Source organism: Ixodes scapularis, unplaced genomic scaffold (genome assembly GCF_016920785.2).
Source record: "Ixodes scapularis isolate PalLabHiFi unplaced genomic scaffold, ASM1692078v2 PGA_scaffold8__174_contigs__length_109621045, whole genome shotgun sequence".
Classification (NCBI taxonomy): domain Eukaryota; kingdom Metazoa; phylum Arthropoda; class Arachnida; order Ixodida; family Ixodidae; genus Ixodes; species Ixodes scapularis.
The window spans coordinates 12966165-13038253 of NW_024609883.1; the positions used below are offsets into that span (position 1 = coordinate 12966165).

General features: G+C 45.5%; 1 protein-coding gene across 1 annotated transcript; it reads right to left on the bottom strand.

Moving 5' to 3' along the window:
- Positions 1-8247: 8247 nt before the first annotated feature.
- Positions 8248-48240, bottom strand: LOC115310729. Its single transcript, XM_040217199.1, has 5 exons — positions 48177-48240; positions 30355-30414; positions 28920-29008; positions 25321-25419; positions 8248-8367 (listed from the first exon to the last, which is right to left on the bottom strand). The coding sequence occupies exons 1-5, from the start codon at positions 48238-48240 to the stop codon at positions 8248-8250; spliced, it is 432 nt and encodes a 143-aa protein (XP_040073133.1).
- Between the last annotated feature and the right edge of the window lie 23849 nt (positions 48241-72089).

Consider the following 72089-nt stretch of genomic DNA (forward strand, 5'->3'; position numbering starts at 1 on the left):
GAACACATTATATCACGCTACACTTGTGTAAATATTGGTCTTAGATTTATTAGCCTGACCCAGTACTTAAACCATTCAGTTATCGATAGTAAATCTTCCAATATATTTTTTAAATGTGAGGGTAAAAAGACACGGAGATTGATGATGATACAGACGCCAACGCCGCCCTCGGAAATTTTTTGAACATTAGAAATCAGCAGTTTGTCTGCCATCCGCCAGGTAGCGCAACAAAACACCCAAACAGTTTTTAATTGTTTTTTAAAATTAGCTAAGCTCTACACCTACTAAGAAACCAAAGCAATATCATTGTGAAAATTTAATACATCGCAATGTATATCTATTCCAAACTATAAATGTTATTAAATGCCAATAAATCTGTTTGATGTCCAAAACAGATATGCGTCAAAAACAGGTAAGTTTGAAGGGCTCCTGGAGCGTTATGACTTTGAAAATGAAAAAAAGCCATCGTCCACCTCTTGGGCAACCATTGTAGCTCTAAATGTTATAAAATATTTTATCATAGTTTAATTATTTCTTCAGCGGCATTTGAACTACCATGACACGAAGCACAAAAAAGTGCTACGTTTGATATAAAATATCTAAACAAAAAAAATTTACACAACATTAAATTTTTTTCTGCATATTACCAATTATAAGCACTACATCTGTAGCTAATTTCATTGCCCTAGCTCTTGTCATTAAAAACATATTTGTGCGGAAAAATGTCAATTTTAGGGCAGTATTTGGAGGGATGAAAAAAACAAAGTAGTGCAAATATCAGAAAAGTGGATCGTTAGATTCTGCTCCGACATCATCTTAACAAAACTGCTATATTGGAACCGTGCTATCTTTAATGGATCGTTCATAAAACATGAACTAGCGGAGCAAGTGAGGGTCCGCGCCATCATATTCGCAACGCTACAAATGCGCATGAACAGTAAAAACCAACACATACATAATATCAAATGAAAGAGGATTGCATTACCTTTCAAATGACACCAATCCCAAAAAACAGTATTTAAAAGGAGATGAGTAATGGCCTGCCGAAAAGTACCTAAACTGCCACATTCAGTGGGACCGTAGCCTTAATGGTGTCGCAAGCACTTTGCCAATGAACTGTGGAAGCTCGCCATCAGCTCGCGCTCAGCACTCGCCCACACAGCTGTGCTCGCCAGTGAATGCGACGCAGTTCTGACGTGGCCCATACTCTCGTCAAGCTTCAGCCTGTTTGCCGCCTGGGGCGGGTCGGGGATCCATTAACCCAGTGAACCTTAGATGGGGGTCCGCGAAGGCCTCCCTCATCACTCAAGCCAGGCAAGAGGAGTTGTCTTTTTTTCAGATTGAGAAGAAACGTTCCAGCGGTGAGGTTCATCGTGTGTGTGTCAATAAGAGAAGTCTCCTCCCCACCTGCCCTTATTTATATCTACTTATTAAATCATAATCCTAATTAAGCTGCACCTCTCCCTTCCCCTTACCACGAACGGGGTCCTTCAACATCTCCGCGGATCCACAAGGGGTCCACGAAAGGTTAATGGTTGAGAACCACTGTACTATCGAAACGTCACGCGCAGGCCTTGTCTCCAAAGTGGTATTGGTTGAACACTTCCCGGGTTCGGTCTTTGTACCTATACGCACATGCTTCGCAGAAAAGGGTGATTACAAGAGCGCATTCGGCTAAAAGGAGCGTGTAACACTGTTTCTTTTTTCAAATGCTTGATCGAAAAACATGTTTCCAGTGGGGCTAGGCGTAGATAAAAAGTTTAACCCTATTAATTGCCATCCTTGTATTGATTAATTGACCGATCATTCAGACTCGCTTCTTTTTGTTGTTAATAGTTAAAAAGTCAATATTAATGAAACAAATTATTTTGATGAATATATGATAAACGGCGCAGAATACAGCTTATATTGTGAATCAATACCAGCATGTAGTTATAAAACATTTCAAAGACATTCCCACTCAAAAATTGTAACTTTAGCTGCATGAGTCAAAGAGGTTAATTTATATTTTTCGGCAAGAGCAACCTTCTTTGATTGTTCACAATACGCAACTTTCAGCGATGTTAGTACTGTGGAGTAAGAATAAAGCTTCCTATACTCGGCGTCAAGTATTTTAAACGTTGTCAAAGCTAGCTTGCCTTTCACAGTGCTTCAGCTCTGGCAAAGAGGCAAAGCTGGTTGCGCACGCGCATGCAGATAAGGACCAAAAGACAAACCCACGCGCTCCCGCAGCAGTGCGGGACTGCTGCACACTGGAAGCTACACTATCCTTGACAATGTAGCACAAAATAGTTGACGCAGCCACTTTTCTATCGCGATCTTCCACTCGCAGCTTTCGTTGTGCTCTAAGGTAGAGCCGCCACCTCCTGATTTTTGGAAAATCTGGCACCAAAGAGGGAAAAATGAAGAACCTCAGCGGTGCAGCGGCGTTCTTTTTTCATTCCACTTATGGGAAAATTTCCGAATCGGGCAATCAGAGGTCACGCAACACAATAGGGGTGGCACCAATAAAAATCTCAACTGTAGAGCTTGGACTCGCTGTGAGTTGTGGAGAGCACCCGCTCTAGAAAGCGCAGATCTAGAATAGCCTGGCGAGCACCCTTCGAAAGGCCAGCACGTCCATGTTTGTGGCCCAGGAAAAACGAAGCTGAATAACAGGCTGGAGTTCAGCTAGTTGGTACATAGTTTAGGTAGATGGTCAGCTGGAACGATAGGGACAAAACACAAATACCGAGAAACAGAGACATACACACCCCTGACTATCAACTAAGACTTTATATTTCTTCTTCATCACTTCAACCCAAAGATTCACACCTAAAGTAATGCCAATGAATCATCTTAAATCCTTACATTACATTACTAAATTAAAATACTAAATAAAATATTTAATTACAATAAATTACTAAATTTGGTCACTAACACCTCCCTGATCCAACCGACATACCACTGCCGACACATATCCCTCTTATTCCCTTTCATGGGGCCGTGCCACACTGCAAAACCTGTTTTTCCTTCTTGCTGACCGTGATGGAGGGCATGCTTACGCACTCATCGGCGGTTTTCTCAATGGCCAGGGCCTGGAGAATCTCGCGCGCTAAGGCATTTCGGTCTCTGTTAATAATGGAGACGCTGCTAAAACTGGGCCTGCGCCCACACGTGCGGCAATGGGTGGCAAGGTGCCCAGTTCCCGTGCCCTGCACCGACGCCGCGTGCTCCCTGACTCTGTCATTCACGCAGCGTCCCGTCTGCCCAATGTAGCAGCTCCCACATGACATTCGAATCTTGTACACTACACCAGTCTGGCAGATGGCGTAGTTAGTCCTGTGCGCGATGTTGGAGGTTCGCTGGCGGTTCTTGGCGCGATTAACTCTGCGGCATATAGAGTTCCCTCTGTTCGGATGCCGAGCACACCACCCTGACATTTTGTCGTGCAGCGATCTTTTTGAGCCGGTGGGCGACACCGTGGATGTAGGGGACACTGCAAAGTTCTCTCGTGAAGTCTGTCTATCTCGCTCGGTACTTGGTGATCCTTTTGAGAATTTTCTCATATTGTCTCACATACGGCTCCAAGGAGCACACCTGGGTACCCAGATTCACGAAGCCGGGCCATCTGCTTCTGAAAGCTGGCGTCAGCTTGATGGTTGCATGACTTGCGCAGCGCTGATACGAGTGTCGTGTTGGCAAGACTTCGTTTTACGGTTTTCGAATGGCCCGGGGACTCTGGGCCTTTTGATCGCCACCACAACCTGCCGGGCGAGGATGCTTTCACGCAGCGTCAATAAGAAGATAATTCTCGACGATGTTCGGCAGTTTTTCGGAGCTGTTGCACAGTCGCAAGGAAACGCCATGCGGGTGACAAAGATACTCCGGTCAGAAATGTGGCGCCAACAACGCCTTCTCACTGACTTCCTGCGTGCTAAGTGCCCTACTCACAGCGTCTTCAGAAACCAACTGGCGATGGCGAGGTATTCCACAGAAAGCCTGTAAAAATCCTGGTTTCTTCCTGCCCTGAAGCAACATCTCGCACTGCGGAAAGAAGAACACGCCAAAGGTGGCCACTCCGGACACTTGGTGATGACCATCTCTCAGAAAGGACAACATCCACTCTCGAACAAGGACCGAAGTATGCTGCACCACCACAGCTAGAGGCGGTAGACAAGGTTTCGCTTGTTTTCACCATTGCGTCCCGAGCTCACGAAGAGCAGAAATCACAAATTATCACGAAAGCATTGAGTGCTTCGCAAGCCAAATGTGCCCGTCACGTCCAGGGGGGCTATGTTGCGCTTTTTGCACTCCCAGGAGACTAGGGAGAGGGAAGTGACGTCAACGACACAGCAAACGCAGATTGGGTGTTGATTTCGTTTTCTTCTGTCAACATCCAATCTGCCTTTGCTGTGTCGTTGACGTCACTTCCCTCTTCCAAGTCTCCTGGGAGTGCAAAAAGCGCAACATAGCGCCCCAGGCTTGGGCTTTGGCAGCACGGAGCAAAAACTACGAAGTAAAGATCTCCGGCTTTGCGTCTCAGATAAGGAAGGAGGTTTTGCACTCCTTGATGCTGGGACCTACGGAGAGAAGGCCCATGCTGCCGTAGAAAAAAACTTCATCGAGGTTGATGGGAAACAAAGCCAAAAAGCGAGGCTTGCCACTAAGCGGCTGCTTAAAGATCACAATCTAACCAGCCTGGGCACCAAAGTGAAAGCTACGAAAAGCGGACACCTTGGCGTTTTCTTCTCGGCCAAAACACATAAGGTAGAGGTACCGTTTCGTGCCATTGTCTCCGAGAGGAAACCCTGGCAAGCTCATGTGTCAACCTATCTTGCAAAGCACCTGTCCCAGGTGCATTGCGATGACCCGTACAGAATTTCTAACTCAGAAGAGCTTATTGCCTATCTTCAGGAACATGGATCCCAGGTAGTATCTGGACTTTCCATCGACATCCAGGACATGCACTATTCCCCACACCAGCCTCATGCCAATTCTACGAGAGACCATCGAGGAATACGGCGTAATGCCTTTTCAAACCGCAGCAGGGATTAGCATAGACGCCTTCTTGGAACTGCTCGGGGTATATTTAACGGCGACCGTGATCTAGTATGAAGGTCTAGACTACGTCCAAAAAAGTGGGATCTGCATTGGTTCTAGGGTGGCGCCACATCTATGCGATCTGTTCTTGGCGGCGTGTGGTGGGCAAATTCAATTAACACTGAACGATGCTAGAGTCAAAGCCATTTTCAGGTACGTGGACGACTTCCTGATCCTGTGTAGCACAGACGTCGCAAGTGAAGAAAACGGATGCAGGGCAGGGTCATGAAAACCTTCCACGAATGTTGCCCCGACCGGCTCTTCACTTATGAACTACCCGCGGGCAAGTGTAATAAGTTCCTGGACCTCGCACATTAGTTTAGGGATGGACATGTGTGCTGGAGGTACGAACCTCGCTCAAGTAAAGGTTTTCTTCCATTTGCATCCTGCCATTCGAAAACCGTAAAACGAAGTGTTGCCAACACGGCACTCGTATCACCGCTGCGCAAGTCATGCAACCATCAAGCTGACGCCAGGTTTCAGTAGCAGATGGCCCGGCTTCGTGACTCTGGGTACCCAGGTGTGCTCCTTGGAGCCGTATGTGAGACAATATGCAGAAAATTCTCAAGAGGATCACTAAGTACCGAGCGAGATAGACAGATTTCACGAGAGAACTTCGCAGTAGTCCCCTACATTCACGGTGTCACCCACCGGCTCAAAAAGATCGCTGCACGACAAAATGTCATGGTGGTGTGCTCGGCACCGAACAGAGGGAACTCTATATGCCGCAGAGTTAATCGGGCCAAGAACCGCCAGTGAACCTGGAACATCGCGCACAGGACTAAGTACGCCATCTGCCAGACTGGTGTAGTGTACAAGATTTCAATGTCATGTGGGAGGTGCTACACTGGGCAGACAGGACGCTGCGTAAATGACAGAGTCAGGGAGCACGAGGCGTCGGTGCATGGCACGGGAGCTGGGCACCTTGCAGCCCATTGCCGCACCAGTGGGTGCAGGCCCAGTTTTAGCAGAGTCTCCATTCTTAACTGACACAGAAATGTCTTAGCGCGCGAGATTCTCGAGGCCCTGGCCATTGAGCAAACCGCCGATCACTGCGTAAGCATGCCCTTCATCACGGTCAGCAAGAAAAAAAAAAAACAGTTTTTGCAGTGTGGCACGGCCCCGTGAAAAGGAATAAGAGGGATATGTGTCGGCGGTGGTATGTCGGTTTGATCAGGGAGGTGTTAGTGACCAAATTTTGTAATTTAATGTAATTAAGTATTTTATTTAGTATTTTAATTTAGCGATGTAATTTAATGTAATTAATTATTTTATTTAGTATTTTAATTTAGCGATGTAATTTAATGATTTAAGATGATTCATTGGCATTACTTTAGGTGTGAATCTTTGGGTCGAAGTGATGAAGAAGAAATATAAAGTCTTAGTTGATAGTCAGCGGTGTGTGTCTCTGTTTCTCCCTGTCTGTGTTCTGTCCCTATCGTTCTAGCTGGCCATTTACCTAAAAAACAAAGCATTTATATGTGCTTGGTGTCTCGCCAAACAAATTTACAGCGTTTTTCTTTTTATTCTCTGTTCATATTCTTAATTGTCCGAACCAAACGGCAAACCTTTCACAACTAACCGCTGTCTCATTCAAAATTTATAAGTGATCATACAAAATTTTCAATGGGAAAATGGCGGCCGGCTGACGGCTCTTCCGAATGTATAAAGATAAATTGAAAAAAAAAATTTAAAAAAACGCACGAATGTGGCAACCGTTTGTTCCCTTTCAAAATGTCAAGCACTTATAACATTTGTATTGGATAAAGGTAAGATCTGAATATTTGGCACCTGGTTTGGATCGCTAGCGTAAGATTTGGGAGGGAGAATAATGAGGGTTCGGTAGTGCGTAGCATATTCGTGTGGTGAAACAACTGTAAATCGTTTTTGCGGACACGGTGTGCATCGGTCATACGCTCGATATACACATATACAAACATGAACGTCTAAAGGCTGGTTCACGGAGCACCGTTTCCTTACGTCAACAGTCACCGGAGCGTTGCAGTCCTCCCCTGCGATGGGGCTTCATGATTTTCAAGTGGATGAGTGTATTTGGGAATGGACCGGGCGGGTCCTATGTCATCCCGTTCGCGAGCGCTCCACCGGCTCCAGATCGACAAGCGGGACACAGAGAATGTCCCTCAAGGATCCACTACGCGAGCACGCGCCGAGCGCTCTTTATTCGCCAGGGGAAGGGGCTATAAGAGCGACCATGTATGTAATCCGCTATGAATTACTTGACTAGATGACTCTGCCCTGTTGATATTGTCCAGCATAATTCGCGTTTAGTCACAGGGTTCCTTGCAGCGACTTTCCGGCAGTTTCCCCTTTTAGTCGTGTCTGCGCAGGAACCTTTTTTGAGACAATAATGAATCAATTTCATGTAATACACACTTTTTTTAATATTTAAACAATGTTTCGGTACTTCTTGCGTCTAAATAAAAATTCATGGGTGATTTTCGTATAAAGATACTTGTGAAATTACCTACCAGATAACAGTTTATTTATGTACCCCCTGAGTAAAATGAATCGATGGCGTTTTGAATCGTCACTATACCTCTGTTACTTAACTTATCGTGCTTGGATTGACAACAGAGGCGCGGCAAGCTGGTGTATTCAATAATTGAATATCAATTCATAAAACCTCCGCAGTCAAATAAAAGAAAATGAAAACTGGCTTCCTGTATAAAAAAATTGATAGTAAGCCTTTCATCTCAAAATTATAAGAAAATCGTTGAGGACTATTCTGGCATTTACTACAATTAAAATATTTGTACAATGAAAAGAAAATAGAATTGCTTAACTATTTTCACTTCTATTGTACGAAATATGCGCCACACTACCACATATAGTATTAGTTTGAGTGTACATGCAAAGTATATTAAAAACAGTTTTTGACTTTGTTTTCATTTCCTCAGATTTTCGAATCCTTAGCAATATTAGCGAAAACTTCCACCAACTTTCGGCAGCTTCGTAGTAAATCCATGCACGACACGTTGAGAACCCGCTTGATCCCGTCCCTTCAAACGGATATCGATCCCTTTGACCCGCGCGGTAAAATAAATTAGGAGCATTGTAGCAAAACTAACAAAACGCCCTCCACAAATGGCAGGCTATGATAAACAAAATAGGCTTTATTTTGTTTTTGTCATTCTGAAAAATACATTAAGAGTCACTGGTGTCACTGTCGGTACGATTGCACAAAGCTTTCGTAGCTTCCTTCTTATTACGCAGCCAATCCTTCTTCCACGTATCGAATTCTTTCTTCAAATCTTCTAGACATATCTGAAAAGATGAGAAGCGCAGAAAAACTATTATTTAAGAAACACAATATCATAAATGCACTCGTAATTGTTTTCGTTCAGATTTTTTCTGTAAAACTTCGCAACAACTTACTTCATCATCCAAAAACAAAATAGCTAAAATCAAGTTTGAAAAAAAAATATTAGGTGAAATTATCTACCTATATTGTTCTTTCTTCTATCTAACAACTTCATATTTACCTTAAATAAAGTGCATTTTGCCTTCCTATTACAACTGTAAGCGCAAGTTTCACCATGACCTGATTTTTGGCGACTTTCGGCAATCGCCTATACTTGACTAAAAATCGGTTTCGCGAGCGATTCGAGCAAAGTGTTGACACTGTAGCTAAACTGAGATGCTGTTTCTTCTTGGTCAACAACCTAAAAACGGATAAACGCGTATGCCAAGGTCCTCATACGATCACTGCATATGTGATTTTAATAATATAAGTATATAAAGTATTTAAAATAAAATACTGCATTGCGCCTCATTTCATGGGCAGCATAATTCACGCACACTGCGTGTTCTAACCTTCGATTCGCAAAATTTTGAACATGCGAATAATTCAAACTATTTAGCTTTCGACCGATTCGCGAAAGTTAAGACATTTATAATATGTTGGAAGTTATGCATCCACACGTACAGGTGCGTTCCACTAATTAGAGATGGCAGTGCATAAATTATTCGTGTATTTTATATGGATATATACAAAAGCGAACCCAGAATCCTGGATATTTTTGTTTTGTTAGAAAATCGTGTGTTTGCTGTTACACGTTTAAACTTTAGTCACCTTCAAAGTACTCTCTGCCTGTTGCAATACGTTTTATTCTAATGCTCAAAACAACCTTTAAACTTCACGATGTTGATGCCTTCTAGTGCTTCTGCGGAGTTTTGCTGAATTTATTCAACATTGATAAACCTTTTTCATCAAAGAACCTTTCGCATTCGGTAAAACGAAATACGCTTGCTCATGCCGAGAAAAACTCCTGATCATAGAATGTGTAATAAGCCTTCAAGAAAGAAGAGGAGGCGCCTGAATTGCACCGCCTACCAAAGATGCCCTCTCATTTGTGACGCACCCCGTGAGGTTGCGCAGCATGACAGGAAATACCGCACCTTCACCCGCCGCGCGAAGGAGTTCGCTTTTCGGTGCTACCACCACCGACCCCGGATAACTCAAAGGGCAAAGTACTTGGTTCGCGGTCTAAAGATAGTGAGTTCAAATCCTGCAGGGGGACTGCTTAACATGGTTCTCTCAGGAGGTAACGCTTTTCGGTTTTCAGACACAGCCGGCCACTATACTCCGTTCACCCCTAGGCTCACAGTGCGGTGAAAGCTAGTTGCTGGTTGGAGTAGTCATGTCTTCATCTCTTGCCACGTGATCGCACTCCTGCCTATATTCACGCACAGAGAGCGAGAGGAGACGGCGAAAGAGAGGCGTTTGATTGGTCCAGCGAACGCGTAGTTTCCGCGGCATTGTTAGTTCAGGGATGAACGAAGTATACAGCTGGCTTTTACAGACAAGCGTTATACGACTTTATGTAAAGCAGGCTGAACAAAAAAGTGTTTAAAAGTCAGACGAGTCGAAGTTGGGTAAACTCGGTGCCACTACTTGCGTGTAGTACAGGCAAAGGCAATAATAGGCGAGCGGAGAAAGGAAAAGTACTCGACAGGCCGAAGAAGAGGAGAGAGATATTCCCTCCTCTCTCTCAGTCCTAATGCTCTCCCTTTCTTACCTCGCCCTCCACTGCCCTACTCTCCTGTCCCGTCTTCCTAGTGGTCGCCCTTTCTCTCTTCGCCTGGTCTTTGCCTTCGCCTCTACTGCACACAAGCAGTGACACGGAGTATAATAGGAAGGGTGGTGTACGGGGTCACGCCGTTTCTGGTCCAACACTCCGGAACATTCAGCGAGATGTGTGCAGGCGCGTTGTCACGAAGGTGGAACAATCTTCCTGTTTGCCGAAACTCGGGTTGTTTCTTCCGCAAATCTCGTTGTGCCATTTTACTACTCCCAAAAAAGAACCTTTGTTGACCGTTTGGCGCGCAGGAAAAATATAAAAGTGCACAATCCCTCTTACTTCAAATAAACAGATGACTATTTTCGTATTCTCCCTCACGTAGAGAAGTAGCAGCTCTTCTTTGAATTGGTTGCTGATTTTTTTGGTCGTACACATTGCCCAGGGGTCTTCTCCAAATATTGTTACTAATGAATGACACAAGATGATGAATAATGAACTGAAAATAAGTTTAATCGGCGATCTTGTGCAAGGAACAAAAGGAAGAACAAACGTCGAGAAAGTAGCATGGAGCGGCGGTGCGTCGACAAGACAGCTGGCTTGTGCGAGAGTGAATAATTTGGCAATACCGCCCTTGGTTCCTTATTTACTTCACTCGGCTTCTCGAAGATCCCGCCTAGAATGTTCGGGAGTGAGCTACGGAGAGACTGACTGGGCAAGCTCATTCTGGCCTTCTTATATATTACACTCGGGGAAAGAATGAACGGTATCTATTAGATGTACGCAGAAGCGTTCCTTTTCGGTCATGAACGCGGCATTACACGCCGCGTGAAAAGTTCATCGCTCCGATGCAACCTTACTCAAATTAACCAATAGCAGCAAACAGTAAACCGTGGGGGTCGTCTGAACGTCCTAGTGAGCACAGTACGGCTTAAGATGAACGACGGGCACTACTTCGGTACCGGCTGGCGGCATCTTGATGGAGGGGTTCGGTCGGGGAGAACCTCGTACTTCCATTCCATAAGACGGCAAGTAACCTTGCAGGGCCATCGGACGGCGTTATCGATTTTGGAAGTCGGCGAGAGAGCTTCATCTTCAAAACGGAATAGTCTGCTCCGGTGTGGATGAGTGCCGTCGAGTCGTGGCCGTCGATGGTAATGTCCAGTTTATTTGACGCGATCGCAGAAGCGTCGCTCCCATGCGTCTCGTCACTAGTGTGGTAGTCCTCCGACGTCTCTGAAGGATATTTGCGTGGTTCGTCCTCGGCAATGCCACTTCCCGGTATTACCGCACTTTGTTTTCCCGGCCAGTCAAGGGAAACGGGCATTCCCGGCGGGACCTACGAAGAGGCGATGCAGGGTGTCGCATTGAAGGCGGGCGACCTCCTTGGGGCAAACCGGGCGCAGGAGACGCTGGATGTCGAAGATACTCGTGGATGTCTCGAAGGCGTTCACAGTACCACGGGCGCATGTCATACGGTTGGAAACCCGCGCAATCTAAGTTGCTGGTAGGGGCATCGGACGTAAATGTGGTCGGCTTCGCGGCAGCGGTGGTACAGCAAGCGTCCGTCCTCCGTTCTCCAGATGTCCGTCTCCCTTGACGCCAACTGTTATTGGCGAATGTACAGGGGTCACTCCTCCTGGCGTCCGGCGTACTGGAGTACAGGCGTGTTGCCTCGAGAAGGCTCCGGATACTGGTGGGCAACTGGTCGCGGTCGTCGGGTCATGGCGGCATAGGTGAACGTCGTCTGCTCGGGGGCGGCCACGTTGGCGAGTGCTTCCAAGTGTATGACTCGCTGGACCTCGTCGCGTATGATCTCGCCGACTGAAAGCGAGGCCGGGCGCACAGCTGCGGGCAGCAGCTTTCGTAGCTCCTCTTGGACGACGTCCCGGATGATTTCGAGCAGGTCCGATCAACTGAAACCCACGTAGCAGCTTGATGACGCGTATACAGCGACGCCGGGTAGTCACTGGCAGTACGAGGCTCGTGCCTGGAGGGTACGTTCGATGTTCGTAGCCATCGTCACGAATTGTTCGACGGTCGCAGATACACTGCGCACAAGACCCCAAACGATGTTTCCCTTGAACCCCGCATGAGGATCCATAGTTTCTTCACTTCAGGAGCTTAGAAAGCCGCTCGACTACTAAGCCAAAAAGTCTGCTCGACGAAGCTGACGACGCTCTCGTTTGGGCCTTGGATCCTTGCATGAAGCAGCTCCTCAGCACGTTCTCATTGCTGCAAGGCCGCAAACACTGGCGGAGCTCGTCCTTGCGTGCTTCATGGGAGCAGGTCTTCGCCTCGTGGTTTTCAAACCAGGTACGTGCTGTCCCTCGACCGAGACGTACACGTTCTAAAGACATTTCATCGTCGTCCACCCATGATGACGGGCAACTCGCTCGTACTCTCCGTCCAGTCATCAATGTCCTCGTAATCGTTGCCGTGGAAGGCGTCGGAGTAGAAGGTGCGACGGGCAGGGACACAACGGGGATGCGGAAGCAGGAGTCTCGGCCGGTCGGCTTCGGGGAAACATCTCCGCGTTCGGCGACATCTCCTTTGTTTCTTTCTACAATGGTTCGATTCCGACGGCTGGCATTGAGTGTGGCGGCTAGCTGGGGCATTGCCTGACTTCAGAAAAAAAAAATTTTTCCGGGGCTTAAAATTTATCTAGTTCGGCAAATCCTCGTGGCCGTGCGAGCAAGGGATATAAAATATTACCTCGCCCCTCCACCAGAAATGCCACGGATGAAGGCGACGAGAGGGTGAATTTTAAACTAAAAATAAAGTTTTAATCGGCTAACATCTGCGAGAAAAAAAAAGAAGAAGAAACGTCTGGAAAGCCGGAGCGAGCGTCGACGGCGGCTGCAGCAGCGAGCGACGGTGCGACGGCGTGACAGCTAGTTGGAGCCAGAGTGAATGAGTTGGCAATACAGCACTTCGCTCCTTATCTACTACACTCGGCTTCTCGAAAATTCGACCTAGCATGTTCGGGAGTGAGCTAAGCCGAGATTGAGTAGGCAAGGTCATTCTGGCGGGAAAAGAACAAACACGAATATTTTAGATGTACGCAGAAGCGTTCCTTCACGGTCATGCATGCGGCAATATAACATTAAAAATATTAAGGCCATCCTTGAACTGCTTTTTGAAAGCACGACACCTAGCCAAGCGACTACCGTCTTGCTCAGGGGTAAGCGAGAAATGCACACATTTTTCTGAAACTCGTCTCCTGTATAAGTCATCCGAAAATCGCTAACAGAAACTCCACGGCCCCCTCGTCAACTCTACACTTTCGTCAATGATCCGGCAGCGGTAATCGAAAATGGTCTGATACATTCTTTGCGTAGTCTCTTCAGTTCGAATGGTCGAAAGACGCCCAGAACGAGGTTGATTGTCCAACGATATTTCGTCTCGTTTCAATCGAGAAAACAATTCGCAAACTTGAGTGTACTTGGAACAGCTTCCTTCAAAGTAGCTTGTAGAATGACAACTGTTTCTGCAACACCTGTCTTTAAAAGAAAACAACATTTTACCCCCACAGATTGTTTGCATATTTCATTCATAAGAAATAAACTCATTGAAGGAGTCTCTGAAAATAGGCCAACAAAGCTAAACGCAGCGTCTTACAAGAACACTGACTGCTACGCTGATGCAGATGGGACCCAAGGAAACGCTCCTGGATGGGGGGGGGGGGGGGGGAGGGAATTGTATTACAAGGATACAGCCTTGTAGTAAGTAATTCTGCTTAATTTTAGCTAAACCTTCATAAGTACAAATGCATTTATAATTTTGTTAAATACTGAAAATTGTACTGGACGTAATAAGCAAAGGATCTGTACAATGAAGGCCGGGGATGGATGGCGCATATTCTAAAATAGACTTCAAAATAACTTAAATGAGTAGAGAGTAATACATTATGGTCCTTAATTTCTTACCGGGGGCCGCCTTCAAAGTAGAATGTTAGAAAAAAGAAATATTCGAAAAATGAGGGCAGCTGCTGGGAAATAGCTGTCGAAATCGCTCCAGTGAAGATTACGCATCGCACGCACAAAATAATCCTGTTATATTTGTCTCTATCAAAAGGCCTTTTTTTTAGGAAAAGAATACACATCATTCTAACTGGGGCCCTTCGCTCTCGGGCAAAACCAAATATTTTTCAGTATTCACACCACAAAAAGTTTTCTTGCAAATCGGGTTGAACACATTAAGGTTGATAGCTGGGCTTGTTCCATTCTGTACAACAGGTAAACCCTTTATGTACAAAGGGCTAAACTTTACCATGATATACAGCGGGTTAAACACAATTTACCCTCCAATTCAGAAATTGAATCTCACCATTTCCCAAATTATCCTGCTCAGTATTTTTTTCGTCTAAGAAACAGAGTTCGTAGGAATACGCCTGCATTAACCCAGTGATTTGCAGTGTCATATATTGAATTTCGCCTTAATGTTCAGTGTGCAGTATCTTGTTGGCTTCTACTCTTCTTGTTTCAGCCAGTACAAGAAAAAGAAGGTCGAGAAACCACGCTCGAAACATTGTTTTAACAGGAACAGCATGTATTTTGTTTATGCCGAGCTGAAGTGATATTGCTATGCATCGGAAATGTACGTGGAGTGTGTGATGTTGACAGGACGTTCTATCAATACAGATACGTCAGGAGACCAGGCAGGCCTAGAATCGGGAGAGAGATAGTGGGCGTGCAGAAGGTTATGCAAGCAATCAGGAGTTATGAAAAATCTTAAAACTTGTGAGTTCTCATACCTAGCCCTAATTTTATCTTGTGTACGTGTTGAATAAATATATTTTACAACCCTATCAGTGCTTATTGTTGTTAATTATAATTGTATATTTCTAAGTATCACCTGAAAAACCCGAATTAATTTTGAGAAAACCCCGATTTCTCTCCCATTGTTTGTTTGAATGAAATCGCCCGATTTTAACTCCCCAATTTAAAAACAAAAATTAAAAATAGAAAGCCAAGGATCTTAACTAGTTTTTTTACTTTAATTTGGGGAAAAAACGTTTTATTTTGGAAATTTAAATGTACGGTTTTGATTAAAAACTTTCTGATTGAAAGCTGTGCGAAAACTATAGGTTACGGTCAGCAGTTTGCGGCGTTTCGAAAACACGCTCAATTAGACGCGTTTTGTGGTTTCGGTTTTTAGTAAGAGCGCATTTATGCGCCCGTAGACCTGCTACTGGTAGCCCAATTGCGCAACTAACGTGCGGGTGCGCTACATTTATTCCCTGCATGGCACAACTTAACGAAAAACCAAGGCTTATTTTGTGCAGAGTCATTTGAACAGTACCGCAATTCATTTCGCCAGATGGCGCCACATTATCTTCTTTCCTAAGAGAAAGGCGAGGCTGTCGTAGCATCATTCGGCCATGGGGCACGGGAGAGCTGACGCGCCGTTGCGTTTGATAGAAACCGAAACTTAAGAATAGTCCATATTTCATTGTTTTTCGGTACAACGTAAAATACTTCGCGTGCAATATATTTTTCCAAAGTGCGCTTATTTAGGGGTTTTCGGCAAATACTTAAATGGTTTTAACTGAAATTATACTTTAAAATTTACTAATAAAAGTTAATTACTCAAACGCATTAAAAGACCTAATTTTAAAGATAACGTTTTCTAAATTGCGAATTGAAAGATACCATAATGACATCCACCTTTCTTTCCTTTCCAATGCGTACTTCTCGCCGAAAAGATTTGGGCAGTCTTTTGTAATACACACTCCTTGCAGGGTGTATTACAAGTAGCCTGTAAAGAATCTCTCTTTTTTACTTTAGTGCATTCATTTTTTCTTGCCAACAACAAATATGTTTCTAATCTTGCTGCGCTGTTTGCCATTCAAATGCGGCAGCGTTTGGCACCGTATTTTCTTATTATAGGACGAACGGGGAATGTTAGCAACGTTGAAACTCACTCACGGGGAGAGGTCTCTCTCCCCGAAGTGCACGCCGAACAACCTCGTGGCCTCCCTCTTCGGAGGAAAGGAAGTGTTGCATTCGAATGTAACTAACTGGTGAGCTGTTCGAATGAGAATGAAATAATAATATTTGATTTGTGTGGTTACCACTACTATACAAAAAATGCTTGAATGCGCAACTTGTTCGCGTACTTTGCCAAAAGGAGAGCGAGTTCGCTGGTACAAAAATGAATTCTGATAGAAACACGAATAATGAAAAAGCGTTCCAAGCACCTGTAGCTTTTAGAGCCCTTAAAATCGGCACGTGCCCAACACCTTTCAAAAATTATCTGGTTTCACACTTTTTGATGACACCCCGTAATATTTTACTGAATCCATACTGCAGATGTTGATCCTTTTCCTAATTAGGCCTTCTTAAAGTGGTCAATACGACATCAATTCTCTCTTTATCTGAATTCTAGCTTTCGCTGAACGATTTGGCCGATACTTATTGAAACACCCTATATACTGTAAATATAATTTCTTTACGAGTATTGCATCTTCCTGTCACATTTCTCTGCTAAGGTTGAGTTTGCCTTTTTATGTGTTTCATTGTCGTAACCACGATATCCTTTTGGGCACATCCATTGTCTTTATAAAGGTTAAACTGTTAGAGACATAGAACTGTGAAAACCAAATTGTGTGTAAAGAATTACTTGATGATATTAAGGTACCTGTCATTGTATTTGCATCATGCATAAAATAATTTCACGATTGTTACTTGTATACAAAAAAATATTACATTTTCCCGGTAATTTGTAGATCTATTTACCCATTTTTGTAACTGTTTAGCCATCCTTGGTAATTCTCTTATTACGGCTACTTCTATCTACTACGGTTGCACTACTACTACTGCTTTCATCACTACTACTATTAATGCTACCACTACCGCCAACACTGCTACTACTACTACCGCTTCCATGACTTCTCCTGTAACAAACAACCCCAGTAGCACAGAGCTCCCTGAGAATCTGGGGTTTGCACGGCGCATTCTGGGACTGGGTCGGTCAATATCGGCGCCCAAGTTCCGGCTTCCAGCCGCAGTACGCCGGCTTGAGAGCGTGGCGACGTGAATAAAAAAAACAACAAAAAAAAACCGGTCTTTCGTTGCCGTAAACTCCCGCTTTCTGCCGGAGGAGACACGTGACGTTTTCCTCCTCTGTCTCGCTCTCCCTTGCCCTTTCCGGTCATGAACTCGAAGATTCTGGCAAGCCGCTGCAACGGACATGCGCAAATGGTTCATTTCTACACTTCGCGCCAAATCCGTGTGCCCGGCGACGCCATCACGAACTTCTGCAAAAGTAAAAAGGTGCGGAACGAGGAGGGACGGGCGCCTAAGGATAACGGCAGCAGGTAAGTACAGCGCTTCCTTCAATTAAACTGCATTTATTTTCGAAGTTTGTTCCGGGCACTTGCCTTACGTCGATATGTGTCGGTTAGAAGGGGAAGACTGCATGTTTTCAGCGCTTTGCCGCTTCGTTGCCCGGCCGCCAGGTTCGCTCAAACCGAATACATTCGAGCGCTCTGGAGCCCGCGCCGGCGCAAAGTTGGTGTTGTTTGCTTCTTGCTTGTTTGGAAGTTGATGTCAGTGCCCGCCCAGTGCTATAAAATAGCTGATTGAGCCGGCACCTGGAGCCTGAAAGCAAAGCTATGGTTGGTGTAGCATAACAAATGGAAGCACATTCGATCCTGCCAGCACATCGGGGTCCAAAAAGCGAGATCTGTCCTCTCCACGGTGTTAGCTAATGATTTGAAGGTGTGGACTGTCTGCTTTTCGCGGCTACGAGATGAAAGTTGGCTCGCCGCTTCGGTTTTAAGCGACGCCGGCAGATGACTCGTCGAGCTGGAGTCATCCCCGGACATTTCTCCCATGCTCTTGGGATTTTTTTTGTTCTCACGCAGTTGCGTTGTTCGACGGCTGACATTGTCAGCCGTGGGCACGGTGGCTGCAGGATGATGAGCCTTTCAGATACTCATCAACCGAACGTTATTCGTTTGATTGGGCCGTACATTTAGCCACGCAGTTTCCTCACCTAAAGCGTATACCTTGCACCGTTGTCCTTGCGTGTACCCGAAGCAGTGGCAATATCGAAAGGCATAAGAGCGAAGTCTCTTTCAGAGAAAGCGTCGGTTTAATTTTGATAGCCTTGGCAGCTAGAGGCTTCGAATCCCCAATCGGTCACGTGGACAAAAATAATTTTTGAGCAACTGGATGTTTTTCCTGCAGCGACCGCGAGGGGCATTTCGAGCAGAAGTAGGTGTGGCTGACATGGTCTAGCCCTGCCATTCCCCGCACGCACGCCGGAGTGTTTCTCGGGCAATCGTAAAGCCATATATCTATGTTCTGACTTACTCCCCAAAGAGTAAGTCATGCTTTCCTAATGAGCATGGCGCGCTGGGGCTGTGTTTTTGTATTACAGATTTTTTTATTTGTTCTTTTTTCTAATGCTTTGCCATGCACGTGCAGTAAAATAATAATGTTCGTTGGGCTCTAAATTAACTGCAGTGACTTACTTTGCTCCTGCATTGTTGTATGTCATACATTCGCTCACAAATGTTTCTTATAGTGCAAATGAATGTAATTTATTTGTTCAATTTTGAGTTTTTTTAATGTTTCATACTTAAAATCGGTTGTAGGAAAGCATGATCAGAAGACGTGCACCGAACAACTCGCTCCTCAAGGTCATAAAGCTTCCGTACAGTCTTTATGAAGTGGATTTTAGCAGAAGGCAATTCGGTGTTGATAAAGTATGTCATTACTCCTTTCCGGTTACATGAGTGCCTCACCATTTTTATAGGTGTAGTTACATGTGATGAAATGTTAATTTTAAGTATGGTGTTTCTTCGCTTCATTGCATTAATTCCCCTTTTGTATGCTTATTTCCGCTATTTCGTTCTTTCCTATTCTGAACGAAGATGGGCCGAAAGGGGGTGAGCTCACTTAGAAGTAGAGTGAGGAAAGCATTTTTCACGGCCTATCTGCAGACGACAAGCAATTGCATTTGTAATTAACAAAAACGTTCTTGGCCTCATTGCAAGAATAAACCAGGTGAATATTCACACGGATTTCTCCTTGGACGTCAAGGTGGAAACAGTTCAGAGACATCCCCAAGGAGGTGGCGGAGCTGTTATCAGACTCAAGGACTTCGGCAGGTCCCTCCAGCTCGCACTCATGCAATGAAGGACATCCATCTTGTTCTCGGGACGTTGCACAGTTGACAACAGATAATGCTGTAGTGTATGAAGCCAACATATTCAAGGTTGGTTCCGAGACATTCGATACGGTTCAGGGCCGAGGAAGTGATGAAGAGCCCAATTACACCGATGACTCTTTTTCGGAATCCGGCGTTGAATATTGTGGTGCAAGTGACAGCGAACATGAAGATGTGGCCGGATCTTTAAGCTGTGCTTAAATCTGCAAATTATCTTAGTGCCACAGAAAGACTCAGAAGAATAGCTCTGAAACGCGGGCCGCCACATGAAGCTGTCAATGGCCTAGCACAAATGCTACGTGGTCTCGGTCACAAGGAAGTTCCCAAAGATGCGCGCACCATCCTTAAAACTTGCCGGAAGTCTAATGTAAAAGGCGATTTTGCTCATTTTGGTTTGATTGAAGGCTTGACTCCTAAGCTGTCTGCTGAAGTGGGCATGAGTGATGTTGTAGAATTCCATATAAACCAGGGTGTCGAACCGGAACCGAACCGAACCGAAAACCGGAACCGAACCGGTATTTTTTTCCGGAACTGATCCCGAACTCGAACCGTTATATTGTTATCGCGATGAACCCGAACCGGAACTGTACCGGAAAAAAAATAGCGGTTACGGGCTCATGTCAAAACGGTTCGGCCACGCGCTGTTGACAATGAATGTGCTATCAATGCCATTTGTTTTTTTAAGTGCCGTCAACAGACACACACCTCGGTTACATATTTTTCTTCTCCACTCAGTCTTAGGAATATAAGCGCTGCATCCATGAATCTTGACAAACGCTGCATCCATGAATCGTGACATAGGAACCAGTATTGCGCTGGTCGCGGCTTGCACGGAAGAAAGAGAATTAAAAGGCCGTGCAAAAAAAAAATCGCGTCACGGGATTTCATTTTCCTACAATCTCGTTAATCCTAAATGCTGCTGTGTGTTCATTTCATAACACGTTTCTAGAACGCGCGAGTTCTTGAAGCTTGCTTCCATCGGAATGAGAAAAGAAAAGGCTGTGGGAGTTTGATAATAATGCATCCGGTTTCGTAAAGGCACTTAGAAGCTAACATATTTGTGAGACAGCGAACTCTTCTATTTTAATATTTGTCCTATTACATTCCTTCTGGCGTTGCGTTCGGTGAAGTGTTTTTCTTATTCCGTATCTTGTTTAATGAAAACTTCTTTAAGGGTCTAATTTGAGTTACCGAAGGCTGGTTCAAATAAAGAAAGCTGTATTTTCTCCCCACTGTTCCTTCAATTGCTTACACGCCGAGGTGTCGGGATAGTTAGTGAGTTCTACTTGTAAGTGAGTTTTTAAGGAGGTCGCGGATTATACAGCTACTGCGTCGGACCCAATTAGATGAAGTCCGAATGCGTAAACGTCGGTGAGGTAACCTTTGAGTGCACATAAAGAAACCATTCCTGGTAGAAATCCCTGAGTCTTACACTACGATGTATCCTGTTTCGTATGTGCTGATTTCAGATGTTTTATTTGTAATTTATTTTGATGTTGCAATTTGTCATTTATAATTTCCGAACCGGTTCGCGAACCGGTTCAGCGCCCCGAACCGGTTCGCGAACCGGTTCGCGGATCGAATTAATCGAACCGGAACTGAACCGGAACAAAATTAATTTACCTGAACCTGAAGCGTAACCGAACCCGTATTTTTTTCGGTTCGACACACTGATATAAACATTGATGGAATTCCGCTTCACAGAAGTTGAAGCAAAGCACTCTGGCCAATCACATGCTCCTGTGCAAATATACTAGACAGGGCCCCGTTTCCTGTCAACACTTATTGTGGCAGTGGGGAGCCAGTTGGTGTGGAAGAGTTTCTGTCTCAGTTTTTGGAAGATACTCAACTGCCTGTTTTCCCACTGACATCAGAAGATGTGGCTGCACTGGAGCCTAAACTTGGGCGCCCTGAATTTCTGAAGGAAATGGTAAGGCATTTTCTCTGCCAGCTTTCGATAAAATTTCCAAGAAAATATTTGCAATACATACTTCCTCCGTTGTGTCAAGGATAGATAATCATTCCCAATGGGTGGACTCTCGCATACTATACATATCCATTCTTATCCTGCTGAAACACATTTACGCAAACAATACCTCAATTTCTTTATTTAGCGTGGTTCTTTTGCCTATCGCTTGTTTCTCTTCACATTAATGTGCTTTCATTAAAATAAGGACATCAATTCAACCTAACAGAAATAACAACCTCAATGAATGTTTCGCTTCCCATACCGGAAGGCATCATCAGTGCATACAGAAAAATAAGAAAGTTTCGGTCAACGCAGCCCTACCTATCGGGAATGTCCATGTATACTTCCAGGAGGAGGCCACGGTTCTTGATGCACCCTGACGCATCCCCGCGGAAGAATGACTCAAATAGCTTGCGTGCGCTCTGAATTTCGCCTTCGTTGTTGCGGCCGGAACTTTGAAATTGTTTCCTGTAGTCCATGCATGGACCACGAACTGTCTTATGAGATGGATCGCGTTCGTAGAATACTTTGTCCCGGGATTTTTTTTGTTATCAGTTCTGGTTCAACTTGCAGGTCTCCTACCTTGAACGTCTTGGAGGCGAGATGTTCAAAGATTCTGTAGTCATAATGACAAAACGACTCCTCTCAAATGAGGTGATGTTACTGTACACTTTCAAAGGCACGAGCACCAAAAAGTGCTTTGAATCCCTGGCACTCTATGGATGCATGCGGGGTAAAACCTGTTTTCTCTCATATATCAAAATAATTACAAACTTGATTGACATGAGGACGGCTCAAATCATGATGGTGTTTCGGTAAAGTTCAGATAGTTTTTCTTAGTGGAAGGCTGCATTTCCATTCAGTGCATTAAAGAAGCGCATCAAACGTGCGTGTTCTCATCGTCATCCATCATTATGGTAACCAAACCAGTCCTACTCCGAAGTTCATTCATTGTGCTTGACGTGAAGTTATTCTGATTATATTAATAATTATTTGCACGAAAACATAAGAACAACAAGCAGAAAAAACAACATTTTCTTTCACTGAGACAGCAGAGTAGTTTGTGGATAATGGTAAGGTTGTGTCCAGGTCCTCCGCTTTTTTTATTTATTTCGCGCAGACTCATTAATCAAGCAGTGTTCACTATAGTAGCAACATATAGGAATAATCCTGTTGTTATATATATGTACAGCTGTAAGGCACAGCCTAACACGATATGAAAAAAAGAACTTCCGACTAGGCAGTTTCTTCAGCGGCGCTGGGCCCACAATGGCCATATGCTCTTGAATTTGAGGGAGATTGCAACAAAGGTTCATTCTCCAACACCGCCACGTGAAACTACCTTATCGAATGGGACTGTTATGTGGCTAGAGACTGTATGCTCATAATGACTTGGTATATCACAACTGCAATGTACACGCTGTATCATTGTGTTTCAGATGCACTGCTTAAACGCTTTCCTTCCTCTGGCGGCACACGGATCGCACAAGGTATTGGAATTTTTTTGTCAGGAGCAACCGACAGAGAATGCGGCCGGGAGAAACGACGAAAGGTGATGAGAGCAACAGTGGAAAACAGAGCACTTCGTGGAACTGACACACAGACCGAAGGAATTTAAAAAGAAAGAACTATGCTGTAGCCTGGAAATTACGTAACTGGATATGTTAAGACATGTTGAGCCTCAAGAAGGGACACTAAATTAGTTATTTTTGGTACGACTCTTCATGTGATAAGCTAGTCACTAATAAACAAAATGTTTATTCAAAGTTGCTGCGCGTAATATCCTTTTTTAGATCCTACCACAGAGGGATGCAGGTCAGCGAAAATACCGCACGCCGGCATGTTTCGGTACAATAACCCGCTACGGAAACCAGAGAGAGAGCCCGATATCGGTCTCCCTTCTTTGGTTTTCGTAACGGGCCCTTGTAGCGAAACGTGCGGACAGCGCAGCGCGGCCCGTAACCCTTCGGTGTTGCAAAACGGCTCCGGCCCGGTGCCAACTGCCCCTGAAAATGCCGAAAAAGGGCGAGGCCGTCCCAAAGCCGGCCTGCACGGTTGTGCTATTGGGAAGGCTCCGGCCAAGCTACTGCGTTTTGCGGCACAGCCGCAAAACTCCGCACACGGCCCGTAGCCCATTGATGTTCTGATGGGCACGGAGCCATTGGCTCCTTGTCCATCAACAAGGAGCCACGATGATCTAAACATTTCACCATTTTATGCACGAACTGACATGTTCAATTACAGTTTTTTTCCATAGATCAATTGAACATTGGAATCTGCTACCCGGTAACATCCGTTCATTACCTCCAGATAACTTTCTGTGTGCGGTTGACAACGGGTAATCCTGTGTTACGATGTTTTGATTTTTCTGTCTTATTTAATATTGAATTCTGTGCACTGTGATTTTTCTCCCCGCTCCTGCAATAGCCCCAACGGGGCTGCAGTATGTAAAAATAAATAAAATAAATGAATAAAATGTTGCAAAACGGCTCCGGCCCAGTTTCGGCTGCGCCTGAAAATGTCGGAAAACGCCGAGGCCACCGCAGAGCCGGCCCGTACGTTTGTGCTGCTGGGGAATACTACCTATATTTACAATATTCATATGTATTGGGGTATTTTAGTTTCGAATAATACGAAGGTACAGCCAATCCTAATACAACTAAATGTTTAAGAGATGTGTAAAAGCACACAAGCAGTGGCCGAACAGGGCTGGAATCGGCCTTCAAGCACTGAAAGACACAATGTAGAGGAAAAATTCCCACGACTTCAAGAATACAAAATAAAATATTGAGCTTCAAGAATAGAAGGCATATAAACTCCACTTGAAATGTTCTAAAATTTACAAAAAAAAAATGAACTAAGAAACTTAAAAAAGTATCGATAAATTACTACACTCTAAGACAGTGGTTCTCAACCATTGGTGTTTCGCGGACCCCTTGTGGATAGGCAGAGATGATGAAGGATCCCCTTCGGGGTGAGGGGAAGAGAGAGGTATAGGCTAATTTTGATAATGATTAAATGAGTGGATATAAGTAAGAGGTGTGCTGAAGTAGGCTTCGTATTGACATGCACACGTAAATCTCACCCGAAAAATTGAAGATTTCTTCTCAATCCAAAAAAGACAACTTTTATTGCAGCGCTTTGCTGAATAGGCAGGGTTTCGGGGACCCCTAGAATGCCTTCGCGGAACCCCATTTGAGAACCACTGCTCTAAGAAATGCAGGCGCAGTACATACCCGCAAAGTCGACCGCAGAGCCAATCTCTGCGGTCTACAAAATCAACTCGGCGAATGATGTGGCAGAACATCCGTTTAGACTTAAAATTAAGCCTGTGCTGTTGCATTAAGCAAAGCAAGCATGACGCTTTGCATTGTGTAATGCCACAGAGCAGACTTCATTTTAAGTTCTAAACGCATGTTCTGCCTCATTATTCACTGAGCTAATTTCGAAGATCCCAGAGATGGCTCTGCGAGTGTTTGGCGGGTAAGTAGACGCGCAGGCATTTCTTACAGTGTATGGAAAATCGCAAAAATGCAACTCGACTTCCCGCTTTCGTATACCGCAAAAATTGTTAATTTTTCCAATTTCTATGGAGGCCATCTGATGCAAGACCAAAACATATTGTGGAGCTGTGCATGCTATAAGAACAGGACTGATGGTTTTCGGAATAAAATCGGTCAGTGAATTCACACAGCTGTCGCATTTAAAAACTGTCTTCCTTTACACTAGGTGTACCTTGGAAGTATAAAAACAGCTCGAAAATTCCTACATGATTTCCAGTACATACAAGAAAAAAAATACATCTTGCCCGATAGACCTGAGTGGCCTACATGTCGTAGGGGTTGAGATCGAATTATTCATGTTGCGAGGATTGCGCTTTTTTGCAAACAAGAAAGAAAGCCCTCTTTTGCAACAGAACGCCATCTGTAATGTCGTGCACTCGGTGATATTAAGCATATGCTAAACTTTGTTTTATGCTTTGACAAGAAAGCTGACCATTCGTGGCCACCAACCGCGTGCATGAAACAAGATTATTGGTAAGTTACTTACAACTATGTCGTCTCCCGTAACGTTGAATGGTATGCTGAGGTTTAAGTAGGCGTCCGTGCACATGACCACAAGGCAAGGCCAAAAAAAATTCATAAGACCCTGGAAAAAATACCGAACTGCAATCAAGAGTGTTATATATTTTCAAACTAAAATAGCCAGATCACAATAAAATTCACATGATAAACTTTCTTTTTGTAAATAAAACCGAGATATATACAATACATAAACCGTTTTTCTGTATTTTCAAAACTTACACATGATGCCCAAAGGTTGTCACGAACGGCAGAAAAAAAGGCGAGATGTTTAGTTCTTTGGTGAAGTGTAAGCTGACATCCATGTTGAATATTGAATAAATATTAGCTGTCTGAATGAGACTTTCTTGAGTATAAGAAAAGAAGATAGAAGACGGAAGCGAAAGCTAGGGTAACAAAGTCAATTATGCTCAAATGTTTTAACCGGGCCTTTTATTGTTCTTAAGCTACCTCCATCTAGAGCCAACAAAGTCGACATACTCTAGAGGTGTAATACTTAAAACGAAACAATCCGTTTTTTTAAAGGATTTTAGAGCCCATTAGAAGCGAAGGTTATATCGCAAGAACATGGTTCTAAAAACTGACAACTGAAAAATGTTGATGTTCGTACATTACTCTATGATTAAATAATGCCAGAAACTCTGCATATTTGCACTTGAGCAAAACGTTGTAGGTCTCGAGTGTGAGCCGTTTATAATGCCTTCTCAACACGTGGAACGTACACTTTTTTATTATTTCATTTCATTAAAACATGACGAAAAACAAAAAGCATAGACATGGCTTGAGCCATAGCATCCACTAAGGTCCATTTAGGGTGAAACGGAGTACAGCAGCATCCAGATCCAGACTTCCAGCCTCCAGGCAGCTCCCGGGCTCCACACTGTCCAGAGACAACAAACCCGCTTCTCTCGGGCGAGACGAGAGGGGGAGAAAACAAAGGCGCGACAAGAAATCGAAAGAAGGACGAGGCGTGGGAAATTGCGAGGAGGGCCTTCTACTAAAAGGCAGGCGCCGTTTGCTCCCTGGTTACAGGCGTGAAGAAAAAAACAACGATGTTTGTGGTGGATTTCAGGACAAAAATTGGACCAGCGTGTTGCCATGCGTCACAGCAAGATAAAAAAAAACAAAAAACAGTTCGCTTAAATTTGAAACTAAACAGAACAAGTTATTTTAAGGTAGCTAAGCAAAAAAAAAAGTAAGAACAAAGACAATTATAGGTAGGAAACGGTAATTTAGGCTCATATGCTGAAAGAGGCATTTATAGCCACTCTAAAACCACTCCTGAAACGCTTCTTAACTTATGATTCGTGTTCATGTACAGAACCGTGTTCATGGATAGAAAAGGCACGATAGGAACCAGTGGAACAAATTAGGCATTTGCCTAAAGATCCGGCCACTATACTCATCAGCATCCGCACAAACCGCAAAATGAGGTGATTGTGCCAAGTGACTCGCTTCGTCCACCGTACAGCACAAAAACAAAAGAAAAAAAACTTTATTGGAAAAATTTCCGTTTGCAACTCGTCAGTGGTCGTTCGAGACAATACCTGTCGTTTTTCTGTCTTTTCTTGCAGTCGGTCCTTTCCTTTCGAAACGCCAGTACGAACCTTGCTCTATCGTTGTCGCGTTTCTTTATTAGGATCTGACATCGGTATCATGGGCGCAACGAGCTAGCTATGCGGTGGCGGCAAGCACGATTTTCCCACCATATCCGCTGTTTGCTCGCGTTGCAACCGTGAAGAAGGACGATTAGAAGGAGTCTTGGCAAGCCGCGGCGCGTCTTTAGCCGTAAAGAGCCACTGTATATGCAAGGTGAATGCGAGTCAGAAATGCGCACGCGTAGAAGCCTCTGCAAAAACAAAACACCGACCAGCCATTGCCCTGCGTGTGCGCCAAGCTTCTCAGCTCCCGTGTCAGGTGGCGCGTTGTGGGATCAAAAGGCGCAAAAAAAATACAAGGTTGCGAAACGGGAGCTAAAGCACAATAATATTTTTCTTACTTAAAGAACAAAGATCATTGTGATTAAACTTTCTGAAATGAAACGGAGTAGTCTCTTATTCTAAATTCGTTATTTTTCGCACTTTTACTCGAACCACCTCAGGGTAGAATAAGCGGCTGCTTAGGCAGCGAAACTGTTTTTGTTTTTTTTTTAATTTGAGAATTTTTTAATTTGTGTTAAGTATTTCCGAGTTGCGACTTCAACCATTTTTATTTATTTTAATACATCTGCCGGGCTTCAAGTAGAAAATGGTATAATTGACAGGCGCAAAGCGATAATGAAAAAAAAAAGTAAAAACTGCTATTTTTATGTTGTTGAATTTTTCAACTATTTTAACAATAGAAATTACATAACCCCGACAACATAGCACGTTAAAGCTGTTGAAATGTCAACGAATAAATTGTAAACCTTATCGCAAACAAACCTTAACTTTACAAAATTATTGAATTTTTGTTAAAATGGACGTAAAACAAAGTTTTACGTCCATTTTAAAAGACAAAATGACGATCGCACCACTAAAAATATTTGGCCGAAAATGTTTTAGGAAAGAACGTTAGAAACTTTAAAATAAAAAGCCATTATTTTTTTTTTAAGAGCGGAAATGTTTCAGCGTCTGTTTTAGGGGGCTTGTCATAGACCAAGGCACTTATCGTGAACTCCGTAAAGCTGGGCATTCGGTCCTTCTTAAATCACGGCATCCCTGATATCTCAGAACATGGACATGATCATCCAAGAAGCGTTTGCCGGAAGGACCACTGCCTTCTCCGAAGCATACCGAATACACGGGCTGACCCTTCGTGTTGTCCGTGACGCTGTCACCAAATTAATAGACCGTTCTCGTGGTGTTTGGAAACTGGCGGGACACCGGAAGCTGTCATTTTCCCGTAAGAAAACGACTCTTTCCTCCTCTCACTTATAAATACGATCATAAAAACTAAATTGAGAACTTCTTATAATATGCGTAACTTACGAACATTCTAGGTTGGCTTTCGCAGCCTAAGAATGTTCTCGTAGATCTTGCATGTGGTCCCGAGGTGCGTGTTGTAATACACCTTTAGGGTGTCGTTCATTGAGACAAAAAAGTAACTCTAGTAATGATAAAAAAAAACATTCCGGAGTAGAAAGATGAGCATAGTGTTCGAATCAAATAATGCCGCATTACCCACAAAGTACAAAAGCAAGCCACGAAATCCAAGCTTTCTTGACACTTTTAAAGTGGGATATCTCCCAATGATATCTTATTCGAAGCAATATTTGCAGAAACCCCAAAAAACCCTTTTCAAATGTCCACCGAGGGTGGCCGCCATTGCTTGAACTCGAAGTGTGTGATTGGATCCAAGTGCTTGCCGAACGCTGACGCCACCCTCGTGCCCAATGCGTGCTCAGGGAGCGAGTGCAAACAATAGCCAACTCGGGTATCTGGCGCCGCAGCTACTAGACGGCCGCACATCTAAAAATGATCTATATATAAGCGAACTTCTTCACTAGAAAGAATGAGTTTCGGAGCACAACTCATGCGATTATACTGTTGGTCTAGTTTAGCTGATTTTATGGCCTCCAATACTTACGTGTTGTCCAGTGATTGTGCAAAAAATGTCCCCTACTGCCATAATACTGTCATAGCAAGGGGACGGAGATGGGTCTTGTGACTGTGTTCCTGCAAAGTGATATTTGCACGGCATTCGGGAAGTGCATAAAATGAGCTTCTCTTTTGAGCATTGCCTTACGTTTAGCCATGAAGGAAGGATAAAAATGAATGGGCTCCATGCCGTGCATTTAAATAGCACCTGCAAAATAGCCCCCCACAGCTTCCCGCAACATGCAAGGTGTAAAAACAGCAGAGACAAATCACCGAACATCGATGTAGTGCCCAAAAAACAATGATATTGAAAAACATCAAAGCCACATATCATTACAATAAATAAGAGTCCAATGTCAAAATAACAAACCTGGAAAGGGGTGCATCCTATAACAAGCATCCCCATTGGCGAAGGAGCTCAAACAACTTTTTTGAATTGCAAATACTGTGAAACTTGGGGAGAACTAAGGCTATTGTGCAATAATTTTCTTCAGTCGGCCTCGTTGCATTCGCCATTCAGTTGTTCCCATAATATGTTCTGCTCGCAAGCCATAAAAAGCTTTTAGGGTAGAACCAGCTGGATATGGCAAGGTCCCATTCGAAATAAATACAAAACTAGTCAATTCTAGTTCACACAGAAAGATTAAAAGACTAAAATTATTTACGTTTGCACTATAGTTTATCCAACACGCTCTGGTACGTGTACTGAGCTCAACTCATCCCCTCATAAAAACATGTGCAAAGCGCAACTACCCACAGCAGTCTTCAACAGGTGAAAACGGTGAGCTCCACGACAACCCATTCCTCAACTTGATTCGGTTTCTCAAGCGGTATTTCTGCATTCACAATAACATTTTGGATGGTAGAAAGCTTCAGGCGTGTTAAATGCCAACTTCGCCATGCGATATTCCGGGCATTGCTGGTTATCGATTGGTTTTAAGTTGCACTGCCGCACTTTGGAATTTCTTATATTATAGGAAACCTCTAATGATTTTTGAACTGGTCTGATATTTTTACCGAAACGAAGCTCACTGGACGTAGTCGCACGGAAAGAAAACGTTTCTTCCGGAAATTCGAGATATTCTGAGAGTCACAATCAAGTTAAAATTACAAAACATGTTCACTCTGTGACACAATACGGACGATTAATTGATTGAAGGGTTGGAGTGCAACGGCTGGCCGTTTGGCTGCGGGTTAGGCTCACGGCTGCAGCATAGATGACGCGTACGCATCGTAACCAAAGCTTCTTCCATCGTATTAAATTCAGGCTCCATACACGATCGCGGTGACGCCGACCGACATTCGTTGTCCTCCACGTCACGCCCCACCATGCTGAGAAAAGCTCAGTCAAGCTTGTTTAGAGTCCAGCTCGGTCCAGCACACTCAGTTCCCCCTAATTTCTATTTCTGCTGATATGTACTTACCAATGCGATCGGTGCGATCAAAGCAGCGATTCAGGCAGGGGATAGTTTCATCGTTGTAGGCTGGACAAAAGAGAAACGTAAATTATGAAAATAACGAGTGAAAATAAGCAAATATTTTCACCCGAATGCTACACAAATGCCGGCGGAAAAAGATCACAATGTCGTGCTCATCCAAGTCGCTCGGCGCGAATCCGCCAACCGTCTTCGGCGGACGAATCAACCCTTATTGGCATCTGTTGTTTCGAACGGGAACGGCTGCCGGTGCGTACGTCTAGCACATGATCTCATACGGCTCATACGTGAGGTCGTCATAAATTACCATTAACTCGTTCTTAGGCATGTCATTCAGCTTCAAGCTTTTACCGGCACCCCGGACGTACGTGTCCGTCTCGTTAGGCCTACGAAGCTTCTGTGTGAGCCATCCGTGTCCACGCACGGGCTCGCCCGATCGAGCGTGAGAACGTGCAACCAAAACACAAAAAACTTCGAGAACATCAAACTGACTAGTGAGAATAGCACATGACACACCGGAAATAAAGCCGATTCAAATCGAAAAAATAAGTCACCAACAAACGCCCCAAAATGATCCCGGCATTTAGATTATCAGACGGCGCGGTCGCGCAAGTGTTAGCTGGTTGAGCCGTCTCAAAGCAAATGTCTCAGTATTTCTTTTTTGTTTTACAGCGGAGTTGTTAAGGGTTAGTTTCCCCAGGATCGTGTCCCCCGCAAAAAAATGAAGACACCGAACTCTGGACACCTACCGCAATCTATGAACGACGGCGGCAAGCCACGTATCTGGTTGCCGCCGTCCCTCATAGAAGGCGCTGCCTTTCTACTCAGGCTTGCCGACTTGCGGCCGGCCATTAACTTCCATTGTACGGCTCCGCTGGTCTTCCTTCTTCACCAGAGTTGAAAGGCTGAAAAGTTTTCTTTTCCACTTCTGAAACGTTTCTTGAACTCTATTTTGTGTTCGATAAAACGATTTATTAAAAGAATAACTATAGTATACGGAAGTGACCCCATTCTCAATCACACCTGCATAAAAACACATTCCGACGGCTCTTACTAACGCCGCCCATCTCATAATAATTATCTTACAACGCCATCAGCTGGTCATTTTGAACACTCTTTGAACGCACTCGTTTTTAAGGGGTACTCCAGAGATTTTTTATCTATCCCAAATAAATATATTTTCGGAATCACCGGCTTTTACTTTTTCCGGCATGCTACTACCATCGTGAAATTCAGATTAGTTATTCTGAAATCAAATAATGAAAATGCCGCCAAAACCAAGACTCAAATCAATGCCGCGACGTCAGGGGTAGGAAGGCTTGCGTGTCCAGTGGGACCTCTAAAAATGCACTATGCCGAGCATTTGTTTCGTGCTGCTGCGCGGGAGCTGGAGTGAGCTTCCAAAGCGTTCATTTGACACCATGAAACTGTTTGTAATCACTTGGGAGCAAAGTCTACAGCCCAAAGGGTGAACCCATGCCTTCCCCTGACGTCCCTTTTTTGATTTTTGCCAGTGCAGGCTTTCACTTTGAAAAACACGGTGAGAACCAAAACTGTAAACTCAATAACTTCGCCAAAAAACTTTATTTCGGCCCAATATTTTGGTTACTATTTCAACAATGTTTGTTGGTGTATTTAACCAATATTCAGGCAAATCGGCGAGTATGAAGAAAACGCCGGATTACCTCTTCAACTCACTCGTTTGAACACACTGTTGATGGAAATAAGATAAGATTCACTAATATTTCGTGGCTACTATTGTTTTCTGGGTAACCGGACCCGATATTGATGTATTAGCACAAAAAGGGCAAAAGCTAAAATATTTTTGGAGAGCCCCTTTAATATTGTCTGGCAGTCGATAGATTGTTTCAAGCGTTGTCAGCATCTGGATATACCGAATCTTAATTAAATAACTCAATTCTAAATTAGGCTTAAAAATGTGTTACCTCGAAAAAGTACTGCTGATTCGCGAATTAACTAGCGCGATACTGTAGGCACTAGGGTATTTGGTGGCAATATTTGCATTGCAGAAGGTGTTTTGAGAGAACGAATCCACCTCTGCAGAACCCAGGCTAGGACATTCTAATTGCTCAGTGATTCCTATAAAGGCCCTATCTTTACAAATCTCGAGTATTCTGGAATGCATACTGGGACTGACTTTGTAGTTTTGAAAACCTTAAAGGGCAACTCCACTGATTTTTTACAATCTTTGGGTTATGATCTATTTAGTCGTAGTCGGCGACCCTGAATCACGAGATATAATTTGTTTTTCTGTAGTGTGTATAGTTTTGTAGATATCGCTACAAACTACCGGCTGAAGCAGCCTGGCAACATTGATACCAGTGGCGCGTCGTCGGCAGGACCTAGTCTTGGTCCCGCGCTCTCGAGCCGACGCACCGACAATCTCGGCTCAGTCGCACGTAAAGTTTCAAAACAGAAGGTAAGTTGCACATTTTCTTTTTTACCGCTTCACTTTGTTAATATGCACCAAATGTAGTAAGTTTTAGTGCGCACTTATAAATATGCCGGGCCAAAAAGCGAATCCGACTGCTATAAATATGACCCGGTCAGTGCCGGCGCAGCGTGACTGTATCTGTTTCTTGCTCGCGGACCGAGAGAAAAAGGAATGATGGGAGATATAGGGACATATGTATCCACAAGCGGTATAAGTTGCTAAGCTAAGGTGCTTTTATGGGCACGCTAGTTAGATCAGCCGCGACCTGCTGCGTCCGGCCGTTCGTGCTGGAGCAGCCGGCGGACGGTACGGGAACAGTGACGGCACCGCATCGTTCTTCAAAGACGCGTGTTTCGTGCAGAAACACGCAACAGTCAGCAGCCGCAGATACCGTGAGTAAGTGTCTGACGTAAAGTGCTGGGAGCAGAGCTTCGCGTTGGAGCTCGGAGTCGACGGTCTTTCAAAGTCTATCCGGCGAACGGCACCGACCCACACCTTGTGCCTCTTCCGGTCTCTTGGGAACTTGTGGAACCGCAGCTCCGGGTTGCGCACCGCATTTTTGGTGAAACGCACAGCACTACAAGTCATGCTCGACATTGCCCAACGCCAGTCCGGCGAGTCTCTCCGGCTCCACGACACGCGCGTGAGCAAGCAGCACCGCTTCGCTCTCTTCAGCGCTGTCGCGAAAGCAATGCTGGAGTTAAATGAACTGCCTGGACGCTAATAAATATAGGAGAACACAGGATAGCGTGGTAAGCACCTCTAGCCGTCAGCAGAATCGCAGAATGCCACGGGAGACGGAGCGTCCGCGCCGTCCGTACGAGAGCGGAGGACTAAACCTACGTCATTGCCCAGTGTTGCTTCACTAGCTCACCCGGTGCCAGAGTTGCTCACCCGCTTTCGGGCCGCTAACCGAGCCGGGAAAACATTTTTAATATTGGTTTTAATCGGTAATGCGGCGTCGGTTTGACGTGATATTTTGGGTATGACCGTATTTCGCCCCCCTAAAGCGATATCAGTCATTCCGATAGGGTCGACTTTTGAGTGGAGTTGCCCTTTAAAGGATGCTCCCAGAAGTTTGACCGACGCAGAGAACAAAAGCTGTAGCCGCGGACCTCCAATAGATTCGCCAGAACAAATACAGGTAGCACAAGAAGTGGGGAACATGTGCGGCTCACGTTAGCAATGGGGACTCGGGCAGCACCCACGCAACTCACGTTTATCCCACGTGGGCACAGCGTTCGCATGCCAAATATGCGCTGCCCACGCAGTGCTGCGGTGGGCCACACCTTGAACATGCGAGGGCAAAGTTGGGCATAGGGTGGGCATGCCCAATTTGGGCTGTCCATGCATAAAGTCACCCATGCAGTATCCTCGTGGTTACCACCTCGGCTACGCGAAGGTACGGCCGATTCGGGCTGCCCGTGTGATACTGCCGTGGGTCCCACTTCGGCTAAATGGGTGCAAAGTTAGCGCAGCTGTGGGCTTCAGTGCGTCAAAGTATGGGGCATGCCCTACTTAGGCTGTATTTGTATTTATTTGCCATTTTGTTTTGGGGTGGCAGGGACGAAAGGTGTTTTCTAACACCTGACTCAGGTCCCGTACCCCATACAGGTTTCAGAGCGGCGCAGGTCTTACAACGAACACACAGCATATATACAAATAAAACACAAGAACATAACAAAAATAACAATATGAACATTTCTAACGCGATGAAATGTCTGGCAGAATTTTTTCACAAGACTTTATACATGCTTGAAAATATAATCCTTTATTCTTTTTTTTAAATGTATTTGCAGACCTTGATTTAGTTGCTATATCAAGAATTTGTGGATGCATATTTAAAAGTTGTGTTAATTGCTGCTTCAATGTTTGTTCTTCATAACTAGTACATATTTGGCCTCTATCATATTCCACACGTCTCAAGTTGTATTGGGTGTCTCTTAACGGAAATTGAGTAACAAAGGATTCCGTGTTGGTTTTAAGAGAATTGAACATTACTTTCGCGATGTTGAAAAATAGTAGCTGTCGGATAGTGAATAAATTATTCTTCTTAAAATAAATGTACGTGTGATCATTATTACACAAGCATGCAATTGACCGAATTGTTTTTTATTGGAGTACTAAAAGTTTTTCAAGGTTGCGTTTTGATGTCGTTCCCCAAACCAATGAACTGTAATGTAGGTGAGAGTGCACATGTGCACTGTAAATTTGGTGCTTAAGCCATGTTGGTAGTAAAAGTCTTAGTTTATGTAATATGCCGATTAAACGTGAGAGGGTCAAACATAATTTAGATGCATGAATTGCCCAGTACAAATTTTCGTTAAACCATACACCCGAGAACTTTATGGATTCAACCTTCTCTAATTTATTTGAATTAAATTTTATATCGATTTCATACTTAAGTGCCGTGTTTTTTGCCCTGAAAATAATATAATTAGTTTTAGAAATATTCAATTCAATCTGGTTTGTCACTAGCCACGCGGATAGTTTCTTTAACCAATCATTTGATACACTTTCGAGATTTCTGAGGTCATTGTGGGAGGAGAAAATATTGGAGTCGTCTGCAAATAATACCATGTCCGCAAAATGCGAGATATGTACAAAATCATTAATATAAACAGGGAACAATAATGGTCCTAGAATGGATCTCCGTGGGACACCATATGCGATTTGTTGAATATCAGACTTAACGCAGTTATAGACGGTAAATTGTGAACCAGAGCTCAAGTAACTGCATGTTAATTCTAGCGCTTTGCCGCTTACACCATAGGTACTCAGCTTTGTTAACAGTTTTTTGTGCTTAATCGTGTCGAAGGCTTTTCGAAAGTCAAGAAATATTCCGATAGTATGGTGCTTATTTTCTATGTTGGTTATAATATTATCTTAAAATGTTTAGAAGTGCCATTTCCGTCGATTTATTCCTTTGAACTCCGAACTGCTGTTCTGAAATTATTTTTTGTTTTGTAAAAAAACTAGTTAGTCGACTATTTATTATTTGTTCTAATAGTTTAGAAAAAAACGGGTAATAGAGAAATTGGGCTGTAATTTATTGAAAACGTTTTGTGCACTACCCTTATGTATAACGCAAACTCGCGCTACTTTCATTAGGTCTGGGAAACGACCTACTAATAATGACATCTTGCATATATGTGCTACGGAGTGGATATTAGTTTAGAAATATGCTCAAAGTTTTCCGATTTGAGACCGTCCTTCCCTGCAGCAGTACTGTTTTTAAGACCATTATTCAGGTTAAGTATTTCTCATCAGTTGGACGTAAGAAAACTGAACTGATGATATTGTGACATATGTACGAAGTGGCATTTCCGTCATTGGTTGGGGGAGACGAAGGTGCACCTGATTTGAGAAAATGTTCATTAAACATAACTGAGAGCTGCTTTCCTCTATAGCTTGTGGCATTTACTTCAAGTTCAGGCGGAAGCTCATTAGTAGGTTTTAAATTAAATTCCTTACACTGATCCTAATTTTCTTGGGGGTATCTTGAATGCACGTAAATTTATTAATATAATATTCACGTCGAGCGTTTTTTAAATCCGAGTTTAATCTGTTTCGAATTTTTTTTGTAGTTGACCAGGATACTTTTATCTTTTAGCTTGATAAATTTATCGTACAAGGTATCTCATTCTTTTATTCTTTTATAGAGCGTAGGAATCGCCCATGGTTTTCTTGATTTCGTGTTTTCTAAGGGTTTTTAATGGAAAGCTTGATTATAAAACGATATGATATTGATTAAAAAAAAGGTTGTACGATATGTCAGGATCGCTTTCATTACACACAAAGTCTCAATTAATATTTGACACCAAACTGTAAAATGTATCAAGATTTGTTTTGTTATTGATGGGTCGGTATGTGATAGTGGGAGCGGGCATAAACCTATTTATGAATTTTTGAAAAAAGCAAAAAGATGGCAGGTGGTCACTTATGTTCCATGTTAACACCCCCCCCCCCCCCCATAATTTCATTTTGATCATAGTTTGTTATGCATAAATATATTACAGTAGCAGTTTCTATAGTAACTCTCGTAGGTATATCAACAACATTTAAAAACCCATAACATTCCACAATTTCCATTAGTTTTGTAGATGATTGGTTAGAGTACTTAATATCATTATTGAAATCACCAATTAAAGTCAGCTTTAGACAGGACCACGAAGCATAATCTAATAAATTCTTAACAAAGTAAAAAAAAATTGCCACGCAACCTGATGGTGGACGATAAATAACAGTTATAATCATCTGCCCGCATTTAACAGTAAGAGACTCATAGTCGCAGCAGATTAAGGAATATTCAGTGACCACATCGTGCTTGAGTCCGTATCGAATATACAAAGAAACCCCTCCTCCCCTTTTATCTTCTCGGTAAACACTTTCAACTTTGTATCCCTCAAATGAGAGAGCATCATCTTTGCCGGTAAACCAAGTTTCGGTGAACGCTAAAATATCAGAGTTAACATTCAGGTTGTGGAAATAGATTTCTAATTCATCTTGTTTGTTTCTTAAGCTTCTCGCGTTCAAGTGGAAAAAAGAAAGTCCTGTTTTATTGAAGGAAGCATTCCCCACGAGGTGATTAAAAGAGGCTGAGTCATAGTAGGAACAAATTGTGGTGGTATCGGTCATCCTGTAAAGTGGTATCTACTATACACGGCTACCTTGTGTCTAGTTTATCTTTTCTAGGTAGCTCTCACTTTCAATTTTGATGGCTCTATCACCCGCTCTCCTTCGAACGAACACATTTCCATGCTTTTGCCAAGTATACTGATAGCCATGTTCTTCTGCCTTTACCTTTGCCAGCCACAGCAATTCTTCGTAAACCGCCATTAGATTTAAAACAAAAAACAGGCGCTGGACTGACGTTCTCGCAGATTAATATTTTTTTTAATTCATTTTTCTTGAGTTTCTCGCGAGTTAAATCTTATTAGCACCGCGGGAATCTTGCCAACGCGTGCTGGCAGGCGGCACAAGCCCTCGATATCACTTTCGGTAAGCTCTGGAAGTTCAAATTCAGTCGCGAGTGCGTTTACGGTTTCCAAAAAGTTTTCGTGTGTGGTGTCCAGAGGGCACTACGAGCGCGGGGGCGGTAGCCGGGCAAAAGAAAACCTGGTGCGTATGGGACTTCTGAGTTGTACTCGGCACGAGCGGTGCTGGAGGGTGTCAGTTGAATAAAGGTCTTCAAAAACGCAACAACTGGCGACGAGCGTCCAGCCATGCGAGACCCGTCGAAGAGTCGCCCGCCGCACTACTCCCCGGTGACGCCGCGACGCCATGGCGACCCTCGGTCGAATCGAACCGTTCGGCGAAGCGGGCACGGACTGGCCAACCTGCATCGAGCGACTCGACCAGTTTTTCGTCGCAAACGACGTCAAACCAGAAAGGCAAGTGGCAGCGTTCCTTAGCCTTATTGGCGCGAAGACGTACGCTCTGCTAAAGAGTTTGGTGGCGCCGGACATCCCGGCTAGCAAGTCGTACATCGAGCTGGTAGCCATATTGCGAGAGCACCTGTCGCCGAAGCCTCTTGTCATCGCGGAACGCTTCCGTTTTCACAAAAGAAACCAAAACGAGAATGAAAGTATCCTCGAGTTCGTAGCCGACCTGAAAAAGTTGGCGCAGACATGTGAATTCGGCGGCACTTTGAACGAAGCCTTACGTGACCGCATGGTATGCGGCATCATCAGCGAATTCATTCAAAAGCGACTGTTGTCGGAAGCTGGTCTGACGTTTAAGAAGGCGCTAGAAATCGCAGTGGTGATGGAAGCCGCCTCCGCGAACGCACAAGTTTTACATTGCCGGAGCGCGGACGCCGAGGTGCTCAAGGTGGAGCAGCACAAGTCCGAATGCAGGCACTGCGGACTTACGAATCACACAGCAATTAACTGCAGGTGGAAAGGCTTAGACTGTCGTAGGTGCGGAAGACGCGGACACCTTGAACGAGTGTGCAGGAGCCAGCAGTCCGGGCCAGCAGCTTCTCAGCATCGCGGAGCACCGACACGAGGCCGGAGGAATCAAGGGAAAAAAGTCAAGACGCTGAACGTCGACACGGAAGACGAGGTCGAGATGTTCGAGCTTCGGGGGACACGTCCGCGGCCTCTGCAAGTAACAGTGAAGGTGAACACGATTCCGCTGACGATGAAAGTAGACACCGGGGCGGCGGTGTCGGTACTCCCGTTAGACCTGTACAAGACAAGGTTTCCCAATCTAGTGAAGGGAAGAAGTGGAGTCGTCCTTCGAGCATTTACCGGTAAAAAGGTGAAGCCGGTAGGCGAGGCACAGGTTGAAGTGGAGTACCAAGACCAGGTTCACAAGTTACCGCTGCAGATTGTGGACTTCAAGGGTCCCCCGCTTTTGGGACGTGACTGGCTGGAGGTGCTGAGGCTCGACTGGACTAGCATCAATGCTGTCCAGTGCTTGGAGGAGGGGAGCAAGGAGCAAGTCGACACGCTTTTGAAGGACTTTGCTCAGGTGTTCTCAGACGATCTGGGCCGTCTTCAGGGGTTTGAAGCTCACCCCAAGCTGAAGAGTGGGCACACTCCAAAGTTCCTGAAGCCAAGACCAGTGCCCCACGCCCTGAAGGCAGCTGTCTCTAAAGAACTGATGGCACTGAAGGAGGCGGGGATCCTGACCCCGGTGGACAGCAGCGAGTTTGCATCGCCCATCGTGCCGGTCGTCAACAACAATGGAGACATAAGAATCTGCGGCGACTACAAGTCAACAATCAACCCGTGCTTGGAGGTCGACAACTATCCGCTCCCCAGGATAGAAGAGATGTTTGCAACGCTGGCAGGAGGGAAGTTTTTCTCAAAGCTGGACCTGTCAAAAGCCTACCTACAGCTGGAGATGCATCCTGCAGCGCGGAAGTACCTCACCATCAACACCCAGTTGGGGCTGTTCCAAGTGAACCGTCTTCCCTTCGGCATAGCATCTGCACCCTCCATTTTTCAAAGAACTATGGATCAAGTGCTCCAAGGGCTGCCGCAGACCACCTGCTACCTGGACGACATCCTGGTGACTGGCAGAACGAAGGGTGAGCATTTTGAAAACTTGAAAGCAGTCTTAACACGATTAAAAGAAACGGGAATGGGTCTTCAGAAAGAAAAGTGCAAATTCTTCCAAACGGAAGTTGCCTACCTCGGTCATGTGATTAGTCGGGATGGTCTACGAACCATGGAGGATAAAGCAGCAGCACTTCGAGATGCACTCACTCCAAAGAACAAGGCAGAGTTGCGTTCATTCCTTGGGCTTGCTAATTACTATGGCAAATTTTTACCGAACTTAGCAACTACCGTGTATCCTCTGAATCGTCTACTGCAGAAGAAGGCTGCATGGGAATGGAGCACAGACTGTCAGGACTCCTTTGATTCGCTTAAGAAGCTGGTGACGTCGGCACCAGTCCTGACATATTTTGACCCGCGTCGACCCATTATACTGGCATGCGATGCATCGGCGTATGGAGTACAGGCAGTCCTGTCCCATGCGTTTGAAGATGGAACAGAAAGCCAGTTGCTTTTGCTTCTAGGACCCTGACTGAGCACGAGAAGAATTATTCTCAGTTAGAAAAAGAAGGTCTAGCTATTATATTTGGAATAAGAAGATTCCACTACTATTTGTACGGCTATCACTTCACGCTGATCGCTGACCACGCTCCCTTACAGAAAATCCTAGGCCCAACGACCGGGATCCCTACAATGACAGCAGCGAGGCTCCAGAGGTGGGCCTGTCAGCTAGCCGCACACCGCTACACCATCGCCCACCGGTCTTCCGAGGAAAATGCCAATGCAGACTGCTTGTCAAGACTCCCAAAAGCAACGGACAACCCCAACACAGACGCCGTCGACGAAACGTACGCCTTCTACTGTGAGTACTTCGACAATGTACCTCTTAGATGTAAAGACATTGCACGGGCGACGTCCAAGACCCCCTCCTAAGTCAGATCGTGGAAAGAGTAAAGCATGGTTGGGGCCCAGAACGCCAGCCAACCGATGCAGAGTATGCACCCTTCTACGTACGCCGCAATGAGCTGTCACTCCACCAAGAATGCCTCATGTGGGGTTTACGAGTGGTGATTCCGAACACCCTGCAGAAAAGGGTCCTAGAAGAACTTCATGGGGACCATTATGGCATCGTGCGCACTAAGGAAATGGCTAGGAGCTATGTTTGGTGGGCATCCATAAATAAAGACATTGAGATGGAAATTGGAGGGTGTACCATGTGTCAGCTGCACCGAAACAATCCGTCCGCTGCTCCCCTGCACCCTTGGGCATGGCCGACACATCCATGGGAGAGACTGCATGTGGATCTGGCGGGACCTTTCATGGGTAAAATGTTCCTCGTCCTCGTGGATGCTCACTCCAAATGGCCAGAGGTGTTTGTCTTGGAGTCTATGACGTCAAAGGTCATAATCCAGTGTGTACAAGAGTGCTTCGCACGGTTTGCCCTGCCCACAACCATGGTTTCTGACAATGGGCCTCAGTTTGTGTCGGAGGAATTTCATACTTTCTTAAGGAACAATGGTATCGCCCAGGTCACGTCCGCACCATACCATCCCGCTACGAATGGATTAGCTGAGCGGTTTATTCAGACCATGAAAAACTATCTGCGGAAAACAACTTCGAGTCATCCCCTCCGTACAAGGTTGTCACGTTTTCTTCTGTCGTACAGGAACACCCGGCACCTGACGAAAAGAGAGTCTCCGGCCCAGTTGATGCTACAGCGGCATCTTCGCACCAGACTGGACCTCCGGAAACCATCAGTTGCAGACTGTGTGGCCAGCGCACACTACCGCCAACAGCGGCAACACCCAGGACAAGAGCGAGCTTTCACTGCAGGAGACCAAGTCTATGCCAGAGATTATCGAAGTGGTCACAAGTGGCAGCCAGGAACAGTCGCTGCCCAAACTGGTCCAGTGTCTTTCCAAGTGCAAGTCTCCCCGGGACGGGTATGGCGAAGGCATCAGGACCAGTTGCTCCGAGCACCGTCGCAAGACTCCGGACCTTCAGAGTCGCGTCCAGACGAGGCGGGAGGGGTGTCTGCCACGGCTTGGACAGACAGCACACCGGAAGACAGCGCAGGCGACAGATGCCTTCCACAGGCCTCTTTGCCTGCACCATCCGCAGTCTCGAGGCCAAGAAGTAACACCCAGGATGCTGAGACGCTCATGGATGCAGATAATAGTGACGGAGAGCGACGGTATCCCGTGCGAGATCGGCGCAAGCCTCAAAGGCTGATAGAAGAGTGAAAAAAAAACAAAGGACTTTTCTAAACTATTTACTGTTAATGGCCGGATGTTACCAGCTGGGTATGTTTGCTTAAAAATGAGGGGAAAGATGTGGTGTCTAGAGGGCACTACGAGCGCGGGGCGGTAGCCGGGAAAAAGAAGACCTGGTGCGTATGGGACTTCTGAGTTGTACTCGGCACGAGCGGTGCTAAAGGGTGTCAGTTGAATAAAGGTCTTCAAAAACGCAACATCTTGATCTTTCAGTGGTAGGCCATGTATTTCAAGATTCTGACGCAGACTATACTGCTCCAAGTTTTTAATGCTTTGCCGGAGTTGTTTGATCTCTGGACCCTCCTCCGTTCTCAACCTTTTCAAGTCTTCTCTTTATTTCAGCTACGTCTCTGTTCTGTTGCGTGATCTGCTTAAAGACTTCATCGTACTGGTCTGACATGTGCTGAACTGATTCCTCGATACTAGAGACGGTTTCTTTCATGCTGAGTAGCAGATCAACCTTTGCCGTAATCCCGACAAGGCCTGCTAGTTTGCCGTTGGTTTCTGTTAAAAACGACATGATGTTAATTTCTTGTGCTTTCGTGACCCTCTCTAGGTCATGAGCTTTATTGTGTTTTCCTGTCCGCCATGCCGAGTACTCAAAGCTCTTTGGTCTTTAAGCCATTTCATCCACGTTCGCACACTGCGCGAAAAGGCAATTATGCCCGCATTTCGAACATGCCGCGTAGACACCAATCTCTGGCAACGGTTTGTGACATGCAAGACAAAGGCTCTCGTCAACTATGACAAAAGACACAACAGTCATTCAGCAGCGGCAGCAGCAGGCAGTTTTTAGAGAGGCTGTGTTAAAATTTACACCAACCTGTAACGATGAAATCGTCGGCTTAGCGTGTTGCGACAACTGCGCTGCTGCCACCGCTGAACGCCTGTCTGTCTGCCTGTACAATACCTCCGTGGGTCCCAATTCGGCAACAAGGGATATACTTAACGGAGATGCGGGCAAAGCGTGGGCACGCCCGAGTTGCGCTGCCGACGTAAATGCCCCGTCAGTACCGCCTCGGCCGAGCGGACCCCAAGTTGTGCTGATTCGGGCTCCAAGATGGCTAAGCGTGGGCGTGTCTGAGTTGGGCTGCCCATGAAAGACGCAAGTGGGTCCCACCTCTGTTCAAGGTGGGGGGGGGGGGGGGGGGTGCAAGTTTGCGAAGAAAGGAGCTCTATGGCGGAAAAGCACGGGAATGCACAACTCAGGTGGTCCATGTGAGACACCCCTGGGTCCCACCTCGGACGTGCATGGGCCAAGTTGCAATGATGTGGGATCTAGGGAGGCGCAGCCCTATTGAAACTCCGTCCATGGGGCCCACTAAAATTTCTGAAATGTTTAAACGTTCACTTCAAAAATGTTTGAGGGGTTCGAGATGTTCTTCAAAGATTTTTTTAGTTAGTTTTCTTTAGAGGACTGTGGGGGGGGGGGGTCTGTCCCAGTGTTTTCTGATAAACACCCTCATGAAATTTGTTAAATGGGTCTGCGGGAGAGATCACGTGACCCTTCAGGATATGTGCGTCTTGGAAGCCGCTTGGCCATTTTATATCGGAAAGCCGCAACGTGTTCTGGAAATCGAGGAGCGGTTTCCCCGTCTCTACCCTGTCGAGGCCTTCGCGGCACCATTGCTATGTCTGTGTGCTCTGTGTTTCTCGGGCATGACAATGAACGGCCATGTTTGTTTGTTTGCTGTTTGTTTGAAGAAAAACTATTTTAGGCCGTCGATATACTGCCATAGTCAGGACCTGGTGACCTTTCTCCGTCAACGAGCACAAAATTAATGAGCAACGAGCGGACACTCAGTGTCGGCCTCTCGTGTCATGTGTGGGATTTATTTTGTAAAACAGCTGGGTGTGCAGATCAAGAAAGAGGTTTTTCAATGCGTTGTTTCTTCCACCTGTTCATCCGTCCGGCTTCAGAGGTTCCAGCGAGCGAAAAGGTCGCCGGAGACAACGCCCCGACGTCTTTCGCGGCGACTCCGTGACATTGTTCAGGATTTCACAACGGAGGCAGATGTTCCTTGCGCGATTGTGTTTTTTTTCTAAACGTGCGACTGACAGTGTGTATTTGTGCCTGTGATGCTCCGGCTTGGTTTTATTGGCTGAAGTCCATACACCTCAGGAATTTACCCAGCGGCATTGTAAGTATGTTAAATATATTTTTTGAAACAAAGAACTCAGTTGTCCCTATTTGGTCTGATCGCTTTTGTCTACAGCTTCTTGTGACTGAGTTTGCGTGAACATTGGTCATTATCGTCTATTTGAATTATGATATGCATATCAAGATTAATGTCTTAAATAAATTTTAATCACATATTAAACTGCAGATTTTATCTATGGTTCACATAGATACAGGAACAAGGGGCTGATGAGGTTTAGAAGGGTGAAGGGTCTGAAGGGCTAAATGGTTCGAAGGGCTGAAGGCCTGAAGGGGTTTGAAGGTCTGAGGGGTCTGATGGACTGAAGGGGTTTGTAGCGCTGTAAGGGTGCTATAACACATCAAGCTGAAGTGTTATTTTCAAAAGAGAGTGTCCAAGTTCACTAAAATAAGGGCTTCACGGCAGCTAAGCATGCAAATGCCCAACTTGGACTGCCAATGTAAAACCCCCATTGGTCCCACCTCGGCTATGCGGGGGCGAAGTTGCGACGATGTAGTCTCCACGGTGCAAAGCGTGGGCGTTCTCGAGTTGAGCTGTCTATAGAAAACGCCCCGTGGGTCCCAACTCGGTTGTGCGGGGCGAAGTTGAGATGATGTGGGCTGCACGGAGGCGAAGCGTAGGCGTGACCGTTTTTGGTAACCCATGTAAAACTCCCATGGGTGAATCTTAGGCCTGCCGGGGACCAAGTTAGCAACCGTGTGGGCTCCACGTTGGCAAAGCGTGGGCATGCACAACTTCGGCCGCTCGTGCAATACCCCCGTGTGTCCCACCCAGTTCATGTAGGGGCAAAGTTAGATAAGACGTGGGCTCCACGAGAGTACAGCGTAGGCATATCCAACCTGGGCAGCCCATGCAAAATATGTTATGTGGGACTCACTTGGGCAATAAAGAGGCTGATTTAGCACAAAAACGTGCTCAATGGAGAACTACCCTTGGGCATGCCAAACTTGGGCTGCCCATGCACTGACCTTGAGTCCCACGTCGGTTATCCGGGGGCGAGATTAGCCTAGGTGTGGGCTTCAAGGGAGCAAAGCGTGGGCATGCCGAACTTGGACTACCTTTGCAACTCCCAAAACACCACTTTCCGTTAATATTGAAAATATTTACTGCACGCTCTGAAGCTCAATGTAAAAGCTCGGTTTAATTTGATACCAAATCACCGACTGTTATAAATTTAATCGGGAGTGAAAACTATAGGGCTTGCTAAACTTCATTGCCAAACTTACTACTCAACGCTTATGCAGAGAGGGCAATTTTACGCGGGTGGAATTTTGCATGCAAAGTGTTGAATTTGATGTTAAATTCGAAACACGCTCATCAGAATGTCGTGCAATTTCTAAACTTCGGTGTATGTAGACGGCTCAAGCTGGTTACGTACCCTAATTATCTGTCCAACAATATATTTTAGGTAATTTGCTGTTTATATTTTTTTTACATTTCGTACACTTTGAATGCAAATTTTTTGGGGGATTACCCGAAAGGTTTTATTGATCTATCAGTGTTACTATTTCCAGTAGGCACACAGGAAAAGTTAGGTATGCATAATTTATTATGCACTGTATTACCCCATTCCATAGGAAAATTATAAAATGACCCCATGCGAAATTAGGTTACAAGAGCGCATCATGTGGCCAACCCTCTTAGACTCACTGCGGGTCACACCAGTGGTGCCCATGTGGAATGTCCACCTCGGCCCTCTGAGGGCACCACGAGAAGGGCTTTTGTGTGCTGCGCAAGAAGACCCACTGCTGGTCACACTTCGACAGCCTATCTAGGCTTGTCGGGCACTTCTGTGGGCCCCACAAGAAGGGCCCTTGTGCGCTGCGCAAGTAGACCAATTGTGGGCCCCGCGAGGGAATCCCATGTGGGCTGCCCACCTAGATCCCCTATAAGCCCCACAAAAAGGGCCTTTGTGGGCTGTGCAAGTAGATCAATTGTCGGTCCCGCGAGGGAATCCCATGTGGGCTGCCCAGCTAGATCCCCGTAGGCCCCACAAAAAGGGTCCTTGTGGGCTGCGCAAGTAGAACAATTGTGGGTCCCGCGAGGGAATCCCATGTGAGCTGCCCACCTAGACCCCCTGTGGGCCCCAAAAGAAGGGCCCTTGTGGCCTGCGCAAGTAGACCAATTGTGGGTCCCGCGAGGGAATCCCATGTGGGCTGCCCACCTAGTCCCTCGGTGAGCCCCGCAAGAATGGTCTTGTGGGCTGCGCAAGTAGACCCACTGTCGTTCACACTTTGGCGGCCCATGTGGGCTGCATGCCTAGGCCCCTGTGGGCCCCACAAGAAGGGCCCTTGTGGGCTGCGCAAGTAGACCGACTGTGAGTCACACTTCGGCAGCCGCTCTGGGCTGCATGAATAGGCCTTCTGTGGGTTTCACGAGAAGGGCCCTTGTGGGCTCCTCAAGTAGACCAATTGTGGGTCCCGCGAGGAAATCCCATGTGGGCTGCCCATGTGGGTTGCCCAACAAGACCCTTTGTGAGTTCCACAAGAAGGGCCCTTGTGGGCTGTGCAAGTTGACCAATTGTTGGTCCCGCGATGGAATCCAATGTGTGGCTGCCCAGGTGGGACCCACGTCGGGACCCTTTCAGAGCTCACTTTGCGCTATTTGGAAAATATATAAACAAATCAGTGAGATGAAGCGGCTGAACACTTCGTAGGATATTCTTGCTCTAAGTACTACACTTCCGCAAAACTTTCATTTTAAAAGGATAGAAATCAAAGCTACTTTTGATTGTACGTAGATCTTGCGTGACAGACTAGGCGCGAAGATTCCGATTGAGCTCTTTTCGATATATCGGTCCTATGCGCGTCACATATTCAACTCTAGCACCACATCAACATTCAACATACGCGTAGAAGTAATAATTACTTCAGCGAGCAGTCTCGTTCCCAGTTGTGAACATACAGTTCGAGAGCGAAAACTGTCGAGGCACGCCACCCTGAACATTGACGACACAGGGAGGCGGAAGACCGCAAGTCGCTATCCTAAACAACTCTCAATATATGGAGTTAAAAATAAATATAACCCGCCTAAATTATCATCACAAGGGACTGTGAAACGAAAGTATTTAGCGGAAGCTTAAAAAATACTTTTCAGATTTCTTTAAATACCCCATTTTAACAATAGCACTGTATTCGTCAACTAGCACCTCTCAAGCTCTCGACGAAAATACAAGGCATCATTTGAACTTAGATACATTTCTTTATAGTGCAAACTTACTTCCGAGTAACTGACTTCGGCAAATCTCTTATTTAATTATTTGAAACTTCAGTAGGTATGCTATGTTTTATTAACTAAGTTTTAAAATTGGTGAGTTCATTTTTTGACAGAAAGCGCAGCGAGCAAATCAGGATGAAAAATAAAAATGTGCCCGCGGACGACGAAGCAGAATGCCCGATTAGATTTTCAAAACTAAACGTGCGCAGGGACAACGAGGACGTGGAACATCATGCTCATTGCCCTTTCGTACTTTGCATTCTTCAGATAGAGTGTATTGTTTCAGTGTATTTTATGTATCCTGATAGAAAAAAAACTTTTAAATAGGACTCGATGTTACGTTTCCATAACGACACTCCCAGGCATTTTGATTGTTGTTTCTAACACCGCCGCCTGACCTTAGCTTTTGTAGAGATACTAACATAAGAAATGCCAGCAATTCAGCAGTTCACCGACTGACGCAATATTATATATTTAAAAGTGATTTTCGAGAAGCACTCCGCAAGAACACATACATTTTTATAACCTCAGTAAGAGGCATGGGGATTTAAAGAGGTACGTAACCTTATTCACGATGACCAAAGCCGCACTTCATACGCCGCAAGAATCTCAAATATTTCGCTAAAAGTAGAGGTTTAAGTTTTAATGTATGAATAAAAATACCGCATTTTTTTATTCCTGAATTTTTTATGTGTCTTACCTTCTTGAATTGCGTGCAGAATCATTACCGTGCCAACAATTATTAGCTTTGTTCGGACTTTCATTCCGGAGTCACGGCCCACCGACAAATGTATTTCTGAAAAGTGCCAATATTGCGTGAATTTACCTTCAGATATTAACAATACCACATTTGCACTTTATAGGAGAGAAATGGGGTTCTTAAAACGGTTGTTGATATTGTCGATTCATAGCTGAAATTTAACCAAAGTGCCGTGAGCATCCTAGAAAGCCATTCATAAGAATCATAAGTGGCCTCTTACATAAAAACTTGATCAAATACTGCAACGCGCCCTTTTTTAAGTGATTGAGACAACAGAAAATTTCATGCGTGATCTTTAATTGGGTACGCAAACAGACATCTACATTCTATACGCCCCGTTTTTTTTGTTTTTTTTTAAATTTCAGTACAAAAATGTCATGTCATGAATTCTGGTCGCCTTTGAATGATTGGAAACCGCCAGGCATGATTGTAATGTTTTGTATTCTAGGATACTTATGCTACGTAGGTTGAGTTTCCAGTATCGAAAGAAGATATAAAAATTTACTTTATTCTCGTTTAAGTTAGCACGATTGTAGCACGGAATGGACATCCTTAAATTATTTGTAAAACACACCTCACTTTGTATATTATTCGCCACAAGCCTGTCAATAACAAGAGGCATTTCGCTTACTCGGGGATCAATACAGATGAAGAACACTTAAATAACAATGGGAGATTGAAATCAACGCTACTGCTAAATACCAAAGCGAAAGCTACTTGGGATGAACGTTTTAAGATGTCAAATCGCGGTCATATGCTAATATGAAAATTGCGAAAAAAACATAGGTTGTGTTTCAATTGGCGATTACCAAGATTTACGAGGTAGCTAAGGTTGCATATGAAGAACTAAAGGCTTCTGCTATAAACTAGTAAATTTACCCCTAGAAAAATTTAGGCTAAGTCACATCTCCTGCTCAAGTGGGATATCAATACAGAAAAAAACGTGCAGTATTTTATTTCGGTCTATACCGATTCACACTGGCCACCGCTAATTACGGACCATCCCCATATGCAGTTGTTTTGTGAGGAGTTGAGTTTTTTAAGCAGTAAAATTTGCATAAATGTTGTCTTGCAGTTGGGTATTACGGGCAGGGGGACATTTTGTCGAGGACTAATTGTCACGATAAGTCAGATAATTAGCTAAAACTGTTGCATTCGCTTTTAATTACTAAAAAAAGGTATGCTTCGAAATAAAAGAGAAATGCTGAGCGTCATTAAAAATCACTAAATAAGTAAGCTTCGGAAAATTCGGGGAAAGTGGGGAGCGCAGCGGTGCCCTGAAGCTACCACTCGTGCAAAGGGCGCAAAGCTGACGCGGCGAAAACGGGCGTGATGATAGATGGAAGAGTGCCTCTCCTATTACGGTACAAAAACGCCCAGGGAATAACACTAAGATATTTTTTTAAGCTTATGTAGCGTACATGTCTCGCACATTCATTTAAAAATACTAAAACACTGTTTTCACTCGTTCTTTATTTGATATTTCGCGACTTCTTTTATTTTCTTTCGATGAATCTAAATTACCTGTTTGATCGGGCATTCATGTATCCCATCGTCCGACCAGGCGAACTTATTTGTGTTCAGGCTTTAGTGTGCATAGAGGAAAAGCGGTATGTACGCAGGCTCTGTATCAGCACGGGGAGACTCGTGCGAATACAAGCTCTATATTCCAATAACGTCATATAAATTGAACTAATCGAAGTGTATAGAAAGTGTATAGACCGAGACGCGGTCTTGACGTCGCGGAGCTGCGGCGGCGGTGCGATCGCGCCGGAGCCGGGTGGTATGGGCAAAAGAGCGCAAGTTTTCATGGACGTCATAGCATTTCACTATGCCGCAAAGCTGTGTTGCCGTTAATTGCACCGAAAGGTGCAGCAAAGGTAGCGGGGCGAATTTCCAAGGGTTCCCGGCTGACTCTGAAAGGCGCACAAGGTGGATAATATTCGTTGATCGAAAATACTGGTCGCCTCGCGTGGACGACCGCTCGTTTGGCAAGCACTTTCTTTAAGGCAAGTGTGGCTTCCATTTCAATCTTCGTCCTGAGGCATGCCTATGTGCAGGGAAACCGTCGTCTGATCGAGACCACCGGGATTTCCTTCCCACGGTGTTCGAGTGCAAAACGCCGGGCAAGCGCTCGTCGGTGGCTCGCTACGCTCGCACTATCAGGTGGAAGAAGAACGGCAGCAGGACATCAGTGTTGTCGGCATTACGAAAAAAAGAAGAAACGAGATACGTTACTCGTTACTTGAAAATAAAAGGAGCGCGTCACCGACCTACTTTACCTAAGAATAAATTTAATGCGTTACCGTTCCCCACAAGAAAGAAGTAATGCACGTTATTTTTGCGTTACTTTTTTAAATTATGATTTAACTCGTTTTACTGTTTGGACGGTACAGGTATGCATAAAATCATATTTCAAGAAACATTATGTTCACGAAGAAGTTGAACATAATTACTTTATCTTTTCTTATGGTTTTTCCTAAATACTCACGAGAAAAAATGCTAAGAAAAAAACAGAAAACTCATAAATGCACGTGGCTTGACACATAGCAATACGGAAAAATTGAAGTGTAATTCCTTTAAGACTTGGGAAGAAGAAGCAAGAGTAACGTAACTGCGTGACACCTTACTTGGAGTAGTAACGTAAGTACGTTAATCTTTACTGTTTTCAAAAAGTAACTACTACATTACTACGCCACTGAAAAGAGTAACACGTTACCGGTAACGCCGTTACTTGCAGCATGTTATCGCCAACACTGCAGAACGGACAAAGCCTTACCGCTAGTTATATCTTCAGGTCACTAGGGTAGTAAAAATATCATACCATGACTCGAAGACGCTGTCTGTACTTAATCAATTAATAAATACACTTCCGCAGACCCAATATCTGCTGATCCCGACGGCAGTGGGGAAACCGGCTCGAAGTAATCGTTGGCCTCGAGAGACTTGTACGCCTGTACAGTGTCAGCCGTCAACTGGCTTGGCTAAACAACTAAATAAACGACGACGTGAGCCGTCGACGTCGGTGGCAACAACTTCGCGTCGGAACTGCACCAGGTCTTGTTTACGGCGTACGGATTGTCGATGGTAACGCTGTCTACGCACGGTTTGTTTCGATACCGCTGCCGTTCAGGCTGGGGTAGCGAGCTCAAATAGTGGGGCAGAACGTACGGCATATGTTGGCAAAAAATACGACGCACAAACAATGCTAGAAGTGTCTCTACAACGTCAACAACGAGCGCACGACGTAGAATGCAATGGCGAAAACATGGAGAGCCTGGCCGCATTTGACCATATAGCTTCCGCGCGTGCGCGGCCTTGCGGCCGTGCTGGTAAACAGAACCGCACCGCGTGTCGGGCTATAACTATTTATTTTAAAAAAATTAGTAGGGAGCACATTTTCGTCGTTATTTATTCCTTAAACCCTTTCATACGCGACTTTTGTGGGCCCCCTTGGTGTATTTTTGTTTCCTCTTTCGTATGAAACTCTTTTTCGTAAGAACGTCGTGCCAAGTTAAGATTTTTTCTGCAAAACAAAAGAAAGATACCGAGGTGTGAAATGTTCTCCCCAGGGCCTAGCAGCTGCTCAACAAAATAGTCAAACGATTAATCTTATTGCTGAAGAAAGAAACTTGAGGAGTTGATGTTCACTCTTTGGCAACTCCCCCCAATGTACTCTCTTACTTCTCGAATTCATCTAGAAACAGAAATATTTTATTCTTTCAAGAACTGAAGTTCCGAAAGCTACGTAGGAGAGAGTTGCTCCTATTCCACCGCGAGTACACTCCCGCTACGACGAATAACGAGCAAGTTGGTGGCGGCCAGGGGCGTAGCGTACATGCATTTTGAACCCCCCCTCCTCTTCCCCTCCGGACCTGAAGTCATAAACATCCCGACCCCTCGGGTCCCCCTCTCCCTCGCGTCCCCAACACATCTCTTAATAAAGTCCTGCTTGTAGCACGTGGGCTTTCCATTTTTCTGATTCATTCAATTGCCCAGTGAGCCTGATTAGTAAGATCGAATGTTACATGCCCCGTAAATCTCCGATTATCAGCGGGTACGAGAAGCCAGCATCAGAAATACAAAAGCCTGCAAACGCTGTGGGCGGGAATGTTTCGGAAAAGTACACTGTTAGCAAAGATAACACGCCCAGACATGTAAACCGTTGTCCCATAGCGGACACGGCGAAACGTGTTTGTTTTATACGGAGCCATCTGTGTTTTTCGTCTACACATGAGCTGCTGTGTAAACTTAACACGCTACACCTTGTTTGCCTTCCGAGAAGCACGGTTCAACGTGTTCCTTATGAAAAATGGCGGCCAGCAGCCGAGAACAGGCAAGGGACGAGCCCAGCGAGCCCCGCCTTTCAGCCGAACTGAAAGCACACAGGACGCGTTCGTTCTCGTTCGATATCTTTTATATACAGTAAACAGTCTCCAAGAGGCGGACGTAGCTACGTGCAAAGGTACGTACGTGCGTCGCCGGCGGTCGGTGGCGTCGGCAGCTACGACAAAACCGCTAGACAAAAACAAAAAAAAAACGAATATCGAACTGACGTGGATAAATAACTCACGCAAACTACTTGGAATCGCGCGGTAACTTGCGCCACCTTGTGAGATTTCTAGCAGCCAATAAAAAAAAAGGAGTCTATTAATTCGCTGGGAACTATCACGAGTAAACTGCAACTCTACATACATCACAGACGACACGAGCACCACGCAGGACACAGCAGCGACACATACACAAACACAACATCGACACTACGCCCGACACTTCCTACTAACATCGGACTCTCCTCTTCAACGTATATAAGCTTGACATGTGAGGTTGAGCTCTTTGGTCGCTGACCGTTACAGATTTATAGAAAACACAAAACACGGCACAATGGACAGCCGTATGTAAGAACTGTTTGCATTTAAAAAGTATGGAGACAAAATCTGTAAAATTAGTCCGTTGCGAAAAGCAATGATGTACTACAATAAATCTTAAACCGACCATTGAAAAGTTCAAATTTTGGTTATTTTCATGCTCGACCACTGTTATGAGCAGTCCGACTAGCTTGAATCACATAGAAAAACAAATGATTGGGATTTTATCAGTACGTATTCAATAATCAATGCAAATTATACTTGCGCAAGGCATTTTTTATATATATTATTGTGAAGGACATCCGCCCAATACTTCACTTCCGCTAGTTGCAGTATACGTACGGGAGCAGACGCCTTCACTTTTGGGGCGTTTTGATGCAGATTTTTGTGGTATGTCGTACCGGTGTCGAGTGGAGCGGTGAGGCTTGGGAGTTTGTGACCGGTGTTAGTTGTGATCACTAATGTGGCGCTGATGTGTTCTTTTTAATATTTCGTTATAGCGACATTGAAAATTCACGGGCCCGTGGCACTGCATTATGCTGAATCGGGATCTCCTTCTCTGTTGACGTCGTTTTTCTGGTAGCACTCGTGGATACTGCAAGCGTTTAAACAGTGTGCACCGTCTCGCCTACATCCGCGGTGACGTACTCGACCTGTTGAAACTTATTGCTTCCGTCATTTTGGAGTTCGCAAGGCAATTATCTTACTGCTCTGGTTTCGGTTATAAAAGCAAGGCAAAACGCTCGTAGTTCGCGCCCTCAGTACACGTTGGACATCTTCCACACTTTGACACTGGATAACAGGATGAACGACGATTTACATTTAATTCAGGGGTCACTCTCGCCGCTTCCTCACAAGTCGAGCAGCAGGATCAGCGGGCGACAAGCCGCGTATGAAATGCTTGAGCATCAACAGCCCAAGTGCACTCGGTGCCGGTGCGGGCGATCCGGGTTTCTGTCAACCGGTAGCCCAGCACAGACCGTGACCGTTCCAGCTCTTCGTCATGACACGGTGTTGCAGAAGGCAGGGTACAATACCACTACACGGACCACCAAAGCGAACGCACTGTTATCGTAAATCTTGGCTTGTGATTGCGCCTAAATTTGTAGATAATCTTATTCTTTTTTTTTGGAGACGCAAACGACGGGAATAACGAAATCGTTTGCATATTACGCATACCTCGCAAAAGCATCAGTCACCTTGCGAGAAGCGCAAAACACGGTGCCCTCACCGTCCTGACTTCCCAGTCTTTTACCTGCTTTAGAGCACTTTGTTCCTGTTAGTAGGTATGTCTACTGAAACTGCAACGTGAAACTTGGGGCAGTTCAGAGGGAAAAGAGATAAATTCGGGCCTCTTCCCAATGTAAAGAAAAAGCACTATGTTCACTACGTAAAAAATTGGTCTCAGTTCATGCATCTGTGGGCAGATAGAAAATCTTGCCCTAATTTATTCACACCGCATGATGAGCGCAACAAACTCACATGAGTCACACGAGATTTAGAGGAAAATATCGGTGGTGACTTAAGTTTCCCTGAAATTCTGTATAACCAGTCGTTTGCGGGAACGAATCATCTACTCGAGCGGTGTGCGTCGCTGGGCGAACACGCCGCTGTGCAAATGCAGTCCAACGACACGAAGCATAGAAACGGCAGATTTAGGACAAATATCCGAACTCCCTTGTTTAATTAAAACTACGTAATTTTGTTGAAAACGCCCGCAGCATTTTACTCTCGGTATGCGTCGGGAATTTTCCACACTTTGAAACGGAACGAAGGAAGATTTACTTTTAAGAACGCTCGCTGCGTCCTTCCGGACTAGCTAGACCAGATGAGCTGACGACGACGGGGCTGAACTCGTCAAACGCAACCCCACAACAACCAGTATGAGCTCCGCGTTAGTGCGGGTTTCTACCTCCAAGCACCGCACCACACACCACGAACGTTTCGGCTCTTTCTCGCATCGCCGTGTTGCCCCAAACAGAACGAGATCGCCGAAGTCAACGCAGCGCTGTCGTGAACCTTGGCTTGTGGTTGCGCACTCGTGGACCCTGTGACTCACTTCGCTTTCAAAGCACACACGACGAATGGTACTTTTCGTCTTCCGGGAACATCACAGGGGCACTTTTCCGGTCACCTCTTCATAGTATGCTCGCAAACTGCGAAGCTCTATGCGAAGCTTCTCGCGTCCCGTCAAACCAAAACAATAGCGGCGCCAAGCGTAGTTGCCACATTTTCTCCGGTCAAATAAAAAGAACTAAAGCCAACCGGCTTTGCATCCACCGTACCTCGACGTTGCGCTTCGCCGTGACCGGATTGCTTGCAATTGAAGGTTGAAGCAAAAACGAAACCAACTGCAATGTCACGTGGTCACATCGAAGACACGCTTTTTATATCCGTTTTAACTGCTTGGAACGAATAATGAAACCAATGACTTCATGTGTGGTGTGTAAGAAACTATTATCAAGACCGCTAAACTTAATGCAAACATGGGCGACATGAGGAAAGCCGCATTGCCATCGACCAGAAAATGGCGGCGAGCACGGTAAGCGCGGGTTTCGTCAACGTCCCGCGACATGGCGTAATTGCTTTTGGTGCATACCTGTCTCCGAGACATGTTTCTTTCCGCGGCATGTGTCTCGACGGTCCTTTCTAAGTGTGTCCCCAAGCATTCCGGTGCTTCGATAGCCGGCAATGCCGCGGTCGTCGCCGGGGGCGATGCGTGTTATTGAGGTCGGCTACACGATTATGCGTGTAAAACCGAACTAAAACACGTTTTTACAACCTCGCATCAGTGGGGTGAAGCTCTCGGCTACTTCCGTCCCGCCGCGTTTACTTATGACGTTTGTCCGGTCCGGCGAACTGCTTCCGATTGCCGCGCTCCCAGCGGGTGTTGGCACTTGTTATTTTATTTTAAATAAATATGATTCATATATTTAATGAAGCGAAATAAAGGTGAAGTTGTTTTGAAGGTGTGAATGGCTTTGAAGCTTGTTATCGTAACTTTCTCTTTCACTCTATGAACTTGTCTGGGCACGCTTTCTCTCTCTCCGAACACGCGCCTCGCGCCTCGACATGCGCTGGCCGCTGGCGCCGGGAAGTCGGTGGACCGTTAGAACGCGCGAGGGATGCGAGCCTGGCGAGCCGGCGAGCTGTTTCGCTTCTGGGAGTGCGTCGCGGCGCCAGATTCGTCCCGCGCTCGTGCGCGCGCGGCTTTCTTTTCTTTTTTGTGGGAACTCGTTGTTTTTGTAATATGGTCAAGCATGGATTTTCGTCATCACCACACTACCTGATGTGCCAAGTGGGGAAACAATGACTGCGGAAAGTCGGGACATAATGGTTTCGACCTCAATGGACGTGCGGTACGCTCTTTTGGTCTTCTCTTGCTTAACTCCCTGATTAGATGTTTGCAACAAAACCTAATTTTCGAAGTGGTAGTGAGTATTAATTGTTTGATTTTGGCAATAGCTACGATGGTTTCCAATCACAAAACCAAATCCCATCATTGTTCAGGATTGCTCTTCACTCGCCGCGAGAAATATGTCATTGTCAAATTACTGGAGACTTCTGTGTCATATCAAGATCGAGCATATATGCTCACTTTAAAAGATGGGAAACTTTTTGCTGTGAGCTGTTTATTTGGCATTGTTTTCAGCGATTCACGCGTCTGTTCGCGAGGAGTGAAAATGAGCCTAAATCTTTTTCGGTTAACTGAGTATGAGCGATGGAGCGATCCGCTCTGGTTTCCCGTTTCGTTTAGCAGTGACGCACTCCTAAATTTAAGCGAGAATACTAAAAACGAATGCAGGTTCTCGATGAAGACTCAATACCATAGAGCTGAGCTGTTTTTCTTGACCTCATTGCTTAGTTTCCTTCAGTTGCAAGGCACCGTCGTCGGTCTTTACTTATATGCTTCCTTACATAATCAAATTCGAAATGATTGTCAATTTTGCGTGGAGACATTGAAGTCAAGGAGAAGAAAAATAGAGGAGACACGAGTTTTCAGTGTCGCAGTGTTGAACTCCTAGTACCGTTTTTTGAAAGGAGGCGCAGAAAAAGCTCGCTGTTTTCATGACCATATCAGGCACGTAATGGCCAATCAAGCAATTCAACTTTTTTTTCTAGGCTCCACGCCTGTGGCTGGACGGCGTAAGGCTTGTGAGTATACGCCAAGAAGCTCGAAAAGGATCACGAACCTAGAGATTTTATGTAAGTTTAGCGAAGTGTTTTTGCAAGGACGCATATCATCACCTTCGTCGACCGTAACCTTAACGTTTCATCCTGTTTTGTTGTTCATTTCTTTGATTCTTGTCTGCAAAATAGTGAGAAATTTCGTCTGTATCTTCTACTGTCTGTGGAATAAAAATGAACGCAAAAGGACAAGCATTGCACATTTTTTGTGTATGTGTCACTTTCGTTGCTTTGCTAGGTTTCTGCTGCTTTGCTGCTGGTCTCGCTTTTCAGTGCTGGCTTGTGTGCGTTTCAACGCACATTAACCAGCACTGAAATGCGAAAACCAGCCGCAAAGCAACAGAAGCCTAGCAAAGCAACGCGCAAACCGGAAAAAAAAAAAAAAAGCTACAATATATATATTTTTAACTCTAGGTGGCGCAAGCTACCGCCCATCCATCCAAACACAATGGCGCTGCCGTGCAGTTTCGGTTTTGGTTTCGCTGTGCCGCCATGTTGAATTTAGTACAGCCACCAGATACCAGGGGATTCAAATGGCGCTGCGGCTTCCCAGGGTTTTCCAATTTGCGTTCCATGGGCGGTATAGAAAGTTGCACTCCTCTGCTCGCATGATTTCTGAACGTATTATCCGTTACTCATCGTGTAAACTTATGGTAAGTTGTGTAAATAGCGTCTTTTTCACCCCAAATATTCACCAAATACACGGGACTTGCTAACAGTGTAAAGCTTTGTGCTTGCACCGCTGGATAGCACCAGTATATTTTTTTCTTTTTTGACATGTCTTCCACTAGATGGCAGCACAGTACAATAATGGAAATTCGCCTTCTCTTGAGCCCAGTATATATCTAGCGATGGGTGTAAAGTATATATCCCACCGCTCACGAAAAGGTCGAAAGGTGGGTGTTAAACAAAATCACCCACGTGGATTCCCAGAGTACAAAAATAATCGACTAAACTGCTGGAAGCTCTTCAATTTCGTAGAATATACCCGGGTTACGCGGAGCGAAACCAGTTCGAATCTTTTACGTGGGATTGTGCAAATAGTAAAAAGGCGTTAATGAATGCTTATTCATGTGTAATATAAATATGCGCTATGATGCGAATGATCGATTAGAGCTGCTCGCTTCTTTAGAACTTGAGAACGGATTTTCAGTACAAAGAGTCTGAAATGTAGTATTATTTAGTTCATGTTTCACATGAGTGGAATATGGTATATATGAATAACTGTAAAAGTTCTTACAGCGTCTATAAAATCAAGACAGCAAGTTCTTACAGAAAAAAAATTAATTGGTGAAAAGTTAACAACCAACATTTATTCGTAGAGCATGTTTATGAACAAAAAAAATAATGTACATCACTTTATAGGTTGCCCAATCTTAAATAATTGTTAACCATTCGTGTTCACGTTCCTTTTGCCTTGGATCTGAATACCAGGGCAATAAATTTGGCACCATATAGTGGTTTGCCTTTTTACAGTTCATTGCTTATTTTCGCACTGTGCTACAAAACATGCATCTGCTATAGCGAAAAATAAAGGTGGCATAATTATTTGGAGTGTACAATAATCGCCCTGAGGTTAGTTACTATGGCCTTAAAACGTAGCATAAATAACATGAAAAACAGCCTTTGTATGAAAAACAGCCCCACTCCACATGGTCTAAACTTTAAGGAAAGTGGAGTGCTGGTAACAGGAAATGGCCGCCAGTTTTTTAGAGAGGTCCTTCATATTGAGATTGAAAAGGGTCGGGGAGAATATCGAACCTTGGGCAGTGCATCTCCACAGAGGATATGGGTCTGAGAGTTTTCCATCTGGACCACAAATACGGATGGTGCGATCTGTAAGAAAGTTTTTTTATAGGTGTAAAGGCGGACTCCCGATTGGGTTCCCGCCAGGTTTGTGAGTATGGTAGCGTGATCCACGTTGTCAAAGGCCTTCTGGATGTCAATTTCAACTATGGTGCGTAGCTGGGCCGTCCATGGAAAGGCGTAGACGTCTTGTATCCTGCGAGCCATGTCCTGGATGTTCAAGTAAGAACGGACGCCCACCTTCGTGAGAGCAAGGTGGTTGTGGTGTTCAAGGTGCCAGTTGAGGCGATATAGGGCCATCTTTTTTATAAGCTTGCCAAGGCAACAAGTTCTAGATAAAGGACGTAGATTCGTGACTATCGTGGGTGGCTTGCCGGGTTTGGAAATGACGACGACATTGGCTTCCTTCCATTCGGGGGAAATTGTTTCTTTCTCCAAATCGCGTTGAAATGTTCGAGGACTTCGGTGATCTTGTTCTCGGGGAAGGTTGCGGAGTATTGCGCAGGTAATTTCGTCGGGGCCCGGGGTTGTGTTAAGTTTTAATTGGCTCACAGCTGAGCTGAGTTCCGCCAAGATGAAGTGACAGTTAATCCCTTTGTCTGGTTCCTCTCCTGGGGTGTGTGGGCAGTGGAGGCGATTAATGTCCTGCTGCAAGGGGGGGGGGGGGGGGGGTGCGGGGGTAGAAGGCGTTTCTTATCTGTTCGGTGACTTCAGAAGGGGTCAAGTCAATGGCCATTCGGAGCTTTTGGAGTGTGTGCTTGGTTCGTGTCTGGCCCAGGAGGGTGCGCATTATTTGCCACGCCCTAGGTGTATAAAGTCGTTCATTCATGTCCTCGCAAGTCCCTAGCCAGTTTTCCATGGCGAAGTTGTTGGCGTATTCTTCGGCCTCTTTGTGAGGCGGGAGATTGTCTACTTGAAACGGGTGCTTGGTTTTTTGTTTTTTTTTGTCGTTTTCACGATGCAACTGTTAGGGGGCGGAGCCTCCAGGGTTCGAGGACGCATGTGTTACCGTAGGGGTAATCTTCCGTTCTGCCAACGTCACTGGTGTGTGATTTAATGGCTTCCATTATGAATTGAGACCATCTGATGGTGTCTTGTGTGACCGTATTAAGAATTTCAATCGCTTGTCGCGCTTTGGGCCAGTTGATGACCTCGGTGGAAAGGTGGTCCGGCGGTTTCCCCTTCTGGAGTCAGCGCGATTTGGAGAATGTTGTGATCGCTTCCCAGGGATTCCTCCGTGTTTCCCTAACACGCATTTAGGGTGCCGCTTATCCTCCTGAAGTCGGGGTTGGTATCTGACTCCTGCGCTGTACCCTGCAGCGTGTGGCTCGACGTGTCGTTTAGTAGATTGCGTTGGTTAACGTTTGCGAAGGCGTCTAGCCTCTCCCTTAGCGGAGACGTCCAGTCGTAATCTTAGTTCAAGTGCGGACAGTTGAAATCAGCCAGGAGGAGGAAAGTGGAGGGGGTTTTGGTCTGTTTGGTGACTGTGCTGAGGGGAGGCTGACAGCAATGGGTCCCACGTGGCACTCAGTAGGAGTTTAAACTGTTACGCGCTGACCCTTGAACGTGGAGTGTGTGATGACATGTTTTTGTGTGGGGGAGTTGAAGTGAGTAGAGTCGGCCTGGATTGCGGGGAGGTTCTTGCGGACGTAAGTGATGGTCATGGTGGGGGAGAAAGAGGGGTCTGGTGTCCCCTGCATTTTGGGGTAATGCTCGGTTGTGTGTACCGGTCATATCCTGTGAGAGGGAAATCCCCGTTTGTTTTATGCAGGGCTATGATATCCGGTCGGACCGTGGTGTAGCATGTACTGTAGTAAAAAGTGTTGTTTGCTTCTGAGGCCACCACAGTTCCATTGCCATATAACGAGGCAGTCCGGGGATGGTGTCGAGGCGGTCTGCGCTTGTCTAGCCATGGGGGCCCTTTACCGTTTCCTTCATATAGTGGGAGGTTTAGGGCAAAGCGTTCGCGAGGATTGCAAATTCTGAGAGTGCGGTTACGTGCTCCGTAAGCTGCTGAACCACTGTAAGGATGGGGGCGACTGCTTGCTGAAACATGGGAGCGAGAGTTTGCTGTATGAAGCGATAATCTCCGCTGTGGTGTTGAATTTCTGGGAGGGAGCTAGTAGAGCCTAAGAATAGACGGGGTTAATATATTTTTCTTCGTTTCATTTGTTATTTACACGCTGCTTTTGACAAAAACAATCGGCGAAAACGCGAACAAACATGCGGACGTTAACGCGCGGCGCGCACCCATTTAGGCTGGGGAGACACGAGTGTCTTCCACGACCTCGTCCCTACTCGACCTAAACTTTGTTTCCGCCAACCTAAACGCTGCTCCTCTAAACTGCGAACTTTATGAGGGAATATCAGATCCCAAAATAATGGTCATGGCATTAAATGCGAATCTCGGCACACTCGACTGTCCGTGGCGTAAAACATTTCTTAATTTTGAAGCCCCCGACGATGTTAGTATTTTTGACTGCCTTGAAAAGTCATTAGACGATTTTCAGTTGCTCCAACAGACATCTGTCGGTGCAGAAGTTCTGCTGAACTATTTTGTTGAAGTCGTTCAACACTGCATAAATTAGTTTGTGCCTACTCATATAAAAACGGCTAGAAAAAAAAAAGTCCTTGGATCGCTAGAGATATCAGTCAAAGAAAGAGAAGAATAAAGCGTTATCGGAAAACCCTTAAACGTAATCCAAATATCGATAAAAGGCTGCAGCTTCACGCCATGTGTAATGATATGAAAATACATGTAAAAGACTCGAAGAGCAAATTTTATAATGCCACACTGAAAAAGTTCCTTACTGATGACCCTGCGAAATGTTGGCGTTATATTAATCTGCGTGCCAATTCGGGAAGCGACTCCGGCAACAGTCAAGAACGCGTTGAAGTTTTTAATTTCTTCTTTTCTTCTGTTTTTACGCGAGATAACGAACTTTTGGCGGGATTTAAAGATTTCTCTGAGTATCCTTCAATTGGAGATATTGAAATACAAGAAGAAGGAGTTTTAAACTTATTACTTAATATAGACGTTAAGAAAAGTTCCGGTCCCGACGGAATTCCGAATGCGTTCTTAAAAAGGTACGGTGAATGGGTTGATAAGTATATTACTCTAATTTATCAATCATCCTTAAATGAAGGTCACGTGCCTAAATCCTGGAAGACTGGCAGAATTATACCTATTTTTAGGTTTCAGGCAGACATTATTCTGTTTTCGAACTTTTTCCTGTTCTTAAAGTTCATAAAGTTTTGAGTTCGGCTTTCGTTGCCTACAGAGTGAGCCACAGAAAACACTCGCCCGCAATTATTAATTTGGAAGGAAAATACCCAATAAGCTTAACAAATAATACAAAAAATGACATTTTCTTTTTTACAAACCTGGCGAATTTTAATGATAAGAAATTGATAAATGTTACGCATGATCCAACAGCCTCCATATAAAAAGAAGAAACAAAAATTGGTGAGCTTTTCTCCTTATGCGCTCAATGACTGGTGAGCTTTTCTCCGCATCCGCCGGTTTTGCGGTGAGCTTTTCTCCGGTGAGCTTATCTCCGGTGAGCTTTTCTCCGGGGAGCTTGTCTCCGGTGAGCTTTTCTCAGGGGTTCGAATGTCCAACGTGCCTGAATATCCATTATTGGATCTTCCGTCTCGTTGGACATTTTTTTTTGTCATCGCGCGACGCAGCAGAGGCTGGTAGCACTATCTCTCCACGGGGCGCGGTGCCGCCGGGGCTTTGCGCGGTTTTCCAGAAAGCCGTAAAATGCTTCGCGTGCCTTCTATCGTTATGCAGTTTGTTGGATTAGTGTTTTTCGATTATGCTGGTCAATTTTCTAATTTAAACCATGCCCTTAAACACAATATTAAATATTAATTACGCAAAAATAATTATCAACTTAATTATCCCGGACATTAATAATTTTTCTAAATGCGCCCCTGGCCCCGGACCAGAATGCAACAAGTTTTTTTTCGTTGCGATGAGTAGTTTTTGCTGGAGTGATTTGGCCTGCGTTCCCTGAAACCTGTATAGCCACCATACAACGAGATATTTTGCGGGAATACCGCAGTCACAGGAGAAAGAGGAACAACTTAACGACATCTAAGAAGGAGTCTCTAAAATCAGTAGCGGCTAGGAGTGATATTATAATAAAACCCGCAGATAAAGGTGAGGCTGTCGCGTTTGCTTTGGGATGAAGGCAAGACTTCCAACTTGGGGCCCAGACCCAGAAGTGCCCCGTTTATTGCCACACCCACATATATACACACATATCAGGTCACATGACAACAACCGTGCGCAGCACTCCTACGACGAGTCATCTCGAAGCAGACAGTAGAGCGCGATAACCGATAGTCACGCGCGTCTTAGGTTCTACCGCAGGAGCGATAACACTACATCCCCCTTTTCAAAGCTGAAGCACAATTTTTTTTTTTACAAACAAAGAAACGCTATGAACAATAAAGTGACCATGAATCAGCTATACCACCTCAACAAGCGAGAGCCAAAATAAAGGTACACTCAAAACAGACAATCAAATACACGGCATAAAGAACAAACAGTCTACTCAGCCTTCAGAACAAACATAAATCAAATACGCGGCATTCCGAAACTCCGTACCGCTCAGGCTTGCGTACTGTCCGACCAGATCGCGTCACATACTCCGGAGGAACCGCTGGCAACGAAACATTAGGCTTGAGTCCTTGAAGCGGACTGTTTTGGCCAATCGAACCGGGACGACTCAGGCATTCTGCACTCACGCCGCCGTCAGTTTCCCCTTCCGGAAACTCGTAGCAGTCGTCACTGTTTTCAACACTTTCCCTGTCCTGCTTAAGTTGGACCAGGGCTCTTCGATTCCGCTCGATTCTGCCCCCCTTATCCAACTCCACCACATACGACCGCGGTCTACTGGCCAGCTTAAGGATTACGCCCTTCTCTCTGCGGTCTTTCACCCAGACTCCCTCACCGGGCTCCAACTGCGGCAGGTGCCGGGCCGCGTGGCGCCTATTGTAGAAGCGACGTTGGGCGTCCCTAAGGAGAGTGTCTTTTCGACGGACCTCCTTCAGGTTTTGCGTACTAGGCGCCAGTTTCTTTGGGTGGAGCGGGAGCGTGGTCCGGAGTCGCCGACTCATGAGCAGCTCGGCTGGCGTGCTGCCTAGTTGTCCCGGGGTGTCCCTGTAGGCTAATAAAGCCAAAAAGGGATCGTTTGACTTCAATAGTAGTCCTTTAATCGTTTTTACCATCCTCTCAACTTCACCGTTTGCCTGCGGAAACCTCGGGCTAGATGTGACGCGTCTAAACCGGTATTCTCTCGAGAACTGGTCAAACTCCTGGCTTACAAATTGTTTGCCATTATCCGACACCAGCACTTCCGGAATACCATGCCTCGAAAAAACACTTTTAAGTTGTTCGACAACATGGGGACTAGTGAGGGATTCTAAGCGACACAGCTCTGGAAAACGTGAAAAATAATCTACCACCAAAAGGTAGTTGCTTCCTTTCATATGAAAAATGTCCGCGGCCACCCGTTCCCATGGCCTTGACGGAGTCCTAGTTGGAATCATAGGCTCCGCTGGCTGATCACGGTACTCAGCACAAACACGGCAGTTCGTGACAATCGAAGCAAGTTGTGAGCTTAAGCCCGGCCACCATACGGACTCAAGCGCTCTCGCCCTGCACCGGACAATTCCTTGATGCCCTTCATGAAGCTGTTTCAAGACCATGCTTCGTAATGACTGTGGAACCACGAGGCGGCTTCCTTTGAGGAGGACGCCTTTACAAACACTCAGCGTTCCACGTTCTTGCCAGTAAGGCTTTAACTCTGCAGGCAACGAAGCTAGGCTGGGCCAGCCTTCACGGGTGTAGCGAATTAGTCGTTGGCAAACCTCATCGCATGCCTGCTCTTCGGCGACAGATCTGAAGCTATCAGACTCGCCCAATTCTGACAACGAGCCTGCAACAAAACTGCTGACTTCTTCTACCGATAGGCATTTTGCCGTTCGCTGTTCTCGTAAAGGCGCCCGCGATAATGCATCAGCAATCACGAGATTCTTGCCGGGCACATATTCCACATCAAAGCTAAAACGCATCAAGCGCATACGAAACCTCTGAATGCGCGGTGGGAGCAAATCCAGTGGAGACTTTCCCAGTAATGTGACTAATGGTTTATGGTCAGTTTCCACTGTGAAATGCAACCCCCTCAAATAACTTTCCAGACGTTCTGCGGCCCAAGTCAAAGCCAAGGTTTCTTTTTCAATTTGCGCATAGCGCATTTCAGTAGGTGTTAGAGCCCTAGAAACGAAAACGACGGGCCTTTGCTCGTTGTTGGGCTGCAGCTGTAGCAGAACGGCACCTAATCCGTATGACGAGGCATCTGCCGATAGGATCGTCGGATACCTCGGGTCATACTTGGCCATGCAACTATCTGAACAAATGGCCTTTTTCAGGCACTCCATCGCCTTCTCCTGAGCGTCCGTCCAAATCCAGTCTGTATTCTTTTGTAGCAACTGACGCAGCGGCGCTGTCTTATCAGCCAGATTGGGAATAAACCGCGAACAGTGATTAGCGAGACCCAAGAGTCTGCGCACCTCCGCTACGCTTGTCGGCGCCTTCATATCAGCAACCGCGCGGACCTTTGCGGGATCTGGCCGTATGCCGTCCTTGCTGACCAAGAAACCCAGAAAAGACAGTTCTTTCACGCTGAATTGGCATTTTTCTTTGTTCAGGGTTATGCCGGCTTTGTGAAGACGCTCAAGAGTGCGATGTAAACGCTCGTCATGCTCTTGCTGATTCGACCCAAATACTAGCACATCGTCCATCATGTTTACTACACCCGGCATTCCATCAAGAATTTCGTTCATGCGCTTTTGGAAATACTCAGGAGCCGATGTTATACCAAACGGCAATCGTTCGAAGCAGTAACGACCATACGGCGTTATGAACGTAGTTAACTGCTGGCATTCCTTTGCTAATCTGACTTGATGGAATCCCGAGTTAGCGTCCAGTTTCGAAAATACTGCTGCTCCACTGAGCATGGCAATAGTCTCGTCAACCGTGGGAAGTACAAAACGTTCTCGTTTTACGTTTTTGTTTAGTTGAGTTAAGTCAACGCAAATGCGTACCTCACCCGACGGCTTTAAGACCGGCACTATACCCGCACACCACTCGGTTGGGCCTTCAACTTTTCTAATGACCCCATTCATTTCCATTTTGTCAAGTTCTTTTTTTACGGCCTCTCGCAACGGGATGGGAACACGACGAGCGGTGTGGATGGCGTAAGGCACACTGTCTGGTTTAAGACGAATGCAGTATTCGCCTTCCATGGTCCCAAGACCTTGAAACAGCGAAGGAAAGCCTTTTTCCACCGATACTTTGTCGACAAACTTAACTATCCCTAAGGCTTCAATGGCTGGTAAACCCAGGATGACGGACTTCACAGATTCTACGACAAAGACAGTTTGTCGAGTGGAACTGCGCTTCCACGAAATGTTGGCAACAAATTGTCCTTTTACCTTCAACTTATCGTTGCCTGGGCCTTTTAAGATTACATCGCAACTCTCTAGCTGCCTTGGTAATCCTGGGAATGACGTCGGAATCACCGAAACTTCAGCTCCGGTATCGACTTTAGCGGTAACAACTGTATCATTTACAGACACTTGTACCGTGCGAGCCTTCGCGCTACTGCCTGCTAAAGTACCAATAAAGGTCGCACGCTTCGTAGTCCCTTGTCTCCCAGCCTGGTCGACGCCTACCTTAGACGGCGTGAAGCACGCTGCGGCGAAGTGTCCTCGCTTGCCGCACTTGTGGCAGACCGCTCCTCTAGCCGGGCACGAAGACCTGGAGTGCGGACCTCTTCCGCACGATGAGCACTTCGGAGCGCCGTTGCCTTTGTGTCCACCACGCCGGTTGTTCCGCGGGTGACGCCCCGTAGCTTGTTCTCTGCGAACTGCGTCCACCTCTGCCGTTGACGAGGCAGTCTCGGAATGTTCCGCCGAGCCGCAGCGAAGCTCCCTCTGTTGCCGTTGCACCGTCTCCTTCAGGCGTGCCTTGGCAAGGGCGCTGGCTAGCGTCAGCGTCGCGTCCATCTGGAGAGCCTCAGACAGCTTGGCGTCCATCAGGCCCACAACGAAGCGGTCACGCACCATGCGTTCTTTGACTTCTCCGTAGTCGCACCGGTCGGCCAGCGTGTGAAGCGACGTAACGAACTGGTCCACTGTTTCCCCGGGTTCTTGAGAACGACGGTGGAAGCGGGCGCTTTCGTAGACCAAATTGCGCGCCGCGACAAAATGGTCGTCGAACTTTTTCTTGACCAGAGAATAGTTTTTCGCCTCTTCCTCGGACAGGTTGAAGGTTTGAAATATCTTGCGTGCCTGCCTTCCCATTGTGTATAGCAAGGTCCGTACCTGTGCTTCTTGTGTCCGCTCGTTCAGTCCAGAGGCGAACCTGTAGTCGTCGAAGTCCAGCACCCAAGCGGGCCATTCCGACGTTTTGTCGAAGTTAAAACTCGGGGGCGGCTGGACAGGAAAAACTCCCGGCTGCGACGGAGCTCGAATGGCCTGGTCCGTGCCGGTGCCGCTTTCGTCGCCAACCATGCTTGAACTTAAATGGCAGCCACGGCGAAGAAGGGGCGTAGGACGACGACGACGAGGGAGAGCAGGGGTGTCACCCCACTTCTGACACCATGTCGCGTTTGCTTTGGGATGAAGGCAAGACTTCCAACTTGGGGCCCAGACCCAGAAGTGCCCCGTTTATTGCCACACCCACATATATACACACATATCAGGTCACATGACAACAACCGTGCGCAGCACTCCTACGACGAGTCATCTCGAAGCAGACAGTAGAGCGCGATAACCGATAGTCACGCGCGTCTTAGGTTCTACCGCAGGAGCGATAACACTACAGAGGCAATTGTCATTCTAAAAAAAGATGACTACATCCGAGAAGGCCACCGCCATCTTAGCGATCGAAAGTTCTACGAGCCACATACGGGCGACCCTACGGCAGCTAGAGCAAACGCGGGTCACAATCTTGGCACTAAAGGATATTCCAGAACAAGGAAAAATAACTACTAATGAATACAATACAATTAAGCCAACTCATCCTTCCTGTGGTAGCTTCTATATGCTCCCAAAAATCCATAAAGCTGATGACCCAGGTCGACCAATCGTGTCAGGATCAGGTAAGATATCTGAACCGATATCAGGATACTTAGACAGTTCAATCTGGCAGGTACCCTTAACTTTGGATTCTTATATCAAGGATACAACCCACTTCTGGACAGAAAGTTTTGATTTGTGTGCACCGGAGGGGTCGTATCTCGTCAACCTAGATGTATCGTCTCTCTACACCAATATCCCACATGACGACGGAATAGCCTCTCTAAATGAAATGTACGAACAACACATTCAAGCAGACACCAAAGGTAATCACGTAATTGCCACCCTCACGCACACGGTCTTAGAACTGAACTCATTCGAATTAAACAAAAAAATAATATAGGCAGGTTAACGGCACTGCGATGGATACTAAGATGGCACCTAGTTATGCCAACATATTTATGGGTAAACCGAAGACCAAATTCCTCTCTGACTGCTTTTTACAACCACTAATCTACAAGAGGTTTATAGATACGTTTTTTTTCTTATTTGGCCGCACACAGAAAAGAAGCTGCTAAAGTTTAGAAATCAGTACAACTCTGTACATCCAAACATCTGCTTCATTCACACTTATTCTTAGACCAGTATCAACTTCTCGGATACCACTGTAATATTAGAAAAAAGGCAAGCTTACAACTAATCGTTATCGTAATCCAATAGATTGGCAAGAATAACTTCACTCTGAAAGCGACCATCCACGTCATTGTAAGAATGGTATACCCTACAGCCAGGTACACAGCTTCAAACGTGTATACTCACGGCAAGAGGACTTCCAGTCAAGCTCTCATCATCTAAACAACGCACTGGAAAAACAAAAATATCCTCCGCGAGTTATTAAGGACGCAATTAAAAAAGCCGCCGAACTAAACCGCTATGACCTCCTGGAGGACCGTCCTCCTCAGTGTAATTCGGAGCGCCCGAATTTATGTCTAATCTATAGTATGAATTTCCCCAACGTAAATAGTATTTCAAGACGACATTATAACAGTTTAGAACAAAGCAAACGCCTCAAACATGCATTCGTATAAGCTTTCGGGGTAATTTACAGACGATCACTCAACCTTAGAGAAAGCCTAGTTCACTCCCGACTGAATTCGTCCAAACCAAATAACGGATGCCGACCGTGCATGAGAGCAGGATGCCTGGTCTGCAAACATATGCGAGAAACTAACACGGCCAACAGCACGCCTTCACAGTTCTCAATAAAAATCTAATGGCAGCTTAAAACTCTCGAAAAGTAATCTATCTGCTGCAGTGTGAGGTGTGCAAAAACAGTATATAAGACAGACTGAGACAGAGTTCAGGATATGTTTTAACAACCACAGATCGCACACAAAACTTCCGCCGAGTCTGCCGATTTCAAAACATCTCAGCCTCCAGGACCACACATTCGATAAATGATCTGTTACACTTTTAGAGTCTGGAATCAAGTCAAATCGGCAACGCGAACAACGCGAGTCATATCTTACATACCTATTTAACACAATAAAATAATGAATAAATAGAAGCCCGGAAACGCTTCCACCGATTGAGGCGCTATCAGATAAATAGTATGATAACGACCATAAATAATAAACCATTTGCACGTAGAATTTCGTGGTACTGAGTTTGGAGCTAGAACTGGACTTTGTGTTTTCGTTCCTTTGTTGTGTTGTTTAGCTAGTTCCCATACGTGATTTATGATTCCGTGCTTCCTACTACCTTTGATGTGTCACCTATGTATTTGGCGACCTGCGTGTGCGGCTTCCCCCGACCTTGAGTTCGTCGCTCACTTTGTGTTCTCGCTACGCAGTTTCTTTGTATGCGAACTTTCTCCGCTTTAAGAACTGTATAAATAGAACCAGATTTTTCTTGTAACCCTATTCCTGGCGAAGACCTGCCTCAGGTCGAAATGTCGAATAAAATCCTCTCTGTTTGATTTCTACCGTAACCCTGCACCTCTCTCTCTCTCTCCCCACCTCTCTCTTTCTCTCTCTCTCTCTCTCCTGTCCTCTATGGAGAGGCTCGTGGTTTCACCGCCTTAGAAAGTAATATATCCCTCCGAAAACACGTGCAGCATCATTGCTGACATTATCAAAACACAGATACCTCGAGCCAGCCATTAAACTCCGTTCAGCATAAAGTCCGACCACAGTCGATTTTTCCGATCGCTCGGAGCCAACCAAGCAACCCCAAAAGTGTATCGTATGCGGCGCTTGTTATTTCTTGTCGGTTTGCTATCGCCGGCTGCACCAATCACGCACAAAAAGTAAAACGCAGGGTCACGGCTAGGTGGCGCAACTTGTCGCCCGATACGGAAGGCATTGCCATTTCCAGCCATCCATCATCCACGGCGCGTTCATTGTGTGTGATTGCTTGATTCGGTTAAAGCAAACGCTCAAAAACGATTAGCACCATGACGATGCAGTTTGGAGGCTGCTTTATCGGCTTTATCGAGTGTCGGCTACTAAACTAATCGAACCACTCAAAAACTGGCCAAGATTGTTTGGACAAACCAGTGACTGAGGATAGAAGACGCTAGAAATTCTTTATGTTGATCTGGTTTTTCAGAAGGCTTTTTTTCGTCTTTACCTCTAAAGTACGCTCGACAACTTATTTTTTATTTCATGCCGATTCACCGGTTAATGACAAGTTTGCTACTTCGTTTGCTTAGTTTTCTTTCATGCTTGATCGCTTTAATTAATGCTTCCTAAGTAACGAAATATTTATCGCAAATTGCTAGGCAATTCTGTTGATACGTGAGACGCTCTGGCACCAGAAATGTTTAGCGATACCCTGAGTTTGCACACGCCAGACGCCTATTTCAAGGCGCGTTTTATCGGATAGTTTAACGAGTAAACCAGTCAGCGTCGAGCACCCAACCAATCGGTGTCGAGCCTCGCGGTCGGGCTTTTATCCCGGCTTCGTGAAGTGCAGAACCCAAAGAACGTTTCAGTGTAAATGCCATAGTGTTGGATTGTTGTCGTCACCCGAAGAATGCCAAGGTGGGAAACAGAGCGGACACAACTGCTCTGCCCCTGCTAAACTGGGACTGGCCTTCTCACTCACTGAACACGAGCCTCAGCCGATGTCAGCGTCTTAAAGGGGCACTGACACATCAAAATCATATTTTTTTTTTTATTATCCGAAACGGTCGAAAACGATGCCGGGACATTACCCTCAAAATTTGAAATTTGGGAATTCAGTATTCGTGAAGTAAAAAAACAATTTCCAAATGCCGAATTCGAAGTTCCCGCGCGATCGGCGCCGGTGCCTTAACGTCAAAAATTGCGGAGACCTGAGAGTCCCCTTTCCTGTCACCACTCCCTGCTGTTGCCATGGCGACCCAAAGCGAGGAGGATAGGAGCGAGCGCCGGCTCGCGCCGGCGTTGCGGCGGACCGGTTTTGAGCGGTGTCGCCGGTTTTCCGTTGGAGGATACAAATCCAGGAGACGGCACCACAACGAACTCCCGATTTTTGGTATTTCAAAAAGAAGGGCCGTAGTGCGTTCGCAATTGCGTTAAAAAACATGTTTTAGGATTGCCGTCATTAAATGTTATAAAGATGTCGCCTACAAAGCTTCTAAATTTCCTGATTTTTGACGTCACCGATCAAAAGAAGCGAGGAGGCGAGAGGCGGGAAAATCAAACACCAAAAATAAAAAGGCGCGCGTGCGCGCGGGAAAATTTTTTTTCGCGATGCGGTTTTCTTTGCGTGTCTATGGCTGCAACTTGCATCGTTTTAGACAATAAAAATAAATACGACCTTTGGGGTGTCAGTGCCCCTTTAAGGCAATGCTGGTAATCGCGCAATATTGCTTCGTAACCAATTCTGGCTCAATAAAAAACAAAATTGT

What these genes read in the sequence shown, in the direction of transcription:
- LOC115310729 (XM_040217199.1), bottom strand. Translation starts at nt 48,240, where the DNA reads ATGAAAGTCCGAACAAAGCTAATAATTGTTGGCACGGTAATGATTCTG. An exon ending in TCTGCACGCAATTCAAGAAG is followed by an intron (nt 30,415 to 48,176) that starts GTAAGACACATA and finishes TCTTTTGTCCAG; the next exon opens with CCTACAACGATGAAACTATC. An exon ending in TGATCGCACCGATCGCATTG is followed by an intron (nt 29,009 to 30,354) that starts GTAAGTACATAT and finishes ATCACTTTGCAG; the next exon opens with GAACACAGTCACAAGACCCA.